At 40.9% G+C, this 71,163-nt stretch overlaps 4 protein-coding genes and 2 long non-coding RNA genes across 11 annotated transcripts; 3 read left to right on the top strand and 3 right to left on the bottom strand.

The window, feature by feature from the left end:
* The first annotated feature begins 6,878 nt into the window (after positions 1–6,878).
* On the top strand, positions 6,879–13,518 carry LOC6492913 (autophagy protein 5). Its single transcript, XM_001963638.4, has 6 exons — positions 6,879–7,147; positions 7,205–7,304; positions 7,493–7,598; positions 7,841–8,066; positions 8,166–8,271; positions 13,011–13,518. Exons 1-6 carry the CDS (start codon positions 6,995–6,997, stop codon positions 13,127–13,129), a joined length of 810 nt encoding a protein of 269 aa, XP_001963674.1. The 5' UTR covers positions 6,879–6,994; the 3' UTR covers positions 13,130–13,518.
* A 2,738-nt stretch (positions 13,519–16,256) lies between these two features.
* LOC6503826 (serine/threonine-protein kinase Tao) lies at positions 16,257–19,379 on the bottom strand. The gene has a single exon (XM_001963637.4). The coding sequence runs from the start codon at positions 19,200–19,202 to the stop codon at positions 17,184–17,186; it is 2,019 nt and encodes a 672-aa protein (XP_001963673.2). The 5' UTR covers positions 19,203–19,379; the 3' UTR covers positions 16,257–17,183.
* Positions 19,380–24,316: 4,937 nt separating this feature from the next.
* LOC116655184 lies at positions 24,317–26,445 on the top strand. Its single transcript, XR_004310342.2, has 2 exons — positions 24,317–26,133; positions 26,200–26,445. It is a non-coding gene; the product is annotated as an uncharacterized LOC116655184 (long non-coding RNA).
* A 4,637-nt stretch (positions 26,446–31,082) lies between these two features.
* Positions 31,083–32,622, bottom strand: LOC116655185. 2 transcript variants are annotated; one of them, XR_004310343.2, is made up of 3 exons: positions 31,721–32,622; positions 31,283–31,329; positions 31,083–31,168 (listed from the first exon to the last, which is right to left on the bottom strand). It is a non-coding gene; the product is annotated as an uncharacterized LOC116655185 (long non-coding RNA). The 2 variants fall into 2 exon arrangements; XR_006507647.1 differs by having other exon boundaries at positions 31,931–32,619.
* Positions 32,612–35,526, top strand: LOC6503823 (protein unc-119 homolog). Its single transcript, XM_001963636.4, has 4 exons — positions 32,612–33,017; positions 33,371–33,996; positions 34,309–34,481; positions 34,802–35,526. Exons 2-4 carry the CDS (start codon positions 33,479–33,481, stop codon positions 34,918–34,920), a joined length of 810 nt encoding a protein of 269 aa, XP_001963672.1. The 5' UTR covers positions 32,612–33,017; positions 33,371–33,478; the 3' UTR covers positions 34,921–35,526.
* Positions 35,527–45,669: 10,143 nt separating this feature from the next.
* LOC116655167 (homeobox protein 2-like) lies at positions 45,670–61,843 on the bottom strand. 5 transcript variants are annotated; one of them, XM_044717122.1, is made up of 2 exons: positions 51,067–61,843; positions 45,670–46,559 (listed from the first exon to the last, which is right to left on the bottom strand). In XM_044717122.1, the coding sequence occupies exon 1, from the start codon at positions 56,371–56,373 to the stop codon at positions 54,268–54,270; it is 2,106 nt and encodes a 701-aa protein (XP_044573057.1). In that variant the 5' UTR covers positions 56,374–61,843; the 3' UTR covers positions 45,670–46,559; positions 51,067–54,267. The 5 variants fall into 5 exon arrangements, 3 of the variants coding, with proteins under 3 accessions (XP_044573057.1, XP_044573056.1, XP_032308468.1); XM_044717121.1 differs by lacking the exon at positions 45,670–46,559 and having other exon boundaries at positions 48,579–51,273; positions 52,123–61,843; XM_032452577.2 differs by lacking the exon at positions 45,670–46,559 and having other exon boundaries at positions 48,579–55,888; positions 56,349–61,843.
* Between the last annotated feature and the right edge of the window lie 9,320 nt (positions 61,844–71,163).

Genomic DNA, 71,163 nt, shown 5'->3' with positions numbered 1-71,163 from the left:
AATCTAAATAGAAAACGTTTGCGGTATTCCGCTCAAGAATCAGATGAGAATTGGCTGAGATACTGCTTTCGTTTGGGGCCATATATGGGATTTCAAGGATTTCCAAGGGGGCCCATGGAAAAATTTTAGAAAAAATTTTCAAAAATTCGATGGTTCATTTATTGATGCAGAACTGCGGGGAATCTAAATAGAAAACGTTTGCGGTATTCCGCTCAAGAATCGGATGAGAATTGGCTGAGATACAGCTATCGTTTGGGGCCATATATGGGTTTTAAGGATTTCCAAGGGGGTCCATGGAAAAAGTTTAGAAAAAATTTTCAAAAAATGGATGGTTCATTTTTTGATGCAGAACTGCGGGGAATCTAAATAGAAAACGTTTGCGGTATTCCGCTCAAGAATCGGATGAGAATTGGCTGAGATACTGCTTTCGTTTGGGGCCATATATGGGATTTCAAGGATTTCCAAGGGAGTCCATGGAAAAATTTTAGAAAAAATTTTCAAAAAATTGATGGTTCATTTTTTGATGCAGAACTGCAGGGAATCTAAATAGAAAACGTTTGCGGTATTCCGCTCAAGAATCGGATGAGAATTGGCTGAGATACAGCTATCGTTTGGGGCCATATATGGGTTTTAAGGATTTCCAAGGGAATCCATGGAAAAATTTTCGAAAAAATTTTCAAAAAATTGATGGTTCATTTTTTGATGCAGAACTGCGGGGAATCTAAATAGAAAACGTTTGCGGTATTCCGCTCAAGAATCGGATGAGAATTGGCTGAGATACTGCTTTCGTTTGGGGCCATATATGGGATTTCAAGGATTTCCAAGGGGGCCCATGGAAAAATTTTAGAAAAAATGTTCAAAAATTTGTTGGTTCATTTTTTGATGCAGAACTGCGGGGAATCTAAATAGAAAGCTTTTGCGGTATTCCGCTCAAGAATCGGATGAGAATTGGCTGAAATACGGCAATCGTTTGGGGCCATATATGGGATTTCAAGGATTTCCAAGGGAGTCCATGGAAAAATTTTAGAAAAAAATTTCAAAAATTTGATGGTTCAGTTTTTGATGCAGAACTGCGGGGAATCTAAATAGAAAACGTTTGCCGTATTCCGCTCAAGAATCAGATGAGAATTGGCTGAGATACTGCTTTCGTTTGGGGCCATATATGGGATTTCAAGGATTTCCAAGGGAGTCCATGGAAAAATTTTAGAAAAAATTTTCAAAAAATTGATGGTTCATTTTTTGATGCAGAACTGCGGGGAATCTAAATAGAAAACGTTTGCGGTATTCCGCTCAAGAATCGGATGAGAATTGGCTGAGGTACAGCTATCGTTTGGGGCCATATATGGGTTTCAAGGATTTCCAAGGGAGTCCATGGAAAAACTATAGAAAAAATTTTCAAAAAATTGATGGTTCATTTTTTGATGCAGAACTGCGGGGAATCTAAATAGAAAACGTTTGCCGTATTCCGCTCAAGAATCGGATGAGAATTGGCTCAGATACTGCTTTCGTTTGGGGCCATATATGGGATTTCAAGGATTTCCAAGGGAGTCCATGGAAAAATTTTAGAAAAAATTTTCAAAAAATTTTTGGTTCATTTTTTGATGCAGAACTGCGGGGAATCTAAATAGAAAACGTTTGCGGTATTCCGCTCAAGAATCGGATGAGAATTGGCTGAGATACAGCTATCGTTTGGGGCCATATATGGGTTTCAAGGATTTCCAAGGGAGTCCATGGAAAAACTATAGAAAAAATTTTCAAAAAATTGATGGTTCATTTTTTGATGCAGAACTGCGGGGAATCTAAATAGAAAACGTTTGCCGTATTCCGCTCAAGAATCGGATGAGAATTGGCTGAGATACTGCTTTCGTTTGGGGCCATATATGGGTTTCAAGGATTTCCAAGGGGGCCCATGGAAAAATTTTAGAAAAAATGTTCAAAAATTTGTTGGTTCATTTTTTGATGCAGAACTGCGGGGAATCTAAATAGAAAGCTTTTGCGGTATTCCGCTCAAGAATCGGATGAGAATTGGCTGAGATACAGCTATCGTTTGGGGCCATATATGGGTTTCAAGGATTTCCAAGGGAGTCCATGGAAAAACTATAGAAAAAATTTTCAAAAAATTGATGGTTCATTTTTTGATGCAGAACTGCGGGGAATCTAAATAGAAAACGTTTGCCGTATTCCGCTCAAGAATCGGATGAGAATTGGCTGAGATACTGCTTTCGTTTGGGGCCATATATGGGTATGGGTGCGGTATTCCGCTCTAGAATCGGATGAGAATTGGCTGAGATACAGCTATCGTTTGGGGCCATATATGGGTTTCAGAACTGCGGGGAATCTAAATAGAAAACGTTTGCGGTATTCCGCTCAAGAATCGGATGAGAATTGGCTGAGGTACAGCTATCGTTTGGGGCCATATATGGGTTTCAAGGATTTCCAAGGGAGTCCATGGAAAAACTATAGAAAAAATTTTCAAAAAATTGATGGTTCATTTTTTGATGCAGAACTGCGGGGAATCTAAATAGAAAACGTTTGCCGTATTCCGCTCAAGAATCGGATGAGAATTGGCTCAGATACTGCTTTCGTTTGGGGCCATATATGGGATTTCAAGGATTTCCAAGGGAGTCCATGGAAAAATTTTAGAAAAAATTTTCAAAAAATTTTTGGTTCATTTTTTGATGCAGAACTGCGGGGAATCTAAATAGAAAACGTTTGCGGTATTCCGCTCAAGAATCGGATGAGAATTGGCTGAGATACAGCTATCGTTTGGGGCCATATATGGGTTTCAAGGATTTCCAAGGGAGTCCATGGAAAAACTATAGAAAAAATTTTCAAAAAATTGATGGTTCATTTTTTGATGCAGAACTGCGGGGAATCTAAATAGAAAACGTTTGCCGTATTCCGCTCAAGAATCGGATGAGAATTGGCTGAGATACTGCTTTCGTTTGGGGCCATATATGGGTTTCAAGGATTTCCAAGGGGGCCCATGGAAAAATTTTAGAAAAAATGTTCAAAAATTTGTTGGTTCATTTTTTGATGCAGAACTGCGGGGAATCTAAATAGAAAGCTTTTGCGGTATTCCGCTCAAGAATCGGATGAGAATTGGCTGAGATACAGCTATCGTTTGGGGCCATATATGGGTTTCAAGGATTTCCAAGGGAGTCCATGGAAAAACTATAGAAAAAATTTTCAAAAAATGGATGGTTCATTTTTTGATGCAGAACTGCGGGGAATCTAAATAGAAAACGTTTGCCGTATTCCGCTCAAGAATCGGATGAGAATTGGCTGAGATACTGCTTTCGTTTGGGGCCATATATGGGTTTCAAGGATTTCCAAGGGGGCCCATGGAAAAATTTTAGAAAAAATGTTCAAAAATTTGTTGGTTCATTTTTTGATGCAGAACTGCGGGGAATCTAAATAGAAAGCTTTTGCGGTATTCCGCTCAAGAATCGGATGAGAATTGACTGAGATACAGCTATCGTTTGGGGCCATATATGGGTTTCAAGGATTTCCAAGGGAGTCCATGGAAAAACTATAGAAAAAATTTTCAAAAAATTGATGGTTCATTTTTTGATGCAGAACTGCGGGGAATCTAAATAGAAAACGTTTGCCGTATTCCGCTCAAGAATCGGATGAGAATTGGCTGAGATACTGCTTTCGTTTGGGGCCATATATGGGTTTCAAGGATTTCCAAGGGGGCCCATGGAAAAATTTTAGAAAAAATGTTCAAAAATTTGTTGGTTCATTTTTTGATGCAGAACTGCGGGGAATCTAAATAGAAAGCTTTTGCGGTATTCCGCTCTAGAATCGGATGAGAATTGGCTGAGATACAGCTATCGTTTGGGGCCATATATGGGTTTCAAGGATTTCCAAGGGAGTCCATGGAAAAACTATAGAAAAAATTTTCAAAAAATTGATGGTTCATTTTTTGATGCAGAACTGCGGGGAATCTAAATAGAAAACGTTTGCCGTATTCCGCTCAAGAATCGGATGAGAATTGGCTGAGATACTGCTTTCGTTTGGGGCCATATATGGGTTTCAAGGATTTCCAAGGGGGCCCATGGAAAAATTTTAGAAAAAATGTTCAAAAATTTGTTGGTTCATTTTTTGATGCAGAACTGCGGGGAATCTAAATAGAAAGCTTTTGCGGTATTCCGCTCAAGAATCGGATGAGAATTGGCTGAGATACAGCTATCGTTTGGGGCCATATATGGGTTTCAAGGATTTCCAAGGGAGTCCATGGAAAAACTATAGAAAAAATTTTCAAAAAATGGATGGTTCATTTTTTGATGCAGAACTGCGGGGAATCTAAATAGAAAACGTTTGCCGTATTCCGCTCAAGAATCGGATGAGAATTGGCTGAGATACTGCTTTCGTTTGGGGCCATATATGGGTTTCAAGGATTTCCAAGGGGGCCCATGGAAAAATTTTAGAAAAAATGTTCAAAAATTTGTTGGTTCATTTTTTGATGCAGAACTGCGGGGAATCTAAATAGAAAGCTTTTGCGGTATTCCGCTCAAGAATCGGATGAGAATTGACTGAGATACAGCTATCGTTTGGGGCCATATATGGGTTTCAAGGATTTCCAAGGGAGTCCATGGAAAAACTATAGAAAAAATTTTCAAAAAATTGATGGTTCATTTTTTGATGCAGAACTGCGGGGAATCTAAATAGAAAACGTTTGCCGTATTCCGCTCAAGAATCGGATGAGAATTGGCTGAGATACTGCTTTCGTTTGGGGCCATATATGGGTTTCAAGGATTTCCAAGGGGGCCCATGGAAAAATTTTAGAAAAAATGTTCAAAAATTTGTTGGTTCATTTTTTGATGCAGAACTGCGGGGAATCTAAATAGAAAGCTTTTGCGGTATTCCGCTCTAGAATCGGATGAGAATTGGCTGAGATACAGCTATCGTTTGGGGCCATATATGGGTTTCAAGGATTTCCAAGGGAGTCCATGGAAAAACTATAGAAAAAATTTTCAAAAAATTGATGGTTCATTTTTTGATGCAGAACTGCGGGGAATCTAAATAGAAAACGTTTGCCGTATTCCGCTCAAGAATCGGATGAGAATTGGCTGAGATACTGCTTTCGTTTGGGGCCATATATGGGTTTCAAGGATTTCCAAGGGGGCCCATGGAAAAATTTTAGAAAAAATGTTCAAAAATTTGTTGGTTCATTTTTTGATGCAGAACTGCGGGGAATCTAAATAGAAAGCTTTTGCGGTATTCCGCTCAAGAATCGGATGAGAATTGGCTGAGATACAGCTATCGTTTGGGGCCATATATGGGTTTCAAGGATTTCCAAGGGAGTCCATGGAAAAACTATAGAAAAAATTTTCAAAAAATTGATGGTTCATTTTTTGATGCAGAACTGCGGGGAATCTAAATAGAAAACGTTTGCCGTATTCCGCTCAAGAATCGGATGAGAATTGGCTGAGATACTGCTTTCGTTTGGGGCCATATATGGGTTTCAAGGATTTCCAAGGGGGCCCATGGAAAAATTTTAGAAAAAATGTTCAAAAATTTGTTGGTTCATTTTTTGATGCAGAACTGCGGGGAATCTAAATAGAAAGCTTTTGCGGTATTCCGCTCAAGAATCGGATGAGAATTGACTGAGATACAGCTATCGTTTGGGGCCATATATGGGTTTCAAGGATTTCCAAGGGAGTCCATGGAAAAACTATAGAAAAAATTTTCAAAAAATTGATGGTTCATTTTTTGATGCAGAACTGCGGGGAATCTAAATAGAAAACGTTTGCCGTATTCCGCTCAAGAATCGGATGAGAATTGGCTGAGATACTGCTTTCGTTTGGGGCCATATATGGGTTTCAAGGATTTCCAAGGGGGCCCATGGAAAAATTTTAGAAAAAATGTTCAAAAATTTGTTGGTTCATTTTTTGATGCAGAACTGCGGGGAATCTAAATAGAAAGCTTTTGCGGTATTCCGCTCTAGAATCGGATGAGAATTGGCTGAGATACAGCTATCGTTTGGGGCCATATATGGGTTTCAAGGATTTCCAAGGGAGTCCATGGAAAAACTATAGAAAAAATTTTCAAAAAATTGATGGTTCATTTTTTGATGCAGAACTGCGGGGAATCTAAATAGAAAACGTTTGCCGTATTCCGCTCAAGAATCGGATGAGAATTGGCTGAGATACTGCTTTCGTTTGGGGCCATATATGGGTTTCAAGGATTTCCAAGGGGGCCCATGGAAAAATTTTAGAAAAAATGTTCAAAAATTTGTTGGTTCATTTTTTGATGCAGAACTGCGGGGAATCTAAATAGAAAGCTTTTGCGGTATTCCGCACAAGAATCGGATGAGAATTGACTGAGATACTGCTTTCGTTTGGGGCCATATATGGGATTTCAACGATTTCCAAGGGGGCCCATGGAAAAATTTTAGAAAAAATGTTCAAAAATTCGATGGTTCATTTTTTGATGCAGAACTGCGGGGAATCTAAAAAGAAAACGTTTGCGGTATTCCGCAAACTTCCGGAGATTTGGCTGAGATATGTTTAAGTTTATTGTGTATTTTTGTGCTTAACTTACAATATATTAATATTTTGTAATCTAAATTATACTCTTTTATAATTTATTAACAATCATTATCATCTATGTTTCTACTACAATTTAAGTTCTGCTCTAAATATTATAACGTTTAATACCTTATGTTATTGTAGCGAGATCAGTGTTATAAAGTGTTATTTTATATTTAAATGTAACGTATTTAAAATTTAAATGTGTTTTTTAAATTTTTTTTCCTCATTTCAATGAAAATATCGATATAGTTTCTGGCAACACCGTCCTAGAGCGCTCTGGCTCGGCCTTGCCAGAAAAAAATACTAACTTCAAGTCCGATGAAAAAATATCTTTTAATACCAGAATTTCCATCGCTATCGTGGAGTTGCCACACTGTTCTTTGGTCATATTGTGCAAATAAGAATTTGATAAATTGAAAAACAATTTAACAATTTAAAATAAAACAAAAGACAGCATGGCCCACGACCGCGAGGTGTTGCGCATGATCTGGGAGGGTCAGATTGGGATATGCTTTCAGGCAGATCGAGATGAAATCGTGGGCATCAAGCCGGAGCCATTCTACTTAATGATATCTCGATTGAGTTATTTGCCCCTAGTGACCGATAAGGTAAGGAAAACAAATAAACGCGGGTTATATTATTAATTTGCTAATTTGCATGGGCAGGTGCGAAAGTACTTTTCACGCTACATATCCGCCGAGCATCAGGATGGAGCTGTATGGTTCGATTTTAATGGCACGCCACTGCGTCTACACTACCCAATTGGTGCGTATTGGGTACCCACTTTTCAAAATTTTATATGATGTGTTCTTTAAAAAGCCCTCAATTTATGTGTTCATGCAGAAGCAAAGCATTCCGTTTTTGAAGACTTGGAACACCATATAGATACATACTCTATGAACATGTATTAAAATTGGAAGCACCCTTTCTTTACCTTATCTTTGTTCTTACAGGTGTGCTCTATGACCTGCTACATCCGGACGAAGACAGCACGCCCTGGTGCCTGACCATACACTTTTCCAAATTTCCCGAGGAAACGCTTGTCAAGCTCAATTCAAAGTATTTATTCTTTTGAGCAGGAATTTCGGCCTGTTTTTCCCAGTTTGTTACATAGCGAATAGTATTTCCGCTAAGCTTTAAGTTGCGATAAATATTTAGCTTTGGTTACTAAGCAGTTTTTTCATATCACATATATCAGGATAACACATTTAGCATTAGTTGGAACAAGCCTGTATAAGCCACCTACTGCAATACTGTCCTTTCTGCATCGTCAAATTTTAAATTTGGGTTATCTCTTGCAGAGAGCTGCTGGAATCACACTACATGTCATGTCTTAAGGAGGCAGACGTACTTAAGCATCGTGGCCTAGTAATTTCAGCAATGCAAAAAAAGGATCACAATCAGCTTTGGCTGGGCCTCGTCAATGACAAATTTGACCAATTCTGGGCGGTCAATAGGAGGCTAATGGAGCCATACGGCGATCAAGAGTCATTCAAGCATATTCCCCTGCGCTTATATGCGGACGATGTGAGTGGCGAATCAAATGGCATCGGTTTGATTCGGATCAGTTCAGATTAGTTCAGTTCAAATGAATGGATTGTAATCGCTTTTATGTCTTTCATACAGGACTTCACCTACACGCAGAAATTGATTTCTCCGATCACGGAAAGCGGACAAAAGAAGAGCTTGGCCGACCTGATGGCCGAATTATCGACACCTGTGCTGAAAGCGGGTGAGTTTAAATTTTTACTAGCTATCAATTACCCTGAAGACACATAAATAAACGGCACAAGAAGAATATAAAAAAAACCAGACAACCACTGCCTACAGGGCAGACGAAGCGTCTCTTTGAAATTAGGGAAAGGTGCCAGTCAGTCTGGCAGGGCCAAGTGCATGCCTATTCATCTGTAGATGCATTTGTATCTATACCGGCACCGTCTCGAAAACCCCACGACCCGTCCGACTTACTTATTTTTCTATTGAATAACACAAAAGAAACGTCCATCCATCCATCTATCCATCCGTCCAAACAGCCAGCTATGCGCCCTGCGGCACTCGGCTATCATACTTCAATTCATCAATGCCACAAGTGAACAAAATCCCGAAGAGGAGGATAAAACAACACAACACTGTAAAGTGGAAAATTTAGAATCAAGAGAAATTGGAAAACAATGCTGTCCACGGGGTGGTGGAAAAACGACCCTGATCGAATCGAATAGGATCGGATCGCTTGGAACGCCGCAGGCAGGTTCCCTTTTCCTCCTCCTTCGTGCCACGAACAAGGGAATCCATTCAAAGTGTAAAAAAACAAAAGAAAAAGTCTTTGTGTGTTTGCTAGCCAGAAAGTCTACAATGAAAGCGGCAGGCGCAGGAACAGCAGCATCAGCAGCACAAAAAACATCACAGCAGCAGCTTTACACCAACGAAAAGCAATACATTAAAGTCTAGGTTACCTTATTATATTAAAAATAGTAGTAAGTACTAGTAAGTAGTAGATACTTAGCAGTAAGCATTTTGCTGTGGGATGTAAAGTTATAGGGAAACGAATTTAATATTTAGGAGGACAGAAACAGGAAAGTCAAAGTCCGGAACTTTTCTCGTCATAAAAGTTTTAACAACCGCAGCTCCCTGCAACTTGAAACACGGAAAAACAGCTTGGTGTTGCTGACCTGCGATACCGGCGTCGAGGAAAGGTGCCAGCGTGATTCAGAGCGAGACAGTGGCTTAAAAACAACACCGAGCGAGCGAGAGAGAAAGGGACGGGCTGATGGGAAACTCACAACCAGCAGCAAGCGTCTTGCAACTAGCAACTGCCAGTGCCACTCCTAGCGGAGGCGCTGGCGGTGGCTTAGGTGCAATAATAGCATTGGGAATTCAAAAGGCGGAACTAAATACCTGCGGCTGGGATTTACAAATTATATTGTGAGGGTTTTCGGGAACGTTTTAGTGTTATCGGTCGGTCCTCGATTCTTAATTCCCTGCATTTCTTCCCATTGAGACAATCGCCTTTCAGAGAGAGACAGTGCTAGGGAAGTTTTGCGCATATGGTTCGGGCAGGATGGGTATTTCCCAGGTGTTTCACATTGTAATACTTTTTGTTGTTCTGTCCTGTTTTGTTCGGACCGCCGACAGGACCTATCGGCGCAGTGCGCAGTGCGCACCCGTCAAGGTGTGAAATTTTTATTTGCATGCTTGCACGGCCTTCGCCGCACACCCGATGATCCAAGGAATTTCCCATCCCAAAGGTGAGAGATGAGTTCGCTTTGGAAAACAATTGACAGAAAGAGGGTTCGGCGGTAGATGGACCAGAGCTGAGGATGATTTAAGGATATTATCCCATCGACACGTATTTTCCCAAAGGTCACATGTTTTCTTTGGCCTGTGTTCCATACTCCTTCCACGCCTCGCTTAAGTGGGCTAAAATCCAAGCCAATCTACATCCCTTCGATGGCACGGGATCAGTGAGATGTTGCGTACATAGCACAGGTTTTGGTTAGCGAGTTAAGTCCGATGGCAGTTTTATATCCGGTTTATAGGATTTTCAATAAACATTTTTTCCATAAAACACAGTTTCCATCTGGGCCTATTTGTATATTTAAGCTGCAATTAAAGTCATTCCTCGCTTAGTTTTTTTTTAGAAAAATTAATTGTAATTTAAATCCCAATATAAAATTGATAATTTTTTGTAGTCTTCTCCTTCCAGGCTGCAACACTTATGTTTATAAGAACATGCATACATAGTAGGATAGTCCAATAGGGTGCCTTTCAGAGGAATAAAGATTAGGCAAACTCCAAAGAGGGATGGGATGTTGATCACACGATCTGTGCTGTGCGTGCGATTTCATAGAAAATTGTATTTAAATTGAAACAAAATTAAAATGTACAATGGAGCCGACACGTGGAAGGTTCAAAGTAGATGCATTTCCAAGAAATAAGAGACGCACAAAAAAACGAAAAAGGAAGAATCAAAGAGGCGTCAAAAATAAAAAACGCATTTTCCTGGGTCGTGCTCCATCTCCCGCCGTCTTCACAGCGTTAGCTCTTTCTGGTGCTCCTGCAGCATTGGCGTTACCTTAATTTGTTTGTGTTTCTGTTGCTGTATCTGCTTTTATGATTGCCGCAGGCAGCGCCTCCAACTATGCTGGCCTCGCAAGAATGCGACAGAAACTGCTGCTTATGCAATATTATGCCGCGAAATGTTTTTATTCCAGACAGATTTTTCGAACTTCTAAAGTTGCTAACTTTTTGAACACCCATAGCTAACTATTTTTATCTGAACTGTTGGTCAAACATCTTTGTGCTGGAGTTTACGGCGGGCTCTCTGCTGCCAGTAATTGGAATTATATTTGCGCTTGCGTTTGTGTAGGGTGCTCTCGGATGTGTGAAAAGGAAGTTCTGAGATATCACCTCCGCTTATTTGTATTTACACCTTCGTCGGCACCTCGTTCCCCTTCCCCTGCCACATCCTCCTCCACCTTCGCACCAGCTCTGTCCCTCCCCTCCTTTAGCTGTACTGTTTTGTTGCACTCCCAACTCCGGAGAAGCACAGCGACGAACCTGAATCGCACCTCAATGTTTATCACTGCACTGAGAGATAAATGTGTGTTCTCCCAGGATTTGGCGGTTGTATCTTCAAAAATTGGTCACCCACCACCACGCAGAGGTGGCGTTGGCGCTGATTAAAAACACATATCCATGATCTCGCAAATAACTGGCACAGACTTTAGAACTTTAAACTTGAAATAGGAAAAAACCAAAATTATCTTTGGGTGGATGCCTCTCCCCATCGCATCTATTTCTGAACCCCTCCCCGCGTCCTTCTCTCTGGCCCTCTCATCCTCCGCTCTTTATCTCGTTTACTTAGTCCCATTCCGACACATTTTCGTTTGCATTTCGTCAATCAGACAAACAATGGCAACCTGCGAACTGCAACCTGGACTTTCTGTTCTACCTGTATCTGCGATCGTATCAGAACACACAGCTAATGGTGAGCCTCCGTGTGTGTGTCTGCGTGACAATTGGCGGTGCCACGCCTTCTTTTCTTTGGGTGGGCTGCAGCAGCAGCTGTGTTTGTACTGCCTTGTTCGGCACTAGGTGATCATGATCACCTTAATGGAGGTGATACACTGATTTAACCAGAATATAAGTGCTTTTGCTCCCCAAAGATTAAGTACAGCAATCTAGGGCTTAGTATTATTTTAATAAATAACCCAAAGACATTCCTTCGACATTGGTGTCTTGGTGGTGTCAAGAAAAGAAGCTCGAACCTTATGACTTAGAAGGCATTTGGTACGTGGCTCGAAACCGTATCTCTATAATAAAATGGGTTCCGTGTGGATCTGGTCGGTTGCCTCTATACGTACATACATATATGTAGGTATATTTTTAGTTTTTCGTCGCATATTCGTTTTTTAATCGATTTATGGAATGCAATCTATTAAGTGATAATGATAATTGGGCCGCCTTATCAGATCGCGAGAACGATTTTATTTTTAGCAATGAACTATGCTTCGTTTCCACCTTCACTTTTCCCAGTCACGCCCCTTATCATTTCCCGCCCTTCTCCAATTGTCGCTTATTTATTTTCTTCAAGTTGGCGCTCACGATAATAATAATGGGATCAATATATTTTCAGACTGTTTGGCGCCAAGCTCGCTTCCTCTCTTTCTGTAGCCCCCCTTTTTCTTACTCGCGCTTTTCAAAGATCATATGTATGTAATACTATGTATGTATGAGCTTTATGCAAGTATGAACTCATATGTATGTATATATGCTTGGGAATCTCAGAATCCGCAGTGGTTGGCATGAATCGGTGCGGGGAGTGTGCGTATGCGCCCTATTCGACCTCGCTCGTTGCAAAAACCTTATCTCAGTTCCTCCGCATGTAATCAGCCATTATCAAGCGAACTGTCATACACACAGCATATGTATATCTTCCATGTTTTCTATTCAACAATCTACGCATATACAGCTGTAGCTGCCGAAGTGCCAGTAAAACCCTCCTATCGAGAGCATTGGCAATCACCTGGCATCGGCAATTGGCGATCGACAATCTATAATGACATTTAAAATTAAAAATGACGCTATTTGTCGTTTATAGCACAGGAAAAAGTTGTGGCAACAAATTTTTTAATAAGCTGGTAAACTGATTTCTAAAAAAGTCCAATTTTGTAGGGAAGCGAATTTATAATCTATCTTCATAGCTCGGAAACTGATCATGATTAGATTTGATGTGAGTCTATACTAGGTGGATAGAAAAATCTTATCAGGTCAGAGTAATCTCCTAGGCTGATCTCATTCATTATAAGAAGGCGTTGTTGTATTATTATTTAAATGTATTGAGTTATTACATAATGTTTTTATTCCATCATTTAGGGCCATCAAATCATTTAAAAATAGCATTTTCATATGTATATCTTTATCCCTTTAAAGTTCAGATATTTATACTTTCAACTGCATTTCTATTTCCAGTTGGATGCCGAACTCATGGGATCGATCTTCACGAGGAAACCCAGCTTCAATGGCTGTCCGAACATTTAAGTTATCCGGACAACTTTCTGCATTTATCGGTTGACTACAAAACTTTGTAGCCATTTTCCCAAAAAGTTGTACATATAAACATAAGTATATTCTATTTCCCAGACATTGTGTGCTTGAGTGTGTGTGTGCCGATTTATGTGCGAATGTGTCTTCAATGAATTTGATTCCAGCCAATCCCAGGTTTATATATTTATATACGTACATGTACGCTATGATACACATGTAGTTAAGTTAAAATAATTATAATGATTGTCTGTATTTTATAATTATAGTATTTTGAATTCAATAGTACTACAATTGTCCTTAAATAATTGGGTTTGATTCAACGCCAAAAATATTATTTTACATTGTTTATCATTCAAAACACAATCTCCTTTTCGTTTTCTTCACGACTATTTTATGACATAAGAAAAAAATAAAGGATAAATCATTTTTTATATATGTATTGTATTCTGCTGGTAATGTAAATAAAAGTTTGAAATCTCAGAAATTTTTATATACTAACGTAAAATTTTAAAATATTGCGGCATTAGGAATTGTTCAGTAACTATAAAAATGAATTAAAAAATTAACAAAATTATGGAACCTCTCGTCGCGAAAGACGTCGCCGATCAATCAACTTTCATTAGATACTTTTAAGCCACCGGAAATTGGACAAGCCCTAACTATACCTAAAAGAGAAAACTCATTCGGGCGAGTGTTCGTTATCACTTTCGATCGCAATTTAACCACCTGTCAAGATAATAGCTTAATACATTATGGTTATGTATAGGTCCATATATGTATCCGTCCTCTAGGCGGACCTTACACAATATGTTTTCGGCCAGGCCCGCTAAATCGTTGATCTCTTTTTTCAATGAATTATTTGAAGAGTGTCGATAGCACTAGGCCAGTCCACGTCCGATCTATAATTAGTTAACTTTTTTAGCCACTCGAAAATGATGTATTCGATTATTATTTGAATTTGGCTTGGCATATTTACTTGGGCGTCGAAATCCAAAAATAAACTGCAAATATGATAGAGCAGAAGCCACGACAAATTAAACTTCGTTTTCGTAAGAATTTTTGGCTAAAGAGGGACTTCAAAGTTATCAACAGTTTGATGGATCCATTCCCCGGGAACAAGGACATTGATGTATGTATCTATTGTCATACAAATAATAGACGACGGTTTTAAAGTAATATGGATTCAAAAGTTGTCTTTAAAGCCTTTTCAAATTCTAATATTTAAATATTTCTAACACGCGATTTAACAGCTATCGAAAGTTCTCAGCTCTGCCATCGATATTTTTATATAAAACTATGGCGCGCTCTCACCACTATTTATCTTTCTACTATCGCCACCGATCAAACTTTGTTTTAATATTTGGTGAATATATTTGTTAATGTGATTTAATGACGGTTTAGTGTATTTATTGGAAAATAAATAAATTGCTTAATAAAAATACATAAAAGTTGTTCATAAAAGTTTAAGATCCATTTTTCAGAGGTTATTGGAAGTACATGCGTCTTGTTTTTTTCAAACAAATTTAAGGATGTTAATAAAGTTGTTCGGAACGTAAGGCATCCATTCCTTTATTATTAACTGATATTTGATTTAGATCTCCATTTATTTTGATAAAAATGAAATGGTTGGGAGGGATCAGTGGGAGGCGGCTTTTGACGATCACATCCCAAGAAATCAAATTGTTTTTTTTTTCGCTTGAATTTTTTGAAGCAGCGCATATGTGCAGCTTTTCTCTGTTCCTTCAAAAATGTCCAATATAAATACTTCATTTTAATTATTCGTCCTTTCTTAACGAATTTAATATGTATAGTGCTTATGTGACACCCAGTTCTATATGTACGTATACTGAAACCTGCCGTTTAAAATTGAAAGGCCACCCACGCAGGCTGTGTCTTTACCAGCTTATGCTTACTCTATCTCTCGGATACTTCCCCTGCTGTAGCTTGATTTTCCAAAGATTTCGTGATGTTTACATCGCTGGTCCATTTTTGGTTGGGTTGGTTTTAACATCTGCAAGCAAATTCTTTCCTAGCTGAATTTACTTTGTAGTCTTTGGCTATCTGCCTTTTTCTGTTGCACAAAGAATCCTACGTCGGAAATTTGTCACGTGGCTGAAAAAACCCCATAAATAAATTAGGAAAACCGAAAGAAAAATAAAAGCTTACACGGCATCGCGAAAATAAATCTAAATTTTGCAATCATCGACAATCGCCTCCCACAGTTTTTTGTATTTCCACCTGTATGTGTTCCTCTGACACACAGTTTTCGCTCCCTCATTTCATTATTCTTTTCACCTTACCTTTTGCCTCGCCTTTTTTGAGTTGGATTAAAATATTTCTATAACCTACATACATATGGGTGACAATGCACAGATACATACATACATATATAGTTAATCCTTTTATTCCTTTTCAACTTGGTCGAAGATGATTTATCCCGTTTAGCCCTCTTTCATTTATTTTCCAGTAGGATCCTTATAGGAATCTTATACTACTCTGATTCTATGTTGTTAAATAACTAACATAAAACATTCCCTTAATAAATAAATCTTGAAAATAAATAGAAATTAATCGAACACACAAAATATTCTTTCTGTGTATATACGCTATATGACCGCTGCGAATGTTACAAAAATTTCTTGGCAGCACTTGCTATTTTTTGTTATGTATTTTTTGTGATCTAAAGAAGGGAAAAAAGTGAAAAACAATAAGTATGATCCGAGATCCGATCTGCGATCAGCGTTCTATGATTTACGAAACCGACCGATCTCGGTGGTGCTCATAAGTCGGTGGTAGTGCTGCTTTGCCTTTCTGCTTTCCGCTTGGGACTCGTGATTGGCACACACATTGCCAAACGAGAGCACTTTATTTTTAAACGTTTTAAAAATACGATCATTATAGAATTTGCGGCTTAGTCATACCCCGCTGGGGCGACATGTGCTAAGCGAATTGACCAGCACCAGAACCAAGTTGGGTTGGTGCTTCTCTTGGGGGCGTGCCACTGTCCGGGCTGAATCGCACAAAGAGACTTGAAGGGTGCCCCAGAGTTTGCGTGGTTACATGCAAATTAAATAAGTTAATTTCATTCATCTCTGAGATGTTCAAGTATCCCGGTTCGACAAGCCCAAAATGTTCCTAAGCCCTGCCCAAAAATACAACTCCAAGAGAATATTTTAGTTTTCAGTTGTTAATTTAATCAATTCGCTTGTTGATTTCTGTTTCTTGTTTATAGTGACAAAATTCTTAATTTTTTACTTCCAAATATTATATATAAAAATACTGATGTATATAAATATATATATTTGTATATTCTTTCTAGTCTGAGGCATTCATATGATTATCCCTTTGAAAAAAAAATGATCTTTGCTTTGTATATAAATATGTTGTATATGTATATTGTATATAATTAATATAAACTTTTACATTTAACTTGGCGTAAATTTAATTCTAATTGCTTGCTCTCTCTCGCTTTCTTTGTAAATATATATATTCAATTATTAAGCATAAAATTTCAACAATTTTTTTTTAAATTTTGTTTTTTTTTTCATATCACAAAAATTTTCAATTTTAAATTTCCAAAAAAAAGTCTACAAGTGTATATGTAAAGGTGTGTGTGTTTTTTAAAGCTTTACTATTAACAATTTTCTCAGTTTCTTAGTTGCAGTTTTCACATTTTTCTCGCCTCACGATTTATCGTTGAATTTCTTAAACAAGTTATTATGTTCCGCTCTGTACACTAATTATTTATACTAAGATTTTTTTTGGGTTTAAAAAAAAAAATGTTGAAAAAAAAGGGAACTTAAACATAATTTGTTCTTAGTTGGTAACAAAAAAAATGTGCTTGCTTAAGTATAATAACCTAAATACAATTGGGTTTTTTTTAGGTTTTCTGTATGTTGATATGCGTGGAAGATATGGGTTTCAATCGCTTACAAATCTATGGATTAGTTGGTAGTTGATTTAAAAAAATATATAGGCATATGTATTAGAAAACTAAAAGGCCAGGCCCAGTGACTGCCATAACTTGTGTTTGTTGTTTTCCACTTTATTTGCTGTGAGAAAGTTTTCTCCGAGAGCGGTGGTTGCTTTTCCGGCTGCTTAGGTTCTCAGGGTCCTGGAAGCTGCTACTGCCTGATCCTGATCCAGCCAGCGCTGCAGATGAGCCTGTTGATGCTGCTGCTGCTGCGCCTGCTGGTGTTGCTGCTGCGCCTGGTGCTGGTGCTGAATGTACATTAGGTTGTCGTTGTAGATGGCGGCGCGCAGCTGGAGATTAAGGCTGTAGTTGCCACTGCCACAGTTGCTGCTGGTGTCGCTGTAGGTGGAGGAGCTGCTCTCGTATCCGGACACTGGGGATCCCTTGGGGCAGCAAAATCCTGGCGGCGAGAAGGGTCTGAGGGGCGTTGTGGCGGAGGCCTTTTCCTGAAACTGAGGACTCCCCCCGACCACGGGAAATGTCTGCATCTGAAGGTGGGGGCAGGGGATGCTGCCCGATCCGGCGGAGATCGTGGACAATGGCGAAGAAGCCGCCGAGGAGATACCACCTCCATGTACAACCAGGGAAGTTGGGCAGTGAAAGATCGGAGAGGCAGAAGCGGCAGTTAATGGCGAGATGCAGGCACCAGGATAGGGATGGTTGCTCCAAATTATGGGTTCCCTCTGCTCGCCCACCTTGGAGGCTTTGTTTTTCTTTAGGCGGCGTTTTTTGGCCTCGGCAGAGTGCTCCTTTGAGTCCACTTCATCGTCATCCGCATCGGCATCCTCGTCGGCATTCCTGTCCTCCTCCGCCTTCAAATCAGCGTCGTCCTCGTTTTCCCCCGCCTCGTTTTCGTCCAGAAGGTATGGCTTGAACAACTTCACCTGCTTTGAGGGCAGCTTGTGCTCCTGCTCCGGCACTGGCTCAGTTTCGGTTTCCGCCTCAACATCAACGTCCACCTCTACATCCTCGCTCTCAGTCTCGGGCTCGGCCTTGATTGCCTCCAACTTGCTGATCTTATCCGGCTGGAAGGGTTGAGAGTGGACCTTACGCTTCCTAAAGGTTAAGTCTACTCCAGTGGGATCCTGGTCCCGCTCCAGCTGTTGCATCTGTCGACGTGCCGAGCTTCCCAGAGATAGATCCATGGGCGCCGGGGTGGCTACCGCCTCCAGGCGATTCTCCGTGCGTTGGGGGTAGCTCGAAGCGACAGAGGCCGCATCGTATGAATAATGCAGCACCGGGGACGTACTTAAAATTGGCACTTGAATTGGCACTTCGTTTTGGCTGCTATATGGCAAAGCGTTGGCACTGGTTTCGCTCCCATTAATGGTGGTAACCGAGTTGCTGCTGGTCGTTGGTTGGTGGCTGCTGGAGCTGCTACTAGTGGCCATGGCGGCTGCCACAGCAGCGGCGATTTTGACCGCTGAAAGGGATCCGTTGGATGTGGCGTTGCTGCTGCCGTTCAGCTTCTGCTGCTCCTGCTGCAGATGCTCTAGCTGCAGTTGCTCCTGCTCGTGTTGCTGCTGCTGTTGGAGGTGCGAGTGCGGATGCACTGCTACCGGAACGTGCAGGTGCGGGTGGGAGGCCGCCAGGGGATGATGGGCTGCCAGTAGATGGTGGGCGTGATGAGCGGCTGCTGCTGCAGCTGCCGCCGCTGCCGCTGCCGCCGCCGCTGCAGCATGATGGTGATGATGGTGCAACTGGTGGTGGTGAACCAGGGGATGGGTCAATTGGTGGTGGAACTTTACAACCTGTCCGGGCGTGGGTGATACTGGAGACTGTGTTGCCGCCACTGCTGCCGTTGCTGCCGCCAGACGCTGGGGAGCTGCAGGTGGCTGCTGCTGGGCGGAATGTTGCTGCTGCTGTGCTTGGTTGTTGGCCACCGAGGACCTTAGATTTGGCTCGCACTGTAGCCATTTCTGGATCTGGCGACGGTGGATGTTGTACTTTCGGGCGGTGGCCCGCTGATTGCCCTTGCAGTCGTTGTCGTTCCGGTAGGACTCCAGCACTTGCAGCTTGAAGTGCGGCGTGAAAATCCGACGACTGCCCATCTTGGGGCTGCCGCCTGACGAGTTGTTATTCCCTTCTTGTGACTGTGACTGTGGCTGTGGCCGCTTGAAGTTCAAACCAGCGGAGCTATCCATATTTCTTTAAACTTTTCCGTTCAGTGTTTTTTTGTATCAACACTGGCAGCACTGTTACACACACACACACGTTGCGCTGCGATCCGCACGGCAAGAAATCCAAAACACAATTGTTCTGCCCTCGGCGTTCTACTTCAAAGATACGTTCTAGACTGGCTCTCAGTCGCTGGCGCTGCCTCAGTCGCTGCCGACACCGACGCCGACGCCGCTCGTGCTCACTCGCAGACTAGGTGTCTGCTAGCGAGTGCGAGCGAGAAAGGCGTACACGGCGGGCACAACGAGTCAGTGCAAGTGGGAGCGGAGCTGCTCATACCCGTTCTTGTATTATTTTTTTTTCGCTGTGGCGCTTTTGTGCGCCGTGCACGGTGGGACCGAATGGACAGCCGGGGACGGAACCCGTCCGTCGCTAACACCTTCCCGGGCCCCCTCCTCCCAATGCTTCTGATATTCTGCTGCCACAGCCATCCGTCGAATGAATAACTGACAAACAGGGCGCACAGTGGGACCCACCGACTACGGCCAGGTAGCAATCGGTTAATTTCAATTAGATTTAAAGCCAAATTATAGTATCGAAAGAAGTAAAATTCATCAAGGATTTCGGAAAGTGAATGAAATAACTCAAAAAATTAAGAGTTTGTCAGATTTAATCTTGAAGGTACTCCTTACTCTACACAAACAAAAGGCTTGCGAAATACACCCCCTTATGAAAATATTATACTTAAACATAAGAGTACAACATTTTGTTAGTTAATGCCCACTGTGCTGCGACGACGTTTGCGGCTGTGGTGGCCATTGCTTGGTGTTGTTTTGCGCTACAATTTTGCTGGCTCTGCCAGTTTTCATACGTGTGTGAGTGCGCCAGAGTCGTGGCTGCCAGACATTCTGGCACTGGCACTGGCACTCGCTGCCCCACTGCAACCCGAACCCCAAAACCCCTGTCCCCACTTCGAGCGCCGTTCTTCTCTCACATTATCTCCCTATCCCTCTCTCAGAGAGGACGCAACAGATCGTTGGCCGAACTTGTTGAACGAGCGCTCTTTCACACTTGTTCCCTCGCCAAGTTCTCTCTTTCTCACTACCTCGAATCAACTGTTGAATGTGTAAGGCAGCGAGCGCTACGCTGCATTTTTTACGCACACACACCATCAAACACACACTTCCAACTGTCCGTATGTGCGCAGTTATCGGTTTTTATTCTGTGTTATTGCTGTTGCATCCTATAGATAGCTATACATACAGATACAGATAGCTAGCTTATTTCTGTCGACGTTGCCGCCGTTCTGTCTAAGCCAAAATCTAAAAGACAAAAAGGGCAACAAAACCAGATGTGAGTGCGCACAGCAGCACTCCACACTTGTGGAAAATGACAACGAAAATTCTCAGCTGCTGCTGCTGCTGCCGCTTCTTATCTCTGCTTCTTCTTCTCCAGCGTTGGAATTCATGAATGAAACACATATGCACGAAACGGATCTTTCGTTTTCGCTTTATATCTGTGACAGTGGGCTTTGGCCTGCGTGTGTATGCAAATTCATAAATTAAAAAGCAAATAGTGTGCATTCGGTGTTTCGAGCATCAATTCGCGCCTACGATGTGGGGGCTGGGTCGAGAGAGGGATGGGCCGAGATGGAGAGCAAGAAGTATTTGAGTCATCTAGCCGATGATAGATCTTGGATTCCCACGTCCCCGTCCAATTGGCCGCCACCTTAACCCTTTTCAACCAAAAGAAACAGCCAGCGACGACGGGCTGTCTGGAAAGATCCAGCCCCAGCCAGAACGAAAGGGAAAGACTGAAAGAGAGATAGACTGCAAAGCGACTGCCGAAAAAACTCTTGAAGCCCACAGGCAAGAGGAATACGTTTTTGAATTGCATTTCCAAGTAAAGCGGCCACAAACAACCCAAAAATATGCCGACAAAAACACACACTATCACACGTAAAATCAACTGAAAAAAGTTCAAAGCAAAACATATATGTATGTATGTATATATGTACATATCCACACATAAAATCAAACGAATTCCAATGTTTTTTTTAACCCTGTCGGCTTCTAAATCGATTTATCAAAAAAAAAAAAACAAAAAAAAAGAGCCGGAAAAGACTAAGGCAAAAAGATAAAAATTGAATATAAAAAGGTAACGTAAAAAATCGAAGAAACCCATGGGTTGGTTTTCAGTCGCATGAATTGATTAAAAAGTATGAAGGGACAGGGAAAGGGCGCGGCACAGAAAACGAGGTGGAGAAGAACGACGTGCTGGGCACTTATGTACTATATATGTATACGTGTGTGCACATATGTAGGTATGTATGATCTGTTCGATCGTACGAGTGGAGCAGGGGGTTGCCTTGCTGCCGCCGTGCTGTCTGCGTTTGAATAATCCCACACAGGCGCACACATGCATAGGGAAGAGCCAGGAACAGGAAAGCGAGCATACAGTATACAGTCCCTGGAAGAGTGGATATTGAGTGCGGTTTCGACTTCAGGATAGATTCTCAAAAATCTTAAATAAAGCAAAAAGGCTGCATTTAAAAATAAATTGAACACAGAATTAGTTTTTCATTAAATTTTATTATTTTTAAATATTATAAAGATTAGAATAACAGTAACGTCATAACTGGGTAATTCTCTGATATAATTGACAACACAAATTAGGGATAAAAGCTTATTTCGTGCCTGTATAGTCCACACTGTTTACAGATATGACTAAGTCCATGACTAAATCTAAAACAATCCTTATCAGGCGATAAGATCAAACAAAGGCAATCCAAGTGCCAAGTAGTATTTGTCAGCAAGCAACTGCCGTTTCTGCAAACAACATTCACCTCCAAAACAAATATGTATAAAGTGGACTGTAGTGTCATCCAAACGAAATCGGTGGGCGACACTTTCGATACGATTTCGATACTTTTTTAAAGGCAAAACGACGTCTTCTCGTCGCACCTTGTGAGCCCGTTATCAGTATTATCAGCCTCAATACGCTAATGACTACCCCGTATCTGTATCTGTATTTTCTATGTTCGGTTAAGGGGACGGAACAGACCCATCCACGTGGCCTGATCACGTTTTGGACGGAAACAAAATCAAATTCGATTTAGAAAACCTGTTTACAATATCAGTGTAGACCCTAGGGGATATGCCTGGATATTACTTGATAAATAACATATAATAATTAGTAAAGACCTACGTAAAAACAAAATACATATAGTCCGAAGGCCTGCCTCCACTATCCAAACATAACCTCCTTCTGTTACTTGGAAACTATGGTTTTACTTAAAACAAGAAAGGCTTATTTCGGAAACACCGGATCGTATATAGTTGTTTAAAGATTCTTATGAGAATTTCACTATTAAATTAATTTTCTAAGCGAAAATGTTTCAACATCCAGCCCCAAAATTCTTCAAAAATACCAAGGTGCCGGAGGCAAATACTCAGGAGGTGATCCTCATCAAGAATATATGTATATATCTTAGGGGCTTTGCTATATCCCCTTCACTGCGTTGCCCACTATTGACCAAAATTAGTGTATCCTCTGCAAGGGTATATGTAAATACATATCTGACTATGGCGTAGACAAAATCGGTAAAATATCCACTTTAAGTTCTGCCTTCGGCAATCTTAACGACTTAAGGATCGTCACTGCACGATCCTTTGCCCCCACTTCTAATTCGTCTCCTTTCGATTCTCGATGCTTCCAAGTCGTCGGTTCCAGGTAACTATGAAACGAAGCGAACTCAGGCGCCTAATGGATAGCTCTTCTCGGAAAAGAAAGCGGCCTGCCAAAGCTACGAACCGAAAAGCTAACGTCATGGTAAAGTAATGTTGTTGTCGTCTGATCCCCATCCTACTTCCCCTTTTCTTTCGTGTAGTCCCTTCTTGTTCACTCTGTTGGCAGCCCCTGATGCCCCTATCTGCCAGACATTGGGCCGTCTTGTCGATTGGACGACGCATAAAAAGGCTTGCTGACCATATACAAAGGAGAACAAGAAAGGGAGTCTAGCTTTGGGTAGGACCGCATGTATATACCCTTAATATATATTTAAACTCGAAGTATGTTCACTTACCAGAGGTCCGCCAGCTTTTCTTATAAAAACCTAAAATTGTGTTCATGTACAATATACCTTCTAAGGGGGTCAGTCTCTCAATAAAGATTGAAACAGTTTCTCTCCCAAAGAACACGAAAGGAGTCGCAAGCCTCCACGAAGCTGGTAGCCCTAAGTGCGCTACTCATGTTTAGACTAACCTGCCATACCCTCTGAAAGAGTAAAAATCGCACCACATAAATATGCACATGCTTATATACATATGTATTATGTTTGTACTTTGTACATATGTACATGTATGTGTGAACCAATGCATTGCAAGATCTAAGAGGGCGGTGGGTGGGGCTACACAAAAAAAAGCGCCGTATACCCGCGGAGGCAGTATTATTATTTGCCTGTTGAAGGAGGCCTCCGAAACCCTTTACCCTAATATAGTCCTGATCAAGGTGGCGATGTTGACGAAATCATGTATGTTTAACAGTTTCTGAACGTCTATTGCCCAAGAGCAAAGCTTTACGTTTGATTCGATTTTCGTAAAACACATTTACATGTCTGAAAGGGTATACCAACTTCGGGTCAACGCAAAATTAGCAGATTTTTAATTTTTCGCAGTGTACACACGAGAAACGCATTGCGCAAGGGCAAAACTTTTATTAACTTTTCCGAGAATTGAAATTTCTTGGATCCTTCTGTTGTTGCCTACTCGCCTTGCTTGGCCTGACTTTTAATGCCCTGCCGCTGCCTGCTGTCCTCGTCACCCTCTTGTTTCACAATCTCTTTACCTCTTGCTCTGGCTCGGCTCTAAAGCTTAGGCATTGAGCTTCAGGTGTTCTCTGATGGGCCTTTTCTTTCTTCTGCGCTTTCTCCCTTGCGAGGCCCCTTGCGGGGTTTTGGTTATCAGAACGTCGCCGTCGGAGTGCTGAAGAGGCAACTTTTTGTACTAAAAATACAATTTAAAATTAGTTATTTTTTTTCATTTAATTTCTACTGGCAAATAGTTCTTTCCTCGTCGATGTGAGCAAATTATGTTTTGCAGTCGCACATAAAGCAAAATGAATGAAGAGCATAACTATATATGTATGTACATAAGCATGTACATATTTACTCACATAAAATACCTATGTATACGTCAAAATGCAACAAATAATATGAGAGAGGAAAGAAGAATGCAGAACGCAGAGACTGGTAGAAGGGGCAGGAGAAGACTGGGCGAAGCAAAGAAGTAGCAGAAGGCGCTGCTTGGGGCCTGAGGCCTGTGCCTCGACGTTTTGTTGGGGCCTCCAACGCCAACACTGGCGTACACAAGCACATCACCGGCGCAACCGCGTAGCGCAGTGTAGCTGCAGATAAATATGGGGTAAATAATAAACTAAAATTAAAGTTAGAGCGGGTAGATGAAGTAGCTAATTACTTGCTCCTAAAATGATTCTTTACAATTATCTAATCGTCACTAAAAACGTACTTGTCATGGAAAATGATGAAATAAGCATAAAAATACCCGAATCAACCGATAGCAATAAACTTATAAACAATAAATCTTAAAGTGGAATAGAAGGCGTCGAGGCGGGGGCGAGAGGGACCTGCTGCAGGAAACGGGGGACTGGGAAGTGGGCGCACGTTGCTTTGGAGAGAGATGGAACGAGAGAGCGAGATAAAGCGACGAAGACTGTGCGCCGTACTCTGGCAGACAAACTGGCAGGCGGCTCCTCCTCTACCTTTCCACCGTCTATCTTCTTCCTCGGCTGCGCCCCAAGCAGCGCAGCATAAAGCGCCACACTTGCATGTACGTGTGTGTGTGCGATTACGAGTTCCATCTCACACTCGTGCTCGCCATCCCCGGCCCCCACTCTACCGTTGTCCCTCTTCGTTTGGTGCTGCTTCTGGTTCTGTGTGTGTGTATCTGTGCGGCATTTGTATTTTTGGTATAAAATTGTTGTTTAAACAAACAGGTTTTGTTTTTTACACCGCAGCCACATAACTCGTCAGTCGAGCTCGCCGTCTCCCGCTCCCACTCCCGCTCCCGCTCCCGTTTCTGTTGCTAAGATCTCTCCCTCCTAGTCTCCCGCCTTGCAACCCTTTTTTATTTTCAGTGCTACACATTGTATGCCGGCACCGCCAACGCCTCCACTTGCAGCCTTTGTGCGCCGTTGTCGATTTTCTATTGGAAATTTAGCAGACAAAACGGCAGCAGCTGAATGCTAAGGGGTCGTAAGACCAACGAGAGTTTACCTAATTTAACGTTGCCAGCCCTAGCGCTAGCGCCAGTTTTGATTTTGACGGTTGGATCTGTAACCCTGGAAAAGCAAAGCTCTCTTAGGCCAAGCGGGAACTGAGCAAGAGTACTTTTGGGATCCACTGCTTTCCTCATTTGCCAGTAGAATGCCAGTTAATCTCTCTCTATCTCTCATCTCCCTGCTCAAAAAACGGCGCCCCAACGGCGCCAGCAGCAACAGCGGCAGGTCGGTGGCAATCGGCAAGGTGTACCTCCAGCTAATGTTATGTATTGAATTTATTTTTGTATTCACACGTTCGAAAACTGAGCGAGATGGAGAGCTGCGTGTAGGTGTGTGTGTGTGAATAAACGCGTGGAACACTCGCTGGCGCTGCCAGGGAGAGAAAACGACAAAAAAAGAGCGGATGGGGCTTGAGAGAGAACGTCGGATTACTTGTTGACAGAGGGAGCAGAGAGATTGTCGAGCTGGCTGAAAATGAAAAGCGGCAACGACGCATGCGATCGCCACCAGACAGAATGTCGCCAGTTCATACTACGCCGCCAGACATACTGTCGTCGTTCCTACGCCGCCGTCGACGCCTGCAGATCGCTGCCCACACCCCCTTGACGCCTCGGCGCCCCACTTTTCACCCCCCGCTCCTTGGCCCCCACATTTAAGCACGTAGGCTTTTGTTTTCATAATAAAAACTATATTAAAGTGTATTTAATTTTTTATTTTCTGTTGCAGTAACTTAATTATAAAATTAAAAAACAACTATTTTCTAATCTTTTATACATATTTAAGGATCAATCTAGGCTATACACCGAACTGCGGTAGAAATATTTACGGAAAAAATATAATAAATAATACTAATATGTACATAATAATGTAATTATATTTAATAAATATGAGAAGTATATAATATAATACAAAATTGGCAATAATTGAAATTAAATCAAGACTCAAATCATGACATATTAGATGAAAAACAACTGATTAAAAAAGACAGAATTCATGTATCTGATTACGTTTTTTTTTCATAGTGAATTAATCAGTAAAAATGATTAAATAAAATTTGTTTATTCATAATTATAAAAATTGTTTTTTTTTTGCAAAAAAAAATCCTATTACCATATACATATGTACATACCTACATAAATTAGCGTATGTAATTAATATGTATAATTTTTTACTGTGCGTACGTGGTTGCGACCTTAACTTTGGCAAAACTGATCAGTCATGTTCTTTGTCCAGAGTTGCATCACCGGCAAACCACGTAGGCCCCATTTACTGCCCCCAACTAAGCAATGCCTATTCCGCTGACCACGACGACAAATTCATGCACACATACATTAGTACAGGTATTAACAATAGTACATGCATACGTCTATTTAGTTTCGATTGAAATCGATCGGTAGCGAAGTTAAAAGTTGTTAGCAGAAGCTTTTTTCACACTTTAATGCACAAACTTATGCGTGCTTGCATAAATTAACCAGCTTACATTAAGCTTACATTACCTTCCCAAATCCCAAATCCCAAAAAGTATTTTGAAGAGCGTTTTATGTACCTATAATCGTATATAATCGTGGATCTGTCCAGTCAACAATACTTTAGCTAAATATTTTCATACATATGTGTGGTAAATGAAGACAGATATGGCTATATTTATTCGACAAGAAGATTTTTCACTTTCTCTTGCAACTCACTATATTTTTTGCTGCGTCCCCTTTTTGATTGCTTTCCCCATTGATCAGCATTATATTTTGTTAATATCAGCAGCTCGTGTGGTTGTGGGAGGTTTCTCGGGCATATTACTCAAAAGCTTAGCTTATTAAAGTATGCTTTTCATACTATATAACTATACAAGAGTATTCAAAGGATACCCCAACAAAGGATACCCCAACAATACTTTAGCTAAATATTTTCATACATATGTGTGGTAAATGAAGACAGATATGGCTATATTTATTCGACAAGAAGATTTTTCACTTTCTCTTGCAACTCACTATATTTTTTGCTGCGTCCCCTTTTTGATTGCTTTCCCCATTGATCAGCATTATATTTTGTTAATATCAGCAGCTCGTGTGGTTGTGGGAGGTTTCTCGGGCATATTACTCAAAAGCTTAGCTTATTAAAGTATGCTTTTCATACTATATAACTATACAAGAGTATTCAAAGGATACCCCCTTGGTGTGGGATTTAAAGTTGTGATTACTTGCAAATCAAATAAATGAGCAATTTGGACAGTTTAATCCTTATTCATTTATGGGCATTATACAATTGTATAAAATGCGCTAACACAAAATCTAGTTATTAAAAAAAACTAGTAGAAAACAGAAAACTAATAAGAATTTGCCATTATGCATTCCAAACGAAGAGTTAGCCAACTAAAGCCCACTTGTTGGCTATCTGGGACTTTTTTTGGCCTGGCCATGTTACACAAGACCTTCCCAAGAAAAGGGAAATTGGGAATCTCCCACTAGCCTCATCCTTCCAAGGAATATGCGAACCTGTGCCGGTCGAGACCTTTCCCAACATGTGTTGCCTAAGGGCCAGGCTTTAAAATGGGGCTTTCCAGGACAAACCAAAAACACATGTGTGCTACAGTGTCCTCTCCTATGATGCGACGTGGGCTGCACTGTGCCTCTTCTGCCTTCAACTTTGGCTTACCAAATCGGAGGAGCGGATTGTATTTTCTGTGTTTTGGATTTCCCGACGGATTAAGCAACTTAGTGCACAATCTGTATACGTTTCACTACCTCCAGCTTCACTTCAGTTCCGACTGAGGTCACGGCAGTTCAGGCCACTTTTCTTGTCCTCTCGTCCATTTCCCGCTGTCAGACCGCAAACCTCGACCCTTGGACATAGCACAGGCTGTTTTATTAGGGGGAAAATAATAGCGTAATCTATATATTTGTTGTGCACAAGAAAGAGTCGTAAAGAAGATCTACCTGCTCAATCTTCATTCGGTTCGCATTGCACAATTAACACAACTAATTAGTTTTTTAATTAATCAAATATTTGTTGTTTTTTACATGAGCTATACAATTTTTTTTTAAATAATAGTTTACGATACACCCAAGAAACTTCAACTTTCGGTGTAGACACTATTGAACAAAATTACAATCGTACAACGATTATACAAACGTATAAGTTATATAACCATTGGAGGTAACCAAAAGAAGTCCTGTCCTTCATTTTTCAACCATTCGACTACATATTTCGAAACCCAAATAAATTATGAATTTTGTTGATACCTCCCAGTCAGCTTATCTCTAATCTCTTCCCTTTTCCCGGTCGATCCGAAATGGGTTTCCTCTTATAAGGAGAAGACACATATCGCTTAACACCTGCGTAAGCAACGATGTTTGATTTATTTTCCCTAAACAATTCATTCGCATAATTTGTATTTCTGATCCGTTGTCTCCATCAACACGCTGGTTTATTGGGTATGCAATGACGGGCCTATAAGTTTGATCGATTTATGGAAAGGTGGCTACTATGCGCCGGTGTTTGATTGCTTATGCCTTGCGCGTACTCTGCCCAAAAACGTAGATATAGAGATATCCATATAAATTCATAGATAAGCCGATAGTTAGAAAGATAGTAGACGAACTGAGGGTGCGTGACTAATGAGGCCTCCATGGGCGCATTCAATTTTTAGCCTGCGATGGACTCCAGCAGAATCACCAAACATAGTACTAGATATGCTGTTAGTTTATGAATGTCCTATTTCCGATAACCTAGACAGCAACTAGCTACCGGATATGGAAAAAATTATAATTTGGGTTTTGTCGCCCAAAAGTCATTCTATCGTCGCAATGATAGAGTGTTTTTCCGATATTAGAAAAACAATATGCATGTGCTCACAAATTTTTCAATTGTTCAGTTATATAGTAGCTATCATATACATATATTCGCCCGATCCCGCTAAAATTTTTAGACTCGCGCACCTGTTGCTCAAAAATTGGATTAGTTTGATAAGAAAAATTACAGGCGGATTGTATTTATAATGGGAGAAAAGGATACTGATAAAGCATTTAAATACTTCATAGGGTCCAGAAGTGGCTCCTTCACTGCATTTCACGCTGTCAAATACCCTCCGTAAGGGTAAAAACATTGTCAGATCATTGCATTTTTGCGAACCAACTCGAATTATGCATCTTTGCATCTGCCTGAGAATTTGATCTGAATTTCTTCAAACCTTCTGTACATACATAAATATGTGTGCATATTTGTGAATTTTAACAAATTATTATAAAGCGCGTTAGTAAACTGCCTTTAAAAATCAATATTTGAAATCGGATACAAAAACACAACCCGTATCATTGAGAAATGTACATAAGTTCAGAAACTCCGGGAAACGGCTGAATAGCTTGGGGGTACCAAGTTATACATATGCGTCTTGATGTGTGAATATAGTGTTTTTTCCAGAGAGCAGGAAAATAAACTTTACGGTCAGCCATAGAGGCATTTTAAAATGCTCCAGAGCGATAATTTTGGATTTTGTTTATTCTTTTTTGTTTGCATTTTATAGACGAGCACATTCGATCTCAAGTTTGAGATGCATTATAAGATTATTTATGGGAAGTTTTGGAAACAAATTTTTTTTAATAAATATGCTGTATGTATGTATGTATGTCTGCCCCCATAAATTTAGCCGAAGGATACATTTGTAAGCGTAAAATCTTGTCAATTGCCCCTAAAACTTTTTTGATGTCGAAGGTTAAAAGGAAAGTAACTCTTCAAAAACAAAAAGTTCAAGTCCTCATAGAATAACACTATAAAAAAGGTTCTCTTTGAAAGATTCTCAGTGTGTTTGGTTGATTGCATGTAGCGTCGATCTGGGATACTTACAATTCACTCTCTCACAAAATCTTACAGATATATGTATGTATAAAAAGTCTTATGTATGTATGTACATATAGTGGAATCGGGACTCCATGTCAGCACGGAGGAACAATAAAAAACACTGCTCGGCACAGCAACAACAATACGTTCGTGTCACAGACAAGATAAACGGAACGGACCGAAGTGTACACATTCGCACACACACTCTAACAGTGATATACGGGAGTGTACCTAAATATGTACTAAAAGGGACCATAGATACAGCAAAGGTGAAGTGCATATATTATTTGGATTGTCAAATCTTACCAAATATTTGATCAATTATGTGAATTTCGATTTCAATTTAATAAAATATATTTTAAGATTAAATATATTATTAGACTTACAAACACCGGATTAATGTATCTAAGCAATAGTTTATATTTTTTTGAATATTTATTATTATATTGTATATATATACAGACTTTACCCTTCAAGAAAGGATATTTGTAAAAATTTTGAATAAGTGTCCGAGTGTATTGTTTTAATATTATTGACCTTAGACATTTATAAAGTCAAACTTCGCATTAAACTTTTTAAATACTATAAATGTGACCGCGATTATATTAGCCCAGCCGCCAGTTACCTTATAAAGGAAAAATACAAAAAAAAAAAGTCGATGGCAGAGCGGCAGAAAGTCGCTGCCAGCTACAGCGGCGACTAAGTCAGGCCAGACAGTCTGTCGCCAGAAAAATCCGCACTCACACATGCACAGGTGAAGTGAGAAAAGAAGGTGTGAAGGGGTGCAAAATTGGTGTGGGTAGAGCCACAGCCGGACTCGCTGCTCACTGTTTTTGTATCTTGGTTGAGAAATCTTCCCGAAAAGCTAAGAGTAAAGGAAAGAAAAATTTGACTTACGTTATTTTCTGATTATTATTTTTCTTAGATTTGCGTCGCAATAAAAAAAAAATGTATGCAAAATATATTTATTAATACTTACATACATGCGTTATGAACATTATGTTATGTAGGTAAGTGCATGCACATCTGTAAATATGAAAATTTGTATGAAAAAGATATATGTAATGTATATAATATGGTCAAGAACTTGTAGGGTATATATGAGAACGTCTCTATCCTCGATCCTAACCCATCGATCTTTTTCGAAAAGCTTATCCGATTACCATTGCTACAAAAAAGGTTCAAAAACAATTATATAACGATTTAAACTTTAAACTGTTTTTGACATAGGTCTTGTGAATCGATGATTTTAATAACAAAACTTTAAACTGTAATTTCATATACATATATTAGAATATGAACAAAAAAAATTTAATGAAATTTGTAGTATTGTAAGGAAAAAGGCTTTTATATGAATCACTTCAAAAAGGATGTATGCTGAAAGTTTGAAATTTTTAATGTGATGAGGATGGATTACCCTGCTTTCTTGAATCGCTTGGATTTTAGAATCCTTAGATCCTAAAACTCTCTTCTTTTATTGCGTTTTTTGGATATATGTATATCAGAAGATATTTGGATATATATGAGAAGAGGTATCAGGCAGGAGGAGCGCAAGCTTGAAACTAAAAAAAAAAACTGTACTAAAGACACAACCGAACACGTTCGTACTGCACATATAGATACTCACCCATACAGGGAAAAGAAAGCCAACTATACAGGAAACGCGGACGCCAAACGGACGGAGATAGAAGTAGCAGTAGAAGCAGGAGATGGTAAAAAGAAGAGGTGGCGGATGGAGGCGCAGAAGATATGGGCAAAGCATATGCGACTTGAAACTTAACACTTCCTTGGCTTTGGCTGCGAATTTTAAAATTTCCACTTAAGGCGACCAATAACATCTCCAGAAAGATGGAGACCCGCAATTTTTACTTCGGAAGAGTTTTACTTAAGTAGATGGTAATAAAAATAGAATTCCGAGTTATTAAAGACTATAATATTTTTAATATAGAATAAGCTTACTATTCAAAACCATAGACTATATTAAACATTTCGTTGTTGTATTATTACATTGTTATAAATGTAAACATTATAACAAACTTTATTAAATATAAGTTAAAATTACTTCAGATTCATAATATATATGCATAAATTAACTTCATTTAAGCGATCTAATATCTTTCGATGTGATATCTGTAATACCTTTTAAGATTTTTGAAAAAATGTCAGCAACATTTTTGAATTTTTTTTATTTTGATTCTTATTTTAATACTTGCTGTGTCGATAGCTGTTTTTACTTAAAATACTTGGTGGTAAGACTTCGAAAGTGTCATCTCAATGCAAAAAAAAACCTTCTGGCAACCCAATGCATATCGATATATCGATTGTAGAGTCTCTGCCTATATTACCAGCTCTAGCAGGCTAGAGCCTGTTAAAATTAAGCAAAATAAACGCTATGTTTGGCGTTAGAGTTGTACGAAGTGTATAGGTTCAAAGTGCCATGCCTGGCTGTGCCTGAAACTGTTAAAGCAGCAGCCACTTTTTGGCAAATAAGCAGCAACTACAAAACACCTGCTAACGCACGCAAGGATAACAGCATACACACACACACACACAGCACAAAGGACGCCAGAAAAAAAACAAACACATAGAGCGCACCTTTTCCTAAATTGGGTCGCGCCTTTGGAGAGCTGTCTGAATATTGTTATTGCTGTTTTACTTGGTTTTGCTGTTGTTGCCTTGGCAGACTGCTAAAATGTTATGGCAACTTGACCGTTGTAAGTATTATTTTCTCTTTTATAAAAACGTTTACTATATTGAAAATAGACGATGTGACTTAACATAACAAAATTCCTCAGCCTCCAATTCCAAATACATAAATATGTATAAAAGCCAGTCTATTTCGCATTTTATAACATTTCTAATATGAAGTAGGCTTGGATCAAAGAAATGCCATCCTCCCGTTACTTGGCATTATTTTACATTTAATTTAAAAAAATTTGTAACGGCACAAAGAAAGATGCTTAATAGCATATGAAATATTTTGATTTTACTAAATGCATATACATATATATATGTAGCCTGCATTTGGTACATATTTTATTAAAAATGCCTATTCTTTTATTTATAGAGTACCCCTGTAAAAACCCTCGAAGGATACCACTATTGTCGCTCAGTTCGGAGTTATTCTTCTCACAATAAAATCTAATTCAGTATAGAACGTGCATTCTAAGTCAAGATGAGCATTGTGGGTAAGCAACTAAATCCCGTTCAATCTACCAGTGTTGCAACCGCCGCCTCGTCCACCACCATCGCGTCCGGCTCTTCTGGTGATAGCAGTGATGCTAACGGAAGTGGGGCCGTAACATCGGGAAACGCTGGCGCTCCTGGAGGAGTACCTTCTGTTGATTCGAAGCGCTTAGGAGGTCCGTTGGGCGCGGAAGGTTGTAATGTTAGTCCCGAGGATGTGCTTCACCTTACCACTATCACGGACGACTATCTTTGCTCCGCCAATGCAAATGTGTTCGAGATTGATTTCACACGCTTCAAAATCCGCGATTTAGAAAGCGGCGCCGTACTGTTCGAGATCGCCAAGCCACCAAGCGAACAATTCCCCGACGGTTTGTCCGTCGAGGAGACGATGCTAGCGGCGGCCGAGGAACTGACGCTGGAGGACACTGCCGATCCCAATGCTGGCCGCTATGTGCGCTACCAGTTTACGCCAGCTTTTCTAAACCTCAAAACAGTTGGTGCAACGTAAGGATACGCCTAAATTTTTAATATAAGAAAAATTTGTTTTGTTATTCAGTTTAGTTTCTAACTTTTTCCCCTAAACTGATTTTCAACTAGTTCCTACTTTTTGTATCTTAAATGAAGATTTATTTAATGAGTTTTTACGGATACTTGATTGCACATCAAAAACATCACATTATTTGAACTATTAATATTAGTTCAAATAAAGTGTTAAAAAACACAAATTTTTTGGGAAAAGACTACAAACTGCAAATAACTAAAAAAGTATTTGTTCTGATAAAGTGCACTTAAAATAACTTTATTATTATTTTCTAGTGTGGAGTTCACCGTTGGAAGCCAACCTGTCAACAATTTCCGAATGATTGAAAGACACTTTTTCCGAGATCGATTGCTTAAGACTTTCGACTTTGAGTTTGGCTACTGTATTCCGTATTCAAAAAACACCTGTGAGCACATCTACGAGTTTCCCAATCTACCACCGGACTTAGGTAAGCAATTATTTTACAGAAATCGGCCCGGTAACTGGAGTTAAATATGTATTATTAAAATTTAAATTTTTTGACTGATTTCTCTTGTTTTTGTTTTTTTTTACAAAACAAATTAAGTATACTTCTATACATTACCACAATTAAAATACACATATCATGTTACTCTTTGAAACAGAAATACTACAATTGTCAAATATTTATAAGAAAAAAAACATGTAAAAATTCAAAGAGTTTATTGAAAGTTTGTGATAGCCTTGATTTATTATTGCGTGAATAACTATCCAATATAACTTTAATATTCATGCATATCTCATTTTCAGTGTCTGAAATGATATCAAGCCCCTTTGAGACGCGCTCGGACAGCTTTTACTTTGTGGAAAACAGACTAGTTATGCATAACAAAGCCGACTACGCCTACGATGGAGGAATTGTAGTGTAGACTTCGAAGACCCCAAGTAAAGGTCTAGAAAACTGAAGAAAACGAACGAGGAAGAGCAGGACTCAATACCTACAACCTATGTAATCTATTGATGGCCAGCGAAGTAGAGAAAACTAATTGATAAAACTTAATAAAAAAAACTATCGAAGACGTAATGAATGACTTATCCCACACTCGAATGCACAGTGACACTACATCATAACACACAATGGAGAACGGTGTCACAGCCATTTCTTTTAGCCTTAGCACAAGACATTTATTAGCCATCTTTGTGTGGTGTATTTGGAAATGCTGATAAAGCCGTAAAAAAGACCCACACTAAGCACGCGAAACTGTGTTCATTATAAATTATTTAAACTTTGACTGTATAATTTTAAGTGCAATGTAATTTTCCCTAATTTTAACATTTGTATTTATTGTTATTTATTCGTAAGTTAAATAATCTACGCCCTACACACTCACCTGAACACATTCTTATATGAATATATATACTATACTATGTATGTTCACATACACAAAATAAAAACAAAAACAATAACACAACATTGTACTTTTTTGTATACAGGATAAAAAAAATATCATCTTAACAGTGGTTGCAAAATTCTAGACTTCGAGTTTTTATTGAAATTAAGTTTTTTTTTGAGATTATTATGTTTTCTTTACCATTTTTGAAGTGGGTCCCCAGAAAAATTCAAAAAATTTTAAAAAATTCTAGTTTTTTCTAGATTTTTATGCAGAATACTAAAGAATCGATGTATAAATCTTTAAAGGTATTCCGCTGAAGAATCGTTCAGAAATTGGCCAGTACGCAGAAAGAGAATCGTTCAAGAATTCCATAACTGCATCCCTTTTAGGGATCGGATAAATATTTCCAAAGATATGGCCTTCGCAAGGGGCCATATGTGCATTGCGGGGGCTTGTCTCGCTTTTCAAGGGGGTCTATCAGAAATTTTTGAAATAAATGTAAAAAAAATTCGACTTCCAGATTTTGATGCAGATTTGAAGAGAATGGTTCCACAATTAAATAACTGCATCCCTTTTAGGAATCGGATAAATATTTCCAAAGATATGGCCTTCGCAAGGGGCCATATGTGCATTGCGGGGGCTTGTCTCGCTTTTCAAGGGGGTCTATCAGAAATTTTTGAAATAAATGTAAAAAAATTCGACTTCCAGATTTTGATGCAGATTTGAAGAGAATGGTTCCACAATTCAATAACTGCATCCCTTTTAGGAATCGGATAAATATTTCCAAAGATATGGCCTTCGCAAGGGGCCATATGTGCAAAAAAAGTCGACCTCCAGATTTTGATGCAGATTTATGGAGAATAGTTCCACAATTTCATAACTGCATCTCTTTTAGGAATCGGATAGATATTTCCCAAGATATGGCCTTCGCAAGGGGCCATATGTGCATTGCGGGGGCTTGTCTCGCTTTTCAAGGGGGTCTATCAGAAATTTTTGAAATAAATGCAAAAAAAATGTGACCTCCAGATTTTAATGCAGATTTAAAGAGAATGGTTCCACAATTCCATAACTGCATCTCTTTTAGAAATCAGATAAATATTTTCAAAAATATGGCCTTCGCAAGGGGCCATATGTGCATTGCGGGAGCTTGTTTCGCTTTTCAAGGGGGTCTATCAGAAATTTTTGAAATAAATGTAAAAAAAAATTCGACCTCCAAACTTTGATGCAGATTTAAAGAGAATGGTTCCACAATTCCATAACTGCATCCCTTTTAGGAATCGGATAGATATTTCCCAAGATATGGCCTTCGCAAGGGGCCATATGTGCATTGCGGAAGCTTGTCTCGCTTTTCAAGGGGGTCTATCAGAAATTTTTGAAATAAATGTAAAAAAATTCGACTTCCAGATTTTGATGCAGATTTGAAGAGAATGGTTCCACAATTCAATAACTGCATCCCTTTTAGGAATCGGATAAATATTTCCCAAGATATGGCCTTCGCAAGGGGCCATATGTGCATTGCGGAAGCTTGTCTCGCTTTTCAAGGGGGTCTATCAGAAATTTTTGAAATAAATGCAAAAAAAATTCGACCTCCAAACTTTGATGCAGATTAAGAGAGAATTGATTCACAATTCCATAACTGCATCCCTTTTAGGAATCGGATATTTCCCAAGATATGGCCTTCGAAAGGGGCCATATGTGCATTGCGGGAGCTTGTTTCGCTTTTCAAGGGGGTCTATCAGAAATTTTTGAAATAAATGCAAAAAAATTCGACCTCCAGATTTTGATGCAGATTTATGGAGAATAGTTCCACGATTTCATTACTGCATCTCTTTTAGGAATCGGATAAATATTTCCAAAGATATGGCCTTCGCAAGGGGCCATATGTGCATTGCGGGGGCTTGTCTCGCTTTTCAAGGGGGTCTATCAGAAATTGTTGAAATAAATGCACAAAAAATCGACCTCCAGATTTTGATGCAGATTAAGAGAGTATTGATGCACAATTCCATAACTGCATCCCTTTTAGGAATCGGATAGATATTTCCAAAGATATGGCCTTCGCAAGGGGCCATATGTGCATTGCGGGGGCTTGTCTTACTTTTCAAGGGGGTCTATTAGAAATTTTTGAAATAAATGCAAAAAAAAATCGACCTCCAGATTTTGATGCAGATTTAGAGAGAATAATTGATCCACAATTCCATAACTGCATCCCTTTTAGGAATCGGATAAATATTTCCCAAGATATGGCCTTCGCAAGGGGCCATATTTGCATTGTGGAAGCTTGTCTCGCTTTTCAAGAGGGTCTATCAGAAATTTTTGAAATAAATGCAAAAAAAAATCGACCTCCAGATTTTGATGCAGATTTAGAGAGAATTTATCCACAAATCCATAACTGCATCCCTTTTAGGAATCGGATAGATATTTCCCAAGATATGGCCTTCGCAAGGGGCCATATTTGCATTGCGGGGGCTTGTCTCGCTTTTCAAGGGGGTCTATCAGAAATTTTTGAAATAAATGCAAAAAAATTCGACCTCCAGATTTTGATGCAGATTTATGGAGAAAAGTTCCACGATTTCATAACTGCATCTCTTTTAGGAATCGGATAGATATTTCCCAAGATATGGCCTTCGAAAGGGGCCACATTTGCATTGCGGGGGCTTGTTTCGCTTTTCAAGGGGGTCTATCAGAAATTTTTGAAATAAATGCAAAAAAATTCGACCTCCAGATTTTGATGCAGATTTATGGAGAAGAGTTCCACGATTTCATAACTGCATCTCTTTTAGGAATCGGATAAATATTTCCAAAGATATGGCCTTCGCAAGGGGCCATATGTGCATTGCGGGGGCTTGTCTCGCTTTTCAAGGGGGTCTATCAGAAATTTTTGAAATAAATGCAAAAAAATTCGACCTCCAGATTTTGATGCAGATTTATGGAGAATAGTTCCACAATTTCATAACTGCATCCCTTTTAGGAATCGGATAAATATTTCCAAAGATATGGCCTTCGCAAGGGGCCATATGTGCATTGCGGGGGCTTGTCTCGCTTTTCAAGGGGGTCTATCAGAAATTTTTAAAATAAAACAAAAAAAATCGACCTCCAGATTTTGATGCAGATTTAAGGAGAATGGTTCCACAATTCCTTAACTGCATCTCTTTTAGGAATCGGATAGATATTTCCCAAGATATGGCCTTCGAAAGGGGCCACATTTGCATTGCGGGGGCTTGTCTCGCTTTTCAAGGGGGTCTATCAGAAATTTTTGAAATAAATGCAAAAAAATTCGACCTCCAGATTTTGATGCAGATTTATGGAGAATAGTTCCACGATTTCATAACTGCGTCTCTTTTAGGAATCGGATGGATATTTTCCAAGATATGGCCTTCGCAAGGGGCCATATTTGCATTGCGGGGGCTTGTCTCGCTTTTCAAGGGGGTCTATCAGAAATTTTTGAAATAAATGCACAAAAAATCGACCTCCAGATTTTGATGCAGATTTGAAGAGAATGGTTCCACAATTAAATAACTGCATCCCTTTTAGGAATCGGATAAATATTTCCAAAGATATGGCCTTCGCAAGGGGCCATATGTGCAAAAAAAGTCGACCTCCAGATTTTGATGCAGATTTATGGAGAATAGTTCCACAATTTCATAACTGCATCTCTTTTAGGAATCGGATAGATATTTCCCAAGATATGGCCTTCGCAAGGGGCCATATGTGCATTGCGGGGGCTTGTCTCGCTTTTCAAGGGGGTCTATCAGAAATTTTTGAAATAAATGTAAAAAAAATTCGACTTCCAGATTTTGATGCAGATTTGAAGAGAATGGTTCCACAATTAAATAACTGCATCCCTTTTAGGAATCGGATAAATATTTCCAAAGATATGGCCTTCGCAAGGGGCCATATGTGCATTGCGGGGGCTTGTCTCGCTTTTCAAGGGGGTCTATCAGAAATTTTTGAAATAAATGTAAAAAAATTCGACTTCCAGATTTTGATGCAGATTTGAAGAGAATGGTTCCACAATTCAATAACTGTATCCCTTTTAGGAATCGGATAAATATTTCCCAAGATATGGCCTTCGCAAGGGGCCATATTTGCATTGCGGAAGCTTGTCTCGCTTTTCAAGGGGGTCTATCAGAAATTTTTGAAATAAATGCAAAAAAAATTCGACCTCCAAACTTTGATGCAGATTAAGAGAGAATTGATTCACACTTCCATAACTGCATCCCTTTTAGGAATCGGATATTTCCCAAGATATGGCCTTCGAAAGGGGCCACATTTGCATTGCGGGGGCTTGTTTCGCTTTTCAAGGGGGTCTATCAGAAATTTTTGAAATAAATGCAAAAAAATTCGACCTCCAGATTTTGATGCAGATTTATGGAGAATAGTTCCACGATTTCATTACTGCATCTCTTTTAGGAATCGGATAAATATTTCCAAAGATATGGCCTTCGCAAGGGGCCATATGTGCATTGCGGGGGCTTGTCTCGCTTTTCAAGGGGGTCTATCAGAAATTTTTGAAATAAATGCACAAAAAATCGACCTCCAGATTTTGATGCAGATTAAGAGAGTATTGATGCACAATTCCATAACTGCATCCCTTTTAGGAATCGGATAGATATTTCCCAAGATATGGCCTTCGCAAGGGGCCATATTTGCATTGTGGAAGCTTGTCTCGCTTTTCAAGGGGGTCTATCAGAAATTTTTGAAATAAATGCAAAAAAAATTCGACCTCCAAACTTTGATGCAGATTTAAAGAGAAAGGTTCCACAATTCCATAACTGCATCCCTTTTAGGAATCGGATAGATATTTCAAAAGATATGGCCTTCGCAAGGGGCCATATTTGCATTGCGGGGGCTTGTCTCGCTATTCAAGGGGGTCTATCAGAAATTTTTGAAATAAATGCAAAAAAAATTCGACTTCCAGATTTTGATGCAGATTTGAAGAGAATGGTTCCACAATTCAATAACTGCATCCCTTTTAGGAATCGGATAAATATTTCCCAAGATATGGCCTTCGCAAGGGGCCATATGTGCATTGCGGGGGCTTGTCTCGCTTTTCAAGGGGGTCTATCAGAAATTTTTGATAAATGCAAAAAAAAATCGACCTCCAGATTTTGATGCAGATTTAGAGAGAATTTATCCACAATTCCATAACTGCATCCCTTTTAGGAATCGGATAGATATTTCCCAAGATATGGCCTTCGCAAGGGGCCATATTTGCATTGCGGGGGCTTGTCTCGCTTTTCAAGGGGGTCTATCAGAAATTTTTGAAATAAATGCAAAAAAATTCGACCTCCAGATTTTGATGCAGATTTATGGAGAAAAAATCCACAATTTCATAACTGCATCCCTTTTAGGAATCGGATAAATATTTCCCAAGATATGGCCTTTGCAAGGGGCCATATGTGCATTGCGGGGGCTTGTCTCGCTTTTCAAGGGGGTCTATCAGAAATTTAAAAAAAAATAAAACAAAAAAATCGACCTCCAGATTTTGATGCAGATTTAGAGAGAATGGTTCCACAATTCCTTAACTGCATCTCTTTTAGGAATCGGATAGATATTTCCCAAGATATGGCCTTCGCAAGGGGCTATATTTGCATTGCGGGGGCTTGTCTCGCTTTTCAAGGGGGTCTATCAGAAATTTTTGAAATAAATGCAAAAAAATTCGACCTCCAGATTTTGATGCAGATTTATGGAGAATAGTTCCACGATTTCATAACTGCATCTCTTTTAGGAATCGGATAGATATTTCCAAAGATATGGCCTTCGCAAGGGGCCATATGTGCATTGCGGGGGCTTGTCTCGCTTTTCAAGGGGGTCTATCAGAAATTTTTAAAATAAAACAAAAAAAATCGACCTCCAGATATTGATGCAGATTTAAGGAGAATGGTTCCACAATTCCTTAACTGCATCTCTTTTAGGAATCGGATAGATATTTCCCAAGATATGGCCTTCGCAAAGGGCCATATTTGCATTGCGGGGGCTTGTCTCGCTTTTCAAGTGGTCTATCAGAAATTTAAAAAAAAATAAAACAAAAAAATCGACCTCCAGATTTTGATGCAGATTTAGAGAAAATGGTTCCACAATTCCTTAACTGCATCTCTTTTAGGAATCGGATAAATATTTCCCAAGATATGGCCTTCGCAAGGGGCCATATGTGCATTGCGGGGGCTTGTCTCGCTTTTCAAGGGGGTCTATCAGAAATTTTTGAAATAAATGCAAAAAAAATTCGACTTCCAGATTTTGATGCAGATTTGAAGAGAATGGTTCCACAATTAAATAACTGCATTCCTTTTAGGAATCGGATAAATATTTCCCAAGATATGGCCTTCGCAAGGGGCCATATTTGCATTGCGGGGGCTTGTCTCGCTTTTCAAGGGGGTCTATCAGAAATTTTTGATATAAATGCAAAAAAAAATCGACCTCCAGATTTTGATGCAGATTTAGAGAGAATTTATCCACAATTCCATAACTGCATCCCTTTTAGGAATCGTATAGATATTTCCCAAGATATGGCCTTCGAAAGGGGCCATATTTGCATTGCGGGGGCTTGTCTCGCTTTTCAAGGGGGTCTATCAGAAATTTTTGAAATAAATGCAAAAAAAATTCGACTTCCAGATTTTGATGCAGATTTGAAGAGAATGGTTCCACAATTCAATAACTGCATCCCTTTTAGGAATCGGATAAATATTTCCCAAGATATGGCCTTCGCAAGGGGCCATATGTGCATTGCGGGGGCTTGTCTCGCTTTTCAAGGGGGTCTATCAGAAATTTAAAAAAAAATAAAACAAAAAAATCGACCTCCAGATTTTGATGCAGATTTAGAGAGAATGGTTCCACAATTCCTTATGCATCCCTTTTAGGAATCGGATAGATATTTCCCAAGATATGGCCTTCGCAAGGGGCCATATTTGCATTGTGGAAGCTTGTCTCGCTTTTCAAGGGGGTCTATCAGAAATTTTTGAAATAAATGCAAAAAAAATCGACCTCCAGATTTTGATGCAGATTTAGAGAGAATTTATCCACAATTCCATAACTGCATCCCTTTTAGGAATCGTATAGATATTTCCCAAGATATGGCCTTCGAAAGGGGCCATATTTGCATTGCGGGGGCTTGTCTCGCTTTTCAAGGGGGTCTATCAGAAATTTTTGAAATAAATGCAAAAAAATTCGACCTCCAGATTTTGATGCAGATTTATGGAGAAAAGTTCCACAATTTCATAACTGCATCCCTTTTAGGAATCGGATAAATATTTCCAAAGATATGGCCTTCGAAAGGGGCCATATTTGCATTGCGGGGGCTTGTCTCGCTTTTCAAGGGGGTCTATCAGAAATTTTTGAAATAAATGCAAAAAAATTCGACCTCCAGATTTTGATGCAGATTTATGGAGAATAGTTCCACGATTTCATAACTGCATCTCTTTTAGGAATCAGATAAATATTTCCAAAGATATGGCCTTCGCAAGGGGCCATATGTGCATTGAGGGGGCTTGTCTCGCTTTTCAAGGGGGTCTATTAAAAATTTTTAAAATAAAACAAAAAAAATCGACCTCCAGATTTTGATGCAGATTTAAGGAGAATGGTTCCACAATTCCTTAACTGCATCTCTTTTAGGAATCGGATAGATATTTCCCAAGATATGGCCTTTGCAAGGGGCCATATGTGCATTGCGGGGGCTTGTCTTGCTTTTCAAGGGGGTCTATCAGAAATGTTTCAAATAAATCCAAAAAAATTCAACCTCCAGATTTTGATGCAGATTTAAAGATAATTGATCCACAATTCCATAACTGCATCTCTTTTAGGAATCGGATAGATATTTCCCAAGATATGGCCTTCGCAAGGGGCCATATTTGCATTGCGGGGGCTTGTCTCGCTTTTCAAGGGGGTCTATCAGAAATTTTTGAAATAAATGCAAAAAAATTCGACCTCCAGATTTTGATGCAGATTTATGGAGAAAAGTTCCACAATTTCATAACTGCATCTCTTTTAGGAATCGGATAAATATTTCCAAAGATATGGCCTTCGCAAGGGGCCATATGTGCATTGAGGGGGCTTGTCTCGCTTTTCAAGGGGGTCTATTAGAAATTTTTAAAATAAAACAAAAACAATCGACCTCCAGATTTTGATGCAGATTTATGGAGAAAAGTTCCACAATTTCATAACTGCATCCCTTTTAGGAATCGGATAAATATTTCCCAAGATATGGCCTTTGCAAGGGGCCATATGTGCATTGCGGGGGCTTGTCTGGCTTTTCAAGGGGGTCTATCAGAAATTTAAAAAAAAATAAAACAAAAAAAATCGACCTCCAGATTTTGATGCAGATTAAGAGAGAATTGATTCACAATTCCATAACTGCATCTCTTTTAGGAATCGGATAGATATTTCCAAAGATATGGCCTTCGCAAGGGGCCATATTTGCATTGCGGGGGCTTGTCTCGCTTTTCAAGGGGGTCTATCAGAAATTTTTGAAATAAATGCAAAAAAATTCGACCTCCAGATTTTGATGCAGATTTATGGAGAATTGTTCCACGATTTCATAACTGCATCTCTTTTAGGAATCGGATAAATATTTCCCAAGATATGGCCTTCGCAAGGGGCCATATGTGCATTGCGGGGGCTTGTCTCGCTTTTCAAGGGGGCCTATCAGAAATTTTTAAAATAAAACAAAAAAAATCGACCTCCAGATTTTGATGCAGATTTAAGGAGAATGGTTCCACAATTCCTTAACTGCATCTCTTTTAGGAATCGGATAGATATTTCCCAAGATATGGCCTTCGAAAGGGGCCATATTTACATTGCGGGGGCTTGTCTCGCTTTTCAAGGGGGTCTATCAGAAATTTTTGAAATAAATGCAAAAAAATTCGACCTCCAGATTTTGATGCAGATTTAGAGAGAATTGATTCACAATTCCATAACTGCATCCCTTTTAGGAATCGGATAGATATTTCCCAAGATATGGCCTTCGCAAGGGGCCATATATGCATTGCGGGGGCTTGTCTTGCTTTTCAAGGGGGTCTATCAGAAATGTTTCAAATAAATCCAAAAAAATTCAACCTCCAGATTTTGATGCAGATTTAAAGATAATTGATCCACAATTCCATAACTTCATCTCTTTTAGGAATCGGATAAATATTTCCAAAGATATGGCCTTCGCAATGGGCCATATTTGCATTGCGGGGCTTGTCTCGCTTTTCAAGGAGGTCTATCAGAAATGTTTCAAATAAATCCAAAAAAATTCAACCTCCAGATTTTGATGCAGATTTAAAGAGAATTGTTCCACGATTCCATAACTGCATCCCTTTTAGGGATTGGGTAAATATTTCCCAAGATATGGCTTTCGCAAGGTCCCAAAATGTCCTTCCATGCATCTTTCAATAATTCTGTAGGGGATCCCCCGGAAACATTCACAAATAATCTAGAAAATATTTTGGTTTTTTATTTTGATTCATTTCTACAGAATCTCGAGAATATTCTTCTAATATTTTAAGTCGATACGAATAAATGTTTGGGAGATACAGCCTTGAAAAGGTGGACACTCGAGGTCAGGTATAGGCAGAACGCAAACCTTTGAACGCAGTCTTCTTAAAACTATGGATTTAATGTCAGTTGACAAAATTTCTCAAAAACTACTCAACCGATCTTGACCAAATTTTGCACAAGCCTTCGAGATACGATTCTCGAGAGTTTGAACGAAGGATTTTTTTGTTGATAAAAGCTATTTAAAAAAAAATGTTAAACAAATTTTTCCACAATTTGAATTTTTGTTTTGCAAAAAGGTGGCCCCCAAATCCAATTTTCACTTCTGGTTTTTTCCTTCGTTCAGTTTCTTGTTTTGGGCCAGTACTGTGCAAAAGAAAGTATTTCGTCTTTTCATTTCGGATGATTCTGCCAGGAATTGTGTTGTCAACGCAAAACCATTTTTTTTTTGAGGGTTCACCAGGAATGACGTCTTAATGGCTGACTGTTTAATATTTCTTTCTGAAATTTCAGAAATTCTTCTTCAAATATGTATTTTTCAGAAACTTAAAAGTTGTTAAAAAAACTTGCATTCTTTATATAAAAAAAAATTATTAAAAATAACCTTTTTTTTGGACGAGTAAACTCACTTAACCCCTTAAGTTATTCCGCTCAAGAATCGTTCAAAAATTGGCCAAGATATAGCCATCGCAGAAGCCCAATATATCCTTCCATGCATTTTTCACTATTTTTGTTGGAAATCAACTGGCAATTAACAAAAAAAATCTCAAATATATTTTGTTGATAGATTTTATTGCAGAAAATTGAAAAATCAATCTAAGAATTGTTTAAAGTTTTTCGGGCAAAAATCGGATGGAAATTGGCCAATAAAAAGGAAAGTATTGATGTACAACTTGTAGCTTTAAATGATATGCCGACTACTGCTACTGGCAATGCAACAACTTTTTCAAATAAAACCAATTTTTCCCGGGCTTGGCTCAGATATAGATATAGACTACACATACATTCGAGGGAGTCCATCCGATAAATCTCTTCCAATTGTTTTTAGTCGAATGGGGGGCACAAAATAGGAACCGCTTATATTATTCTGATTGGCGAAGATTGAACATCGTTCCGGGAAATAATTAAACATTTTTAGGACCCATTGGAAAATTTAAAAAAAAAAAAGTTTAAGATTATATATAGAAAGTTTTAAACAAGATATGAAGATACTTAAAGCTATGATTCCAAAGAGTATAATTTTTTTCCGATCGGATTTAAAAATTTAGGAGTTATGGGTTTGAAAAGTGTAAAAACAATTAAAAATTGAAAATGGCAAACATTTTTTATTTTTTTTTATTCTTTTAAGTCATTATACTGCAGTAACAATTTTTCTAAGCTTTCTTTTACTATACCAATAATTACTGTTTAAATTTAAATGTAAATATTATTAAATTATCCTGCGCTGCTGCTGAAAACATGTCTTAATGTTTTACTCTACGCCTATAAAAGTTGTGCCTAGTTTTTTAGACAGGGGATTCGGATGTCAGGAGAGTCTTCTTTTGTGGGAGCCTGCAACCTTGTTTAGGATGTTTCCCACAACTGGATCGCAAGGCTATTTTTATTACCTCTAACAACCAGTAGTCCTTTTTAATGTTGTGTGTTAACCCGGCGCTGTTGACCGGGTTGATAAATATCTTCCAACGACTAGCCCAATTGTCCACCTATAAGATTTTAAAAATATTTCAATTAAATTAAGTATAATTTATTTATTAAGCCTTCTGCGCTGCAACTGCATAAACATCAAAAGTTTTAAAGCGCCGTTTCAAAATTGTAATGCCATATTTTTATACTGTAACTTGGATCATTTTATGGATACGAATCTTGTTGCGCTAAAATATTAAAAGGCGCATATTATCTTTTATTTTGTAATTGCAGTAATTTTTATGGATTTAATCGTGTTACTTATTCAGTAAGTTAGATTTATCTTAAATATACTTAAAGTAAAGTAATTTTAATGTTTCAGACATGTTAACTTTATTAAAAAAATCTCACCAAGGGCGCCAAAATAAAAAAACCCGTTGTACAACACTGAAATCTTCAAAAAAAAGCTGTTGCTTGTTATCGAAAACGGTAAGGGTGACTCATGCTGTTATCGGGCAGGGTGACTCATGTTGTTATCGGACAGGGCGACTCATGGTGTTATCGGACAGGGTGAATCATGTGGAAATCGATAAGGGTGGTTCATGTAAAAATCGGACAGGGTGACTCACGTTAAAATCGAACTCGATGACCGATAGCCATCTCAAGCATTCCATCCATTCGGCTGCTGCTCCTCAAGCCGATCGGACGCGTTCTAAACTGCCGCGATCCGACTTTTTTTTTTTTAGCTTTAGTTTAATTTTAAGTAAAGTTATATTAAGTTAGGATACTTTAACAATTAATATATAAAAAAAAAAAAATAGGGGACGTGACCAGGAGCCGCCATTTTACTGGTAAATCTCCCAGAACAAAAGTTGCCCTTTGGGTAATTATCTGTGGGACTTTCCAAACTCTCCACATAACTCTAGCCCTGAAGCATGGTGCACAACGCTCTTAAAAGCCCTCTAAATTTTAATTTTGTTATTTGGCCTACTTTATCTAATTTAATAAGAAAAGAAATATTAAATACAAATTCTAAACAAATAAAAACGAAACAAAAATAAATTAAAAAGGGCTACTTTAACAATTAATATATAACAAAAAAAGGGGCAGCCGATCCGCCCAATTTAACTTTTTGGGGTTTTAAGCATAAATAATGTCATTGGCGTCAAGGCTGTTATTTAAAATTATTTTTTTAATATTATGTCAAATATTTTATTGATTAATGATAACAAAGGAAAAAAAAAACAAAAGCCACCTCAGGGCATTAAGGAACAAATACATAATTTCGCCATTTCAAATAGAAATTAATATCGTCAGAATCTTTCCTTAGTTTTCCCAGAGGCGCGTCTAGGCAGGCCTTTCTGTATCAAAAAGAATGGGCAGCCTTTATAACCCACAACATGTGGGCCATCGCAGTTGGCACATTTGGGCGGGCCCGGGATTCATGGCAGACGTTGGTTTTATGTTGGCCTGAGCATTTGCCACATATGGTCAATGCCCTGCAACCCCTGGACGTGTGCCCAAATTGCAGGCAGTTATGGCACTGCTTAGGCCTGTGGGGTTTATAATCAGTGTTTTCCCCATCGTGAGATTTGGTAGGAGTCATGACAACAATAGATTTAGTAAAAAAAAAAAACCACTCCAAAGTAAAAAAAAAAACAAAGGCGTTATTTAGGCGATCTGTGTAGTTCGGTGTCAAAAACAGAGTGAGAGCACCGTCATGTGGGTGGAGTCCTTTTATAGACTTTGGCGGAGCAGAGACAGCATAGTGCAGCAAGGGAAATTATTTTTAAACATATAGTAGCAGTAGGAGTGAACAGGACGGGTATAATGACACAGGGCATGCAGCATGGCAGCATGGCAGTTCTCAATATCAATAAATAATAGGTGTTTCAATATTAAATTAATTTCCCTTATGTTATCATAAGTAAATAGACTTAATCGACTCGTTTAGTATATGGTAGTAATTGTGCAATTTTAGATAATCACGTGCAATTAGTAAATAGCGTGCAATTTATAATATTTAAGAGAGTGCAATTAAGTTTTTTTTTTTTTTTTTTTTTTTAAAAATTTTTTTTTTACATTAGCCTAATAATTAGTTGTCCCTATTGCCCTACCTCCTCCAAATTGGGTCCAAGGCGGCCAGCTGGCGCGGCAGTCCACGGTGTCCCATTACTCTGTTGAGCAACATTTTTGCACCGTGGCTGCCGCTGTAGCAGGCCGACAAGGACAATTAGCCTAAGAAGAACTACGTTAATTATTATTGTCAAGTTGATTTACATGAATCTTATAATGAAAAACAAGAAACTAAAAACAACATAAATTAACAAAAATAATAAAAAACAAAAAGATTTGAGTCAAGTCTAACATTAAAAGAATCACAAAACAGTGTGATTCTTACGAGATGAGAACACAAATAAAAACAAAGATTGGTCAAGATAAGAATTTGGAGGAGGACTTTTAGCGAGACAAACAAGATGAAAACAATTATCTAAAGTCAATTGAGAAGGATGTCCAGCGTTGGGCCCTTCAAATAGGCCATCCTCATCCAGGCAGGGGGGGGGTCATCTCCAATCCAGGGCGAGTGCAAGACATCTTCAGCATCCTGATCGGTGGATGCCCTCCAGGCCAAGACATCAGAGGATGGAGGACGCCTGGATGGCCCGACATGGCCATAATTGGGGGCTGAGTCGGGCTCATTGGTGGTGGGCGGCCAGGATTGGTCGCCCACAGGACATCCTTCATTTGCATTGGGCCCAGATTATAGCCCAGACTTGGCCGCTGCTTGCAGCTGACAGCCAGGATTGACTGCCAAGAGGACATCCTTCATTTGCATTGGGCCATGATTTATGGCCAGAAATAGCCGCTGCTTGCGGCTAAGACTGGCTCATTGACGGGTGACAGCCAGATTGACTGCCAGGAGGACATCCTTCATTTGCATTGGGCCATGATTTTTGGCCAGACTTGGCCGCTACTTGCGGCTGGGACTGGCTCATTGACGGATGACAGCCAGATTGACTGCCAGGAGGACATCCTTCATTTGCATTGGGCCATGATTTTTGGCCAGACTTGGCCGCTACTTGCGGCTGGGACTGGCTCGTTGACGGGCGATAGCAGGATTGACTGTCAACAGGACTTCCTTCTTTCATCTTGTTTTGCCCAAAAAGGGCCATCTCGGGCAGGAACAGGCGGCGGCAAGAATTCTGATTTGGCCAGACTAGTTGGCCAAAAGCGTGAAATAACAGAATGCAGCATCTGGCTTGTTGCCTAGGAGTGCCAGTCCATAGGCAAGGATATCCAGGATTCGTTTCATACTGCAATCTGAATAATGGGGTTGGCAGATTTTCTTGGAACTCAAACTTGACATTTCATTGATCGGAATTAGTGTAAATATCGCTACTGCAGAATTAGCTCAGCTGCTTTTGGTTTGCCAGACCAAAAAGCAGGAAAATCATCACAGAATAAAATAAATTGTTTCGGTTTGCCAGACCGGAGAAAAAAAACAAAAATAAATTCAGAATTCCAAATTTGACCAATAAATATTGGCCAGATTCAAAAGTTGTACTTTGCAGGATCCTATCAACTGTTTAGGTTTGCCAGGCCGTAAACAGAAAATTATTGCACTGGGTTATTCTAGAAAAATCTTAAGGATAAAGGAATAAATTTGCTATGGTTTGCCAGACCAAGGCAAAAATATTGAGATTCAGAGCTTGGCCAACGCTTGTGCTTGGCCAAATTCATCCATTATCATTCACAAGATCAGCTCATCTGCTTTGGTTTGCCAGACCAAGAGGCAGAGAGACTATTAAACAGGATAAATCTAGAAAACCACCACCAAAGGATCAAAATAAATTGTTTGCTTCGGCTTGCCAGGCCGAAAGCAGGGACATCTGGAATTCAAGAAAATATTTAGTATTCTTCAATAATATTCAAAAACTGCAGGATCAAAATTCAATTGCCAAGGCTTGCCAGGCCAAGGCGGGATAATATTGGTCAAGTTCACCAGCTTGGGTTTGTCAAGACGAGAGCTGGGAAAAGTTGTTTCAAGAGTTCGTTCATCGGTTCATAAAATAAAAAAGAGTCGGGTCATAAATTCATAAAAAAGTGTCAGATGTTTTATTAATTAGTAAATGATAACAAAATGAGGAAAATAGTGAATAAAAAAATCGCTTCGGGGCATGTTAATAATTAATAGGTGTTTTAATGTTGAATTAATTTCCCATTTGTTATCGTAAAATATTAGACTCAAATGATTCGTTTAGTGCGTGTTAATAATTGTGCAATATTAGGTAATGGCGTGCAATTAGTAGGATAATGTGCAATTTATAATATTTAGTGTGTGCAATTGAGGGCAGGGGGGGAAGGGGAAATAGTTTTGTTGCAGCAACATATATGTGCATAACTTTGGCAGCAACATGAGTATGCTAGCAACAAAGTCCCAAGTATGTGAATACTTTATGGTTTGTGACTTGGGTAGATCTATGTGTATGTATTTCCCAGTGTTTCAAATTCCCTCCCTTAAAACCCATTGATGCGATGCGTTAAATCAATATGTGTGAGTAAAAAAGGTTTTGTTCTTAAACTCACCGATCTTTAAATCCTCTCTTAAGCCGGTCATCACGTTTTTAATTGGGGAAATAAATAGCAGCATGTGTATGTATGTATGACATACATATATTGTGGGATTTAATTGGCAAAATTAAATCCCAAAATTGCACTTTGACACAGAATAAAATAAAATAAAATAAAATAATAAAATTGCACAGCCGATGTTTATGGTTTCTTCTCTTTCCCCTAGAAAAGAAAACGGAAATATTGCACTTTAAATATATATTTGTAAATGGGGAAATTGCACAAATGTAATAAATTTTCTTTAGTTTTCAGCCCTTGGCTGTTGGCCAGTATTTCATATTAAATTTTAACGATTTTGGCCAATGGAATCGGTATTACTTATAGCACATATAAAGCACGTGGAGAAATAGTTGCGTTCGCTCGCATTAATGCACGGAGACTGGCAGGGCAAAATAAAGTACGAGCATTTCCTTGCTATGGGAACAATGGAATCGGAACGTGCATATGTAAATATATAGCAACTTTTTCAATTATTTAGAATAAATTCAAATGAGAATTTGTTCACTTGGCAATTGGCAAATTGTTAACGTGAATGGAATATTTCACTGACTCAGAGGGTTTTATTATCATACTTATTAGATTTGGAGAATTTTTATGGCTCAATATATTTGTGAATATTTGCATTTTGAATGTGATGATATTTATTAGGCAATTGGCAATTATTTAAATAAAGAGAATATTTGAGAAATCTCACTGACTTGGGATTTGCGGGTTCCTTGGACATGGATAATTTCAGGCTCATTGTGTGAAATTGCATTTGTGTGTGATTATGAGTCCTTTGAGTTAACGGAAAGACATTGGCTAGAACTGACAAGGTTGACAAAAATCGAGACGATAATGCCGCCAGGATCTGGCGACAAATGTAACATTTGGTGGGGGAATAATTTTCCCTAAATTAATATTATAATTATAATGACCCACTAGGGGGCATCCACCATGGCTGGAGATGTCGTCAGGAAATAAATTATCATATAAAATTGCCCCAATAGGGGGCATCCAGAGTGTAAATACCTTCGTCAGTCCTTAGATCCTTAGAATTAGTTAGCCTTGTCGTCCATGTTAGGTGTCGTCAAGGATGTACGTATACACAATATCACAGTTTGTTCAATGAGCAGCCCTAAATGGGCTGTATAGTGGCAGGCAAAAGAATTTTTGTGAGTCCTTAAAAAGGATCATGGCATCATCACAGGAGAGTTGGGTGGCATTAGGTCAGCAGAGGGAGACTGGAAAGAATTTCAGATGAGCCCCACAGAAGTGGCTATAAAATGGAGAAATTCCATAAATGGCCAAGTGTAGCCGCCCATAGTGGCAGTCAGGGGGCGTGGCAAAATTCTGCAATAGGTCCAATCCAGTCCTAAGCATCATCCTGGTGGTGTTAGATGACATCCAGATTGAATGGCAGTGCTCCTTAAGAATTTCGACCAACAGGTGAAATTTTTCACAAGAGGTCGAAACATACGCCCATGGTGGCGCTCAGGGGGCGTGGCTAAAATTCAGGAGTTGATGAATCCTGGTCCTTAGGTTCATCCTGCAGGCGATGGTAGTCATCCTGGACGCATGATAGAGCCCCGTAACATTCCAGCCATACCCAGTGGAAATGACCATCAAGTGTGAATTTTCACGTGTGGCCATTACATACGCCCATGGTGGCGCTAGGAGGGCGTGGCTAAAATTCTGTAAATGGTCCAATCCAGTCCTAAGCATCATCCTGCTGGTGTTGGATGACATCCAGAGTGAATGGCAGCAATCCTTCAAAATTTCGACCAACGGGTGAAATTTTTCACAAGAGGTCAAAACGTGCGCCCATGGTGGCGTTCAGGGGGCGTGGCAAAAATTCAGGAGTTGGTGTATCCTGGTCCTTAGGGACCTCCTGAAGGTGTTGAATAGCATCCGAGGTGGAAAACAGCGCTCAATAAAATTTTTTGCCATACCCAAGAAGTAGTGGTCAACACATGAGATTTTTCATATGTGCCCAATACATACGCCCATGGTGGCGCTAAGGGGGCGTGGCAAATATTCAATAATTGGTGTTGGCTAGTCCTTAAGGTCCTCCTGAAGGTGTTGAATGGCATCCGAGGTGGAAAAACAGCGCTCCATAAAATTTTTGCCATACCCAAGAAGTAGTGGTCAACACATGAGATTTTTCATATGTGACCAATACATACGCCCATGGTGGCGCTAAGGGGGCGTGGCAAAAATTCAATAATTGGTGTTGGCTAGTCCTTAGGGTCCTCCTGAAGGTGTTGAATAGCATCCGAGGTGGAAAACAGCGCTCCATAAAATTTTTGCCATACCCAAGAAGTAGTGGTCAACACATGAGATTTTTCATATGTGCCCAATACATACGCCCATGGTGGCGCTAAGGGGGCGTGGCAAAAATTCCATAATTGGTGTTGGCTAGTCCTTAAGGTCCTCCTGAAGGTGTTGAATAGCATCCGAGGTGGAAAACAGCGCTCCATAAAGTTTTTGCCATAACCAAGAAGTAGTGGGCAACACATGAGATTTTTCATATGTGCCCAATACATACGCCCATGGTGGCGCTAAGGGGGCGTGGCAAAAATTCAGTAATTGGTGTTGGCTAGTCCTTAGGGTCCTCCTGAAGGTGTTGAATAGCATCCGAGGTGGAAAACAGCGCTCCATAAAATTTTTGCCATACCCAAGAAGTAGTGGTCAACACATGAGATTTTTCATATGTGACCAATACAAACGCCCATGGTGGCGCTAAGGGGGCGTGGCAAGAATTCAACAATTGGCATTTTCTGGCCCACAGCATCATCCTGCTGGAGTTGGATGACATCCAGAGTGAATGGCAGCAATCCTTCAAAATTTCGACCCTCAGGTGAGGTTTTTTTTTTTCACAAGAGGTCGAAACGTACGCCCATAGGTGGCGCTAGGAGGGCGTAGCTAAAATTCTGCAATTGGCATTTCCTACTACTAAGCAACTTCCTGCAGGTGAAGGAAAAGTAGCCCCACTGAAGGACAGAATCATGACGGCAGCTGAATGGCAAGGCAGAAGTTAATTTAAAATCGGTGTTTCCTGGGACTATAGTAACAATCAGCTGCAAAGCAAAAACACCACCGGCAATCCGAGCCCAATCCAAAGACCCATGATGGTCTGCTGCCTAGTCGGATGGGGCTGGCGAATATTATCCTGGCTCAGGCGCTCCTGGAGTCATTGGCCAGGCTGATCTCCATGTAAGATTCTCCAACGGTGGTATCGAAGAGATCGCCAGGCAGGGATTGATCGCTTTGGTCGCTTTCCAGGTGCAAATTGAGGGACAACCCTGTTAAATCTAGCGTGGCAATAATTTTATTAAGTGATTTAAAGAGTTTGTTAAAAAGACGCTCAAATTTGTCCAGCCTTTCATGAGTCTTGTCCTGTTGCGCCTTAAGCTCGTCAAGGGACTGCGTTAGGTGCTGTAAGTGGCAGCAATTATTGTTGGCGGTAGGAGAAGCTTTGTGTTGAGGCCCCCTAGTATTGATGTTCATAGCACTTGTTGCATTGGTCTCATTAACAGGTTGTAGAGCTAGGTGTAGAGGTTTATCACTAGCATTAGGTTCACCTGATTCCCTAGCGCGCTCTGCAAGGAGTTTTGCCTGGAATCGAGCCAAGTGAGCCTCAGCAGGATTCTTATTGGCTGGCCTGGAAATGGGATAACTAGGGGCGGACTGTTTCCTAGTGGTTCTCCTATTGGTGTTTCTCCAATCCTGCCTGTAATTCTGTCGGTAGTTAAGATTCTTCCTTGGCCTAGATTCAGTATTCCACGATCTTCTATTGCTAATTGATGGGGTGTTGTCTTGCAATAGCTGCCAATAATTGGCATTCTGTCTCTGTTGATGCTTGTGACTCTGCTGATGAACTGGGTATTTGCGACTTTTCAGCTGCAAATTAGCAAGATTGTTTCTGTCAGAGTGTCTTCTAGATTGTTGGTGACTGGCCTTCAACTGCCTATCGTTGGAATACCCTAGCGCTTTGCGTTTCAAATTAGAATAAAAGGGGCAACCTTTATACGCACTGATATGCTGACCGCCACAGTTACAGCATTTAGGGGGCGTATTCCTGTGCTTTCGACAGGCAACTGTAGGATGGAGGCCAGCACACTTCATGCAGACGAATTTGCGTCTGCAGTCATTCTTGAAGTGGCCGAAAGCTTGACACCGATGACACTGAGTCAACTGGCTAGAGACACTGGCAGAGGTGGAAGAGGACCTAGAGAAAGTTCTCCTAGGAATTGGCATGGGCGTAGTTTTGGCTCTAAAAGATGGCGTCGATTTGGAGTTACTGTTAGACGGAGCCTCTTTCCATCTAACCCTAGGAGTACCGGCACCTAACTTTGCTGAATTATTATTATTCCTCGTAGCGCTGCTACCATTGGCGTGGTTGTTGTTGTTGCCGTTACTGTTGCCAATACTATTATTGTTTTTGCTGCTATTGCTGTTCATCACCTTTTCCCTACAAAGTTGCTGCGCAAAATTACTTTTAAATAGCGGAGTCTTCATTGGGGGGGGAAGCGGAGGAAAGTCGCCATCCTTAAGAAGGACAAATGGCTTAGGATTGCCAAGTGAGTCCTTCTTCTTCTTCATCGCGCTCGGCTTCCTGTTGCTGTTGTTGTTGATGGTGACCCAAGGTGGAGAATGGACCAGAGCCTGAATACGCGCCCACTCAATACTGGCTGGCTCCAAATGAGGAGCATCCTGGCTATCCAAACTAGCACTAACCGTTGGAGAAATGTCATCTAGGTTGATGCTGTTGTTGTTGTAGTTGTTGGAGTTCAAACTAGCACAATTAGTTTCATTAGCAGACAAGTCATTAAGTAGGGATCGTTTCGCAGAATAGGCATTTTTATTTAAATTAGCATTAGAATTAGAGGCAGCTTTTAATTTGGTATAAAAATCGCGCAGCACCATAACTGTTTGCATTTTAATGGAGGAGTTATCAGCATGAGCCCGCTTGGATGCGCTGGTAGTGATCGAAGTTGATGTGGAGAGCTGTCGCTTGGCGCTCTGGCTCTTAGTATTAGTGAGAGCACCGGGATCTTTGGCTGGTGTGTGGGGATGAGGAGAGCAAGAGGAAAGGGAGTCTAAGAGAGGCATATCGTTCTCTTTGGCAATTTTCTCTTTAATGGGATTCTCTTTAGGATAGGACTCTTTAGTGAGAGAGTCTTCGTTGTGCATATTAAGTAAGAGAGTGCTAAAGGGAGAAAGAGTGCTGAAGGGAGTAGCAATGTCAGACTCACCCTTATTTAAGCCTCTCTTTGCCATCTTTCGTTTTCTTCGCTCCGCCTTTCTTAGCTCAGGAATGGACCTCTCTCCAGATAAGCTGCCAATAGAATAGCGGTTCTCCTGCTTCTCCTTTTGTGCGACGCTTCCAATTGCGCCAAAATTGCCAAAAAATTGACTAATTTTGTGCAATATGCTTTGCCGTGGCTGTACTTGGCCGCCAAAATTGGTGATGATGCCGTTGCTGCAGAATAAACGGTTATGAGGCACACGCACAGGTGCGCAATAATTGGCGCCAAATGTATATGTATGTGTATGTGCTGGGCGGGAATTAGATTATATGTGTATATATATAAATATATATGTGTCGTTTTATATGTCGTTTTATATGTCCTTTTATATGTCTTTTAATATGTAATTTAATCTGCCTTTTTTATATGTCGTGGAATATGCCTTTTTTAATGTCGTTTTATGTGCCTTTATATGTGTCGTTTTATGTGTATATATATGTCGTCAGAAGTCTCGCTTTTTCAAGTCGTGTTTCGTAGATTTTACATATATATATTTGGTCAATTTGGTCAATTTTGGTCAATTTTTTGGTCAATTTCAGGTCAATAGAAACACCTTTTTTTTTTTTTTTCTTGTATTTTGTTGTTGTTTGTTCTAATTATTATTTGTTTCCTTTACGTAATTGGTTGTTTCGTACATTGTTCTGTTCTTACGGCTGCTGTGTACAATTGACTGTGGCGGTACTTGCTAGCTTACGGCTCGCTGGCCTGCTGGCCTACTGGCTGGCTCCTCGGCGCGGCTGCTGCGCGCGTGTGCGGCTCTAGCACGGGCGGAAAATCAGGCTCTGGAGGCTAGTGATCTTGCGCTCCTGGCGGCTGCTCCGGCCGGGAATGGGCAAGGGGCGTGGGCACGTTAGCCCTCGACCGGCCAACTGACACTGGGACTGAAACTGACACTGACACTGAGAGCGGGCGCAGGCACGTCCGCACTCGACCAACTGATCAACACGACGATCTGACTGCCTGACTGAGACTGAGAGTGGGGCGCAAGGCACGTCCGCACTCGACCAACTACACAACACGACGATCTGACTGCCTGACTGAGACTGAGAGTGGGGCGCAAGGCACGTCCGCACTCGACCAACTACACAACACGACGATCTGACTGCCTGACTGAGACTAGGAGTGGGGCGCAAAGCACGTCCGCACTCGACCAACTACACAACACGACGATCTGACTGAGACTCTCTCTTGAAGAGAGAGAGTAAAGAGGATCAAGATTGGTCAGAAAACGCTACACTGAGCAAAATTGGGGTTGGTCAGAGGGATGAATAGTTATAAATGTGAATGGATTTTCCTTGTCAAGAATGTGAAACAGACGATTTGGACAAAATAGAAAAGTGGAAAATCAAGAAGCTCAACAATTTAGATATAAATATTATCCCTAAGGTCGTCTTTTTTAAGCAACAGCCAGGAACACTCACTCACAGATGGGTTAACCAGCCCGTATATATCTACGCAGCAACCGGGCCTGAGGATACGGAAACATGGAAACATGGATTTGTCAAGTGCATACTTATCATAACTTAACTAATGCATCTAGACAGGACACTTCTCCGCTTCTTAATTTGGCACCACCGCTCGTCCATTTTGTGCTCTATAAAAAAAAATTTAACATGGGCAAAAAAAAATAGAGTCACAACACTAAGAAGACGTTAAAAAGCGGGGTAAAACATTTCTAGTAAATTCTTTAGACTAGTGGTCCTGTCATTGCGGAACGTCACAACACAATTAGCTGCACACTCCTTAGCGTACGTTCCGCAATGACAGGACAGCAGAGAAATGCCCTTCATTAGCCTAACATTTAGTTGTCCCTATTGCCCTACCTCCTCCAAATTGGGTCCAAGGCGGCCAGCTGGCGCGGCAGTCCACGGTGTCCCATTACTCTGTTGAGCAACATTTTTGCACCGTGGCTGCCGCTGTAGCAGGCCGACAAGGACAATTAGCCTAACAAGAACTACGTTAATTATTATTGTCAAGTTGATTTACATGAATCTTATAATGAAAAACAAGAAACTAAAAACAACATAAATTAACAAAAATAATAAAAAACAAAAAGATTTGAGTCAAGTCTAACATTAAAAGAATCACAAAACAGTGTGATTCTTACGAGATGAGAACACAAATAAAAAAAAAAAAACAAAGATTGGTCAAGATAAGAATTTGGAGGAGGACTTTTAGCGAGACAAACAAGATGAAAAATAATTATCTAAAGTCCATGGAGAAGGATGTCCAGCGTTGGGCCCTTCAAATGGGCCATCCTCATCCAGGCAGGGGGGGGGTCATCTCCAATCCAGGGCGAGTGCAAAACATCTTCAGCATCCTGATCGGTGGATGCCCTCCAGGCCAAGACATCGAAGGATGGAGGACGCCTGGATGGCCCGACATGGCCACAATTGGGGGCTGAGTCGGGCTCATTGGTAATGGGCGGCCAGGATTGGTCGCCCACAGGACATCCTTCATTCGCATTGGGCCCAGATTATAGCCCAGAATTGGCGGCTACTTGCGGGTGACAGCCAGGATTGGCTGCCAATAGGACGTCCTTCATTTGCATTGGGCCGTGATTTTTTGGCCAGACTTGGCCGCTACTTGCGGCTGGGACTGGCTCGTTGGCGGGCGACAGCAGGATTGACTGTCAACAGGACTTCCTTCTTTCATCTTGTTTTGCCCAAAAAGGGCCATCTCGGGCAGGAACAGGCGGCGGCAAGAATTCTGATTTGGCCAAACTAGTTGGCCAAAAGCGTGAAATAACAGAGTGCAGCATCTGGCTTGTTGCCTAGGAGTGCCAGTCCATAGGCAAGGATATGCAGGATTCGTTTCATACTGCAGTCTGAATAAAGGGGTTGGCAGATTTTCTTGGAACTCAAACTTGACATTTCATTGATCGGAATTAGTGTAAATAACGCTACTGCAGAATTCGCACAGCTGCTTTTGGTTTGCCAGACCAAAAAGCAGGAAAATCATCACAGAATAAAATAAATTATTTCGGTTTGCCAGACCGGAGAAAAACAAAAATAAATTCAGAATTCCAAATTTGACCAATAAATATTGGCCAGATTCAACAGTTGTACTTTGCAGGATCCTATCAACTGTTTAGGTTTGCCAGGCCGTAAACAGAAAATTATTGCACTGGGTTATTCTAGAAAAATCTTAAGGATAAAGAAATATATTTGCTATGGTTTGCCAGACCTTATAAGCAAGAAATATTGAGATTCAGACTTTGGCCAAGCACAAGCGTTGGCCAAATTCATCCATTATCATTCACAAGATCAGCTCATCTGCATTGGTTTGCCAGACCAAGAGGCAGAGAGACTATTAAACAGGATAAATCTAGAAAACCATCACCAAAGGATCAAAATAAATTGTTTGCTTCGGCTTGCCAGGCCGAAAGCAGGGACATCTGGAATTCAAGAAAATATTTAGTATTCTTCAATAATATTCAAAAACTGCAGGATCAAAATTCAATTGCCAAGGCTTGCCAGGCCAAGGCGGGATAATATTGGTCAAGTTCACCAGCTTGGGTTTGTCAAGACGAGAGCTGGGAAAAGTTGTTTCAAGAGTTCGTTCATCGGTTCATAAAATAAAAAGAGTCGGGTCATAAATTCATAAAAATGTGTCAGATGTTTTATTAATTAGTGAATGATAACAAAATGAGGAAAATAATGAATAAAAAATCGCTTCGGGGCATGTTAATAATTAATAGGTGTTTTAATGTTGAATTAATTTCCCATTTGTTATCGTAAAATATTAGACTCAAATGATTCGTTTAGTGCGTGTTAATAATTGTGCAATATTAGGTAATGGCGTGCAGTTAGTAGGATAATGTGCAATTTATAATATTTAGAGTGTGCAATTGAGGGCAGGGGGGGAAGGGGAAATAATTTTGTTGCAGCAACATATGTGTGCATAACTTTGGCAGCAACATGTGAATGCTAGCAACAAAAGTCCCAAGTATGTGAATACTTTATGGTTTGTGACTTGGGTAAATCTGTGTGTATGTATTTCCCAGTGTTTCAACTTCTCTCCCTTAAAACCCATTGATGCAATGCGTTAAATCAATATGTGTGAGTAAAAAAGGTTTTGTTCTTAAACTCACCGATCTTTAAATCCTCTCTTAAGCCGGCCATCACGTTTTTAATTGGGGAAATAAATAGCAGCATGTGTATGTATGTATGACATACATATATTGTGGGATTTAATTGGCAAAATTAAATCCCAAAATTGCACTTTGACACAGAATAAAATAAAATAAAATAAAATAATAAAATTGCACAGCCGATGTTTGTGGTTTCTTCTCTTTCCCATTGTTCTTACGGCTGCTTGTACAATTGGCTGTGGCGGTACTTGCTAGCTTACGGCTCGCTGGCCTGCTGGCCTGCTGGCTGGCTCCTCGGCGCGGCTGCTGCGCGCGTGTGCGGCTCTAGCACGGGCGGAAAATCAGGCTCTGGAGGCTAGTGATCTTGCGCTCCTGGCGGCTGCTCCGGCCGGGAATGGGCAAGGGGCGTGGGCACTGGCCCTCGACCGGCCAACTGACACTGGGACTGAAACTGACACTGACACTGGGGCTGACACTGAGAGTGGGCGCAGGCACGTCCGCACTCGACCAACTGATCAACACGACGATCTGACTGCCTGACTGAGACTAGGAGTGGGGCGCAAAGCACGTCCACACTCGACCAACTACACAACACGACGATCTGACTGAGACTCTCTCTTGAAGAGAGAGAGTAAAGAGGATCAAGATTGGTCAGATAACGCTACACTGAGCAAAATTGGGGTTGGTCAGAGGGATAAATGTGAATGGATTTTCCTTGTCAAGAATGTAAACAGACAATTTGGACAAAATAAAAAGTGGAAAATCAAAACTCAACAGTTAGAATATAAAATATTATCCCTAAGGTCGTCTTTTTTAAGCAGCTACCAGGAACACTCACTCACAGATGGGTTAACCAGCCCGTATATATCTACGCAGCAACCGGGCCTGAGGGTACGGAAACATGGAAACATGGATTTGTCAAGTGCATACTTATGATAACTTAACTAATGCAACTAGACAGGACACTTCTCCGCTTCGTAATTTGGCACCACCGCTCGTCCATTTTGTGCTCTATAAAAAAAAATTTAACATGGGCAAAAAAAAATAGAGTCACAACACTAAGAAGACGTTAAAAAGCGGGGTAAAACATTTCTAGTAAATTCTTTAGACTAGTGGTCCTGTCATTGCGGAACGTCACAACACAATTAGCTGCACACTCCTTAGCGTACGTTCCGCAATGACAGGACAGCAGAGAAATGCCCTTCATTAGCCTAACATTTAGTTGTCCCTATTGCCCTACCTCCTCCAAATTGGGTCCAAGGCGGCCAGCTGGCGCGGCAGTCCACGGTGTCCCATTACTCTGTTGAGCAACATTTTTGCACCGTGGCTGCCGCTGTAGCAGGCCGACAAGGACTTTTTTTTTTTTTTTTTATTTTTATTTAACCTTTTTTATTTATGTGTTTTATTTAACATTGCATGTTTGTATTATGTGACTTTACATTGTCTGTATTGTGTAAATTAATAAATAACTATGTTAACATTGTATTGTCTTTTTTAAAAAAGGAGGAGGAGGCGCGCGCTGTTTTCTGTGCGGGGAGGAGAAAGGTGTGGCGTATTACCCTAAAGGCAACTTTTTTGCCACACTTTTCCCGCTCATAGCTGGTTGGCAGCACGGCCACATTACAATTAACAGAAAAAATACTAACAAAGAAAAAAAAATACTAAAAACAATATTGCACGATCGATAACTCGAGTCTCCCATCTCTAGATACGATTACCATCTCTACTACATAGCAACGCACGTGAAGCGGCGTGGGAGCAACAATTGGACTTTTAACAAAGGAAAATGGTAAGTTAACAATTTAAAAGCATGAAAAATACATTAATAATTAACATTTCATTGCAGGAAAAGAACGTCAGCCATGCATACTGGCCATCTGGAGGCGGCGTCATCACCCTTCGTGGAGGCGTCATTGGAGGAAGAGTCCGGCGTCATCGTTGGAACTGGAGCTTGGCGTCGTGGATCTGCAGGTGAGTTTTTTTTTGGTCAAGTGGCTGCTCTTCTTCTCGCTGCTTATTAAGAAGAGGAGGGGTCAATAAATTTCGTCGAATTTCATCATTAATGGTCATTTTTTAATTTCAGCTCATGGTGAAATTCGGCATGGCATCGGCCGCAACGTCGGCGTCGGCGTCGGCAGCAGCGTCGTCTGGAGGTATATGCAGGCATTGTCGGCGCACGTAGGCAGTGGCGCGCCATGGATTACTACGAATTCCAGCGACGGCGTGCTGCACATCTTGGCTGGAGTGGCGTCGGGTAAGAGCAATTTAGAAGCTCGTCGTCAGAATGTGTATCACAGTGTCGCTTGTGTTTTCAGGTCATCTCCATGGTCATGTTGTGCCCCATAAGGAGGGAGGTCAGGAGAGGAATCATCGTTATTGCGGGTAAGTCTAGATTGCATCATGCAGTGCGTTCGTCAAAATTATCACAGGTTTAATATCACATTGTTTTTGTTTCAGCTCATGGAGGAACTATGCTCGGATCAAATCCCCAGCCATCAGGAGATCCATTAGGGAGTCCGAGCCCATAAAGGACCCCTCGTCAGGATTCAGGTCGTCAGGATCGTCGCTGTCTATTGTATTTCCGGGTAAGTCTAAGGATTTCGTCAGTTTTCCGAGCATTTCTTTAATTTGTCCAATTTCTTTTTCAAGTTGGATCAATTTGTCCATCAACATGGTCTGGATTCCCCTCTCCTCCCGTCGCCCCGGTTCATGAGGGAGAATTTCTGGAGCTGCTTCTTTTGTTTTTGTAATTTCTTTGGAATTTTTGTTATTCATTTGAAATACAATATCGGGCCGCTGCTGCTGGCCAGGGGGGGCGCGGGGAAAGTAGGGCCTTTTCAGGGGGCGGGACCTTTCATGGAACATATGCCTATCCAGGCGAGGATGAGATGCAGGAGGACGACGCTGACCATGGGACCTTTCATGGAACATATGCCTATCCAGGCGAGGATGAGTTGCAGGAGGACGACGCTGACCATGGCTGAGACTAGGATGCCTCCATTTATTCATTGGCCACCGCGCCGGCCCCTTGCACTGCGCTTCTCTCATTGCCGCCCACCTTCGTTTCGCCTCTTGGTAGGCGGGGCATCCTTTATAAGCACTGATGTGCCCCCCGTTGCAGTTGCAACAACGAGCAGGGCTGTCCCGTGTCTTCGTGCATGAATAAGTTGGATGCTTCCCTGCACACTTCATGCAGTTTGGCCCCCTCCTACACCAGTCCTTGGTGTGACCAAACTGCTGGCATCTGTAGCACTGGAGCAACATCCGCGTCCAGCTTTGTCCGTTGGGGAATGCCATCCCTTTTGTATCCCCCTCCTTGCCTGTAGGTTTTTTCTTGGGATCTTGGGGCATAGCAGCGCTCTTCTCTGTCTCTATTGAGATGCGTCTGGAGTCAAGGCACTTCATTGCGACTGCGCTTTTGAAAGCAGGAGTTTTCAGGGATGGTGAAAGGGTGGGGAGAGGGGGAAAGTTTTCATCATAGCTCCCCATAGTTCCCAGCCGTACATCTGTCGCTAGAAAAGCCTCTCTTAAGCCATTCAGGGGGGGTTTATGTATTTGTGCCTTTGTTTGCACTGTGATAGGGCCTTCATCTAGCGAGCTAGCGACAGACTTTCTCCCATTTTCCACAATTGGCGCCAAAATCTCAACTGATTGTATATGTATTGGAGATTTATTTTTATTAGTGCGTTTAGCAGCCTCACTATGAGATACGTTAGGCGGCGAAAGGGGACGTTTATTGGCCTTCATTCTCTCCCTGTTCCTGTCATCCAGGTAGCATGAGAAGTTAAACTCCTCCGCATTAATTCTACGTCCCGTAGGTGAGGGGGGATGGATAGACTGGTTGAGCTCGGCAAGGCTCTCATAGAAGGGTGTCTTGGGAACATTGCACTCACCTTTCATGGTGGTGAAATTGCCCTTGAAGAAGCAGGATGGGGCAGCAGTAGACGTCAGTGGCTTTTCGATCTCCATATCTCCTCTCCACGTTGCCTTACAGGTGTCTCTATTGGCAGGTCAATATAATGCGTGGGTGCCGCCAAAATTTGTAAAAGATGCGCACAGTTTTTTTTTTTATTTAACCTTTTTTATTTATGTGTTTTATTTAACATTGCATGTTTGTATTATGTGACTTTACATTGTCTGTATTGTGTAAATTAATAAATAACTATGTTAACATTGTATTGTCTTTTTTAAAAAAGGAGGAGGAGGCGCGCGCTTTTTTTTTTTTTTTATAACTATGTTAACATTGTATTGTCTTTTTTAAAAAAGGAGGAGGAGGCGCGCGCTGTTTTCTGTGCGGGGAGGAGAAAGGTGTGGCGTATTACCCTAAAGGCAACTTTTTTGCCACACTTTTCCCGCTCATAGCTGGTTGGCAGCACGGCCACATTACAATTAACAGAAAAAATACTAACAAAGAAAAAAAAATACTAAAAACAATATTGCACGATCGATAACTCGAGTCTCCCATCTCTAGATACGATTACCATCTCTACTACATAGCAACGCACGTGAAGCGGCGTGGGAGCAACAATTGGACTTTTAACAAAGGAAAATGGTAAGTTAACAATTTAAAAACATGAAAAATACATTAATAATTAACATTTCATTGCAGGAAAAGAACGTCAGCCATGCATACTGGCCATCTGGAGGCGGCGTCATCACCCTTCGTGGAGGCGTCATTGGAGGAAGAGTCCGGCGTCATCGTTGGAACTGGAGCTTGGCGTCGTGGATCTGCAGGTGAGTTTTTTTTTGGTCAAGTGGCTGCTCTTCTTCTCGCTGCTTATTAAGAAGAGGAGGGGTCAATAAATTTCGTCGAATTTCATCATTAATGGTCATTTTTTAATTTCAGCTCATGGTGAAATTCGGCATGGCATCGGCCGCAACGTCGGCGTCGGCGTCGGCAGCAGCGTCGTCTGGAGGTATATGCAGGCATTGTCGGCGCACGTAGGCAGTGGCGCGCCATGGATTACTACGAATTCCAGCGACGGCGTGCTGCACATCTTGGCTGGAGTGGCGTCGGGTAAGAGCAATTTAGAAGCTCGTCGTCAGAATGTGTATCACAGTGTCGCTTGTGTTTTCAGGTCATCTCCATGGTCATGTTGTGCCCCATAAGGAGGGAGGTCAGGAGAGGAATCATCGTTATTGCGGGTAAGTCTAGATTGCATCATGCAGTGCGTTCGTCAAAATTATCACAGGTTTAATATCACATTGTTTTTGTTTCAGCTCATGGAGGAACTATGCTCGGATCAAATCCCCAGCCATCAGGAGATCCATTAGGGAGTCCGAGCCCATAAAGGACCCCTCGTCAGGATTCAGGTCGTCAGGATCGTCGCTGTCTATTGTATTTCCGGGTAAGTCTAAGGATTTCGTCAGTTTTCCGAGCATTTCTTTAATTTGTCCAATTTCTTTTTCAAGTTGGATCAATTTGTCCATCAACATGGTCTGGATTCCCCTCTCCTCCCGTCGCCCCGGTTCATGAGGGAGAATTTCTGGAGCTGCTTCTTTTGTTTTTGTAATTTCTTTGGAATTTTTGTTATTCATTTGAAATACAATATCGGGCCGCTGCTGCTGGCCAGGGGGGGCGCGGGGAAAGTAGGGCCTTTTCAGGGGGCGGGACCTTTCATGGAACATATGCCTATCCAGGCGAGGATGAGATGCAGGAGGACGACGCTGACCATGGGACCTTTCATGGAACATATGCCTATCCAGGCGAGGATGAGTTGCAGGAGGACGACGCTGACCATGGCTGAGACTAGGATGCCTCCATTTATTCATTGGCCACCGCGCCGGCCCCTTGCACTGCGCTTCTCTCATTGCCGCCCACCTTCGTTTCGCCTCTTGGTAGGCGGGGCATCCTTTATAAGCACTGATGTGCCCCCCGTTGCAGTTGCAACAACGAGCAGGGCTGTCCCGTGTCTTCGTGCATGAATAAGTTGGATGCTTCCCTGCACACTTCATGCAGTTTGGCCCCCTCCTACACCAGTCCTTGGTGTGACCAAACTGCTGGCATCTGTAGCACTGGAGCAACATCCGCGTCCAGCTTTGTCCGTTGGGGAATGCCATCCCTTTTGTATCCCCCTCCTTGCCTGTAGGTTTTTTCTTGGGATCTTGGGGCATAGCAGCGCTCTTCTCTGTCTCTATTGAGATGCGTCTGGAGTCAAGGCACTTCATTGCGACTGCGCTTTTGAAAGCAGGAGTTTTCAGGGATGGTGAAAGGGTGGGGAGAGGGGGAAAGTTTTCATCATAGCTCCCCATAGTTCCCAGCCGTACATCTGTCGCTAGAAAAGCCTCTCTTAAGCCATTCAGGGGGGGTTTATGTATTTGTGCCTTTGTTTGCACTGTGATAGGGCCTTCATCTAGCGAGCTAGCGACAGACTTTCTCCCATTTTCCACAATTGGCGCCAAAATCTCAACTGATTGTATATGTATTGGAGATTTATTTTTATTAGTGCGTTTAGCAGCCTCACTATGAGATACGTTAGGCGGCGAAAGGGGACGTTTATTGGCCTTCATTCTCTCCCTGTTCCTGTCATCCAGGTAGCATGAGAAGTTAAACTCCTCCGCATTAATTCTACGTCCCGTAGGTGAGGGGGGATGGATAGACTGGTTGAGCTCGGCAAGGCTCTCATAGAAGGGTGTCTTGGGAACATTGCACTCACCTTTCATGGTGGTGAAATTGCCCTTGAAGAAGCAGGATGGGGCAGCAGTAGACGTCAGTGGCTTTTCGATCTCCATATCTCCTCTCCACGTTGCCTTACAGGTGTCTCTATTGGCAGGTCAATATAATGCGTGGGTGCCGCCAAAATTTGTAAAAGATGCGCACAGTTTTTTTTTTTATTTAACCTTTTTTATTTATGTGTTTTATTTAACATTGCATGTTTGTATTATGTGACTTTACATTGTCTGTATTGTGTAAATTAATAAATAACTATGTTAACATTGTATTGTCTTTTTTAAAAAAGGAGGAGGAGGCGCGCGCTTTTTTTTTTTTTTTATAACTATGTTAACATTGTATTGTCTTTTTTAAAAAAGGAGGAGGAGGCGCGCGCTGTTTTCTGTGCGGGGAGGAGAAAGGTGTGGCGTATTACCCTAAAGGCAACTTTTTTGCCACACTTTTCCCGCTCATAGCTGGTTGGCAGCACGGCCACATTACAATTAACAGAAAAAATACTAACAAAGAAAAAAAAATACTAAAAACAATATTGCACGATCGATAACTCGAGTCTCCCATCTCTAGATACGATTACCATCTCTACTACATAGCAACGCACGTGAAGCGGCGTGGGAGCAACAATTGGACTTTTAACAAAGGAAAATGGTAAGTTAACAATTTAAAAACATGAAAAATACATTAATAATTAACATTTCATTGCAGGAAAAGAACGTCAGCCATGCATACTGGCCATCTGGAGGCGGCGTCATCACCCTTCGTGGAGGCGTCATTGGAGGAAGAGTCCGGCGTCATCGTTGGAACTGGAGCTTGGCGTCGTGGATCTGCAGGTGAGTTTTTTTTTGGTCAAGTGGCTGCTCTTCTTCTCGCTGCTTATTAAGAAGAGGAGGGGTCAATAAATTTCGTCGAATTTCATCATTAATGGTCATTTTTTAATTTCAGCTCATGGTGAAATTCGGCATGGCATCGGCCGCAACGTCGGCGTCGGCGTCGGCAGCAGCGTCGTCTGGAGGTATATGCAGGCATTGTCGGCGCACGTAGGCAGTGGCGCGCCATGGATTACTACGAATTCCAGCGACGGCGTGCTGCACATCTTGGCTGGAGTGGCGTCGGGTAAGAGCAATTTAGAAGCTCGTCGTCAGAATGTGTATCACAGTGTCGCTTGTGTTTTCAGGTCATCTCCATGGTCATGTTGTGCCCCATAAGGAGGGAGGTCAGGAGAGGAATCATCGTTATTGCGGGTAAGTCTAGATTGCATCATGCAGTGCGTTCGTCAAAATTATCACAGGTTTAATATCACATTGTTTTTGTTTCAGCTCATGGAGGAACTATGCTCGGATCAAATCCCCAGCCATCAGGAGATCCATTAGGGAGTCCGAGCCCATAAAGGACCCCTCGTCAGGATTCAGGTCGTCAGGATCGTCGCTGTCTATTGTATTTCCGGGTAAGTCTAAGGATTTCGTCAGTTTTCCGAGCATTTCTTTAATTTGTCCAATTTCTTTTTCAAGTTGGATCAATTTGTCCATCAACATGGTCTGGATTCCCCTCTCCTCCCGTCGCCCCGGTTCATGAGGGAGAATTTCTGGAGCTGCTTCTTTTGTTTTTGTAATTTCTTTGGAATTTTTGTTATTCATTTGAAATACAATATCGGGCCGCTGCTGCTGGCCAGGGGGGGCGCGGGGAAAGTAGGGCCTTTTCAGGGGGCGGGACCTTTCATGGAACATATGCCTATCCAGGCGAGGATGAGATGCAGGAGGACGACGCTGACCATGGGACCTTTCATGGAACATATGCCTATCCAGGCGAGGATGAGTTGCAGGAGGACGACGCTGACCATGGCTGAGACTAGGATGCCTCCATTTATTCATTGGCCACCGCGCCGGCCCCTTGCACTGCGCTTCTCTCATTGCCGCCCACCTTCGTTTCGCCTCTTGGTAGGCGGGGCATCCTTTATAAGCACTGATGTGCCCCCCGTTGCAGTTGCAACAACGAGCAGGGCTGTCCCGTGTCTTCGTGCATGAATAAGTTGGATGCTTCCCTGCACACTTCATGCAGTTTGGCCCCCTCCTACACCAGTCCTTGGTGTGACCAAACTGCTGGCATCTGTAGCACTGGAGCAACATCCGCGTCCAGCTTTGTCCGTTGGGGAATGCCATCCCTTTTGTATCCCCCTCCTTGCCTGTAGGTTTTTTCTTGGGATCTTGGGGCATAGCAGCGCTCTTCTCTGTCTCTATTGAGATGCGTCTGGAGTCAAGGCACTTCATTGCGACTGCGCTTTTGAAAGCAGGAGTTTTCAGGGATGGTGAAAGGGTGGGGAGAGGGGGAAAGTTTTCATCATAGCTCCCCATAGTTCCCAGCCGTACATCTGTCGCTAGAAAAGCCTCTCTTAAGCCATTCAGGGGGGGTTTATGTATTTGTGCCTTTGTTTGCACTGTGATAGGGCCTTCATCTAGCGAGCTAGCGACAGACTTTCTCCCATTTTCCACAATTGGCGCCAAAATCTCAACTGATTGTATATGTATTGGAGATTTATTTTTATTAGTGCGTTTAGCAGCCTCACTATGAGATACGTTAGGCGGCGAAAGGGGACGTTTATTGGCCTTCATTCTCTCCCTGTTCCTGTCATCCAGGTAGCATGAGAAGTTAAACTCCTCCGCATTAATTCTACGTCCCGTAGGTGAGGGGGGATGGATAGACTGGTTGAGCTCGGCAAGGCTCTCATAGAAGGGTGTCTTGGGAACATTGCACTCACCTTTCATGGTGGTGAAATTGCCCTTGAAGAAGCAGGATGGGGCAGCAGTAGACGTCAGTGGCTTTTCGATCTCCATATCTCCTCTCCACGTTGCCTTACAGGTGTCTCTATTGGCAGGTCAATATAATGCGTGGGTGCCGCCAAAATTTGTAAAAGATGCGCACAGTTTTTTTTTTTATTTAACCTTTTTTATTTATGTGTTTTATTTAACATTGCATGTTTGTATTATGTGACTTTACATTGTCTGTATTGTGTAAATTAATAAATAACTATGTTAACATTGTATTGTCTTTTTTAAAAAAGGAGGAGGAGGCGCGCGCTTTTTTTTTTTTTTTATAACTATGTTAACATTGTATTGTCTTTTTTAAAAAAGGAGGAGGAGGCGCGCGCTGTTTTCTGTGCGGGGAGGAGAAAGGTGTGGCGTATTACCCTAAAGGCAACTTTTTTGCCACACTTTTCCCGCTCATAGCTGGTTGGCAGCACGGCCACATTACAATTAACAGAAAAAATACTAACAAAGAAAAAAAAATACTAAAAACAATATTGCACGATCGATAACTCGAGTCTCCCATCTCTAGATACGATTACCATCTCTACTACATAGCAACGCACGTGAAGCGGCGTGGGAGCAACAATTGGACTTTTAACAAAGGAAAATGGTAAGTTAACAATTTAAAAACATGAAAAATACATTAATAATTAACATTTCATTGCAGGAAAAGAACGTCAGCCATGCATACTGGCCATCTGGAGGCGGCGTCATCACCCTTCGTGGAGGCGTCATTGGAGGAAGAGTCCGGCGTCATCGTTGGAACTGGAGCTTGGCGTCGTGGATCTGCAGGTGAGTTTTTTTTTGGTCAAGTGGCTGCTCTTCTTCTCGCTGCTTATTAAGAAGAGGAGGGGTCAATAAATTTCGTCGAATTTCATCATTAATGGTCATTTTTTAATTTCAGCTCATGGTGAAATTCGGCATGGCATCGGCCGCAACGTCGGCGTCGGCGTCGGCAGCAGCGTCGTCTGGAGGTATATGCAGGCATTGTCGGCGCACGTAGGCAGTGGCGCGCCATGGATTACTACGAATTCCAGCGACGGCGTGCTGCACATCTTGGCTGGAGTGGCGTCGGGTAAGAGCAATTTAGAAGCTCGTCGTCAGAATGTGTATCACAGTGTCGCTTGTGTTTTCAGGTCATCTCCATGGTCATGTTGTGCCCCATAAGGAGGGAGGTCAGGAGAGGAATCATCGTTATTG

Source organism: Drosophila ananassae, chromosome XL, assembly GCF_017639315.1.
Source record: "Drosophila ananassae strain 14024-0371.13 chromosome XL, ASM1763931v2, whole genome shotgun sequence".
NCBI classification, from domain to species: Eukaryota; Metazoa; Arthropoda; class Insecta; order Diptera; family Drosophilidae; genus Drosophila; species Drosophila ananassae.
The sequence above is the reverse complement of the archived record's forward strand: the minus strand, read 5'-3'. Positions and strand labels throughout refer to the sequence as shown.

What these genes read in the sequence shown, in the direction of transcription:
- LOC6492913 (XM_001963638.4), top strand. Translation starts at nt 6,995, where the DNA reads ATGGCCCACGACCGCGAGGTGTTGCGCATGATCTGGGAGGGTCAGATT. An exon ending in GCGTCTACACTACCCAATTG is followed by an intron (nt 7,305 to 7,492) that starts GTGCGTATTGGG and finishes TTGTTCTTACAG; the next exon opens with GTGTGCTCTATGACCTGCTA. An exon ending in TGCGCTTATATGCGGACGAT is followed by an intron (nt 8,067 to 8,165) that starts GTGAGTGGCGAA and finishes TCTTTCATACAG; the next exon opens with GACTTCACCTACACGCAGAA.
- LOC6503826 (XM_001963637.4), bottom strand. Translation starts at nt 19,202, where the DNA reads ATGGATAGCTCCGCTGGTTTGAACTTCAAGCGGCCACAGCCACAGTCA.
- LOC6503823 (XM_001963636.4), top strand. Translation starts at nt 33,479, where the DNA reads ATGAGCATTGTGGGTAAGCAACTAAATCCCGTTCAATCTACCAGTGTT. An exon ending in CTCAAAACAGTTGGTGCAAC is followed by an intron (nt 33,997 to 34,308) that starts GTAAGGATACGC and finishes ATTATTTTCTAG; the next exon opens with TGTGGAGTTCACCGTTGGAA. An exon ending in CAATCTACCACCGGACTTAG is followed by an intron (nt 34,482 to 34,801) that starts GTAAGCAATTAT and finishes TCTCATTTTCAG; the next exon opens with TGTCTGAAATGATATCAAGC.
- LOC116655167 (XM_044717122.1), bottom strand. Translation starts at nt 56,373, where the DNA reads ATGGCAAAGAGAGGCTTAAATAAGGGTGAGTCTGACATTGCTACTCCC.